The 72,089-nt window shown below is 42.5% G+C and overlaps 1 protein-coding gene across 1 annotated transcript; it reads right to left on the reverse strand.

Moving 5' to 3' along the window:
- Nucleotides 1-23,952: 23,952 nt before the first annotated feature.
- Nucleotides 23,953-56,557, reverse strand: LOC121292906 (cyclin-dependent kinase inhibitor 1B-like). The gene is made up of 3 exons (XM_041215371.1): nucleotides 56,517-56,557; nucleotides 55,039-55,442; nucleotides 23,953-27,523 (listed from the first exon to the last, which is right to left on the reverse strand). Coding segments are annotated over exons 1-3 (465 nt in total). The 5' UTR covers nucleotides 56,519-56,557; the 3' UTR covers nucleotides 23,953-27,464.
- Between the last annotated feature and the right edge of the window lie 15,532 nt (nucleotides 56,558-72,089).

A 72,089-nucleotide genomic window follows, 5' to 3' on the forward strand; every position in this document is an offset into this window, starting at 1 on the left:
GGTTCAAGACAAAAGGGAATGTTATTGGGACAAGTTAAAAAACAAAAGGTGGGTTTTGGGGAGGTGTAAATGGCAATAGTGGAATCATTACCAATGGCTTCTGTTTGAAAAAAATGGGGATGCTGGTTTTGATCTGAAATTGTTGAACTCAAAGTTGAATCCAGAAAGCTGTAAAGTGCCGACTTGAAAGATGAGGTGCTACTCCTCAAGCTTCCATTGAGCTTCAGTCTAAGAAGCCAGGGATAGAAAGATCAAAGTGCGGGTGGGGCAGAGAATTAAAATGTCAGTTGACGGTAAATTGAGGTTCAGACTGAATGGAAGTATCCTGCAAAGCAATCATCCAACCCAGTGGGTCTCCCCACCGTGGAGGAGACTGCCTTGAGAATGGTGAGTACAACGTACTAAATTGAAATAAATACAAGTAAATCACGGTTGTACCTAGAAGGAGTGTTTGGTAAGCTTGACTGTGAGGAGTGAAGAGGTAAAAGGACAGATATTGCATTTCCATGCTTAACCACAAAGGTACTTGGGAAAGGAAGGGGAGGGGAGGTTGGGGGGATTCAAAAGTGGATAGGGCATTTTGGAGGGAACAATTGCTTCAGAATGCTGAAATGTGATTTGGTGATCACATCATGTTGAAGGCGGTGGATATAGTGAAGGATGATCCATTGAATGTGAAGGCTGGTGAGATGGAAGGTGAGAACAAGGGGAACCTTATGATGGTTCTGTGAAGGAGGGGAAGGGGTGAGAGCTGAAATGCAGAAAATGGAAAGGACATGGTTGAGGGCCCTATCAACAATATGGGGAGGGGGTTATCTTCAGTTGAGACAAAAGGAAGACATATCGTATGAAAGGTGGCATCTTCAGAACAGATGCAATAGAGAAGGAGAAACTGGGACACTGGAATAAAATCCTTGCAAGAAGTGGGGTGGGGGGAAGTGCAGTCAATATAGCTGTAAAGCTAGTCAAGGTGGGCTTACAATAACTTATAGTAGATATTGGTCAACAGCCAATCCCCAGAAATGAAGGTAGAGAAGTCCAGGAAGGGAAGGGAAGAGGCTAAGCCAGGCTATGCATTTCCATAGCAACACCTTTTATTTGGAGGAACTGAGTGGAGTCAAGGAGAACTTATTCAATGTAAGAATAAATTCTGCCAGGTGGAAGGGTGGGGAATGGGAATTGGTTGGACCTCTGTTCAAAGAAGAAGTAGAGGGTCCTCAAGTTGTCCTTAAGATGGGGATGACAACATAGAGGGATTGAGAATCCACAGTGAAAAGAGATGGTTAGGGATAGGAAACTGAAAAATGTCAGCGGTGGAGGGTGTCCGAATGTAGTTGGAAAAATATTGTGTTTCAAGACAGGAAGAAATCAGTTCAATGGGGCAAGAACAGACTGAAACAATATAGTCAAGACAGCTGTGTAGCTAGCCAAGGTGGGTTTATCGTAGTTCATAGTGTGTATTAGGCAGTTCTATTTGTGGCTCTTAGGAATGTGATTGAAGCAGGCTGTGTAGAGTTGGGGTCTTTGGGCTGGATTTTCAGTGTCAGGGATACTCTGTGGACCTTTAAAAATGGTGCCAGGGACCCAATTCCTGGATACTTGGCCCCACAGCCAAGTATGCATAATGAGGCTTGGCTGAGAGCCTAGATATCCATTTGTCTGTTGAAAGAGCTGTGTCCCAGGAAAAACATTGCTTTATTGACAGTTCTTTCTCTTTGATCTATTCTGTCAACTTCACAATGTTTATTTACAGAAAACAAAGTGGTTTCAGGTGAATGCAGTTTCTGATACTGATATCTTAAAAGGTCTGGATGATCAACACTTTTGTAGGGCTGCCATAAAAACAATTTTTATGAATGAATAACAGTTTTTAAAGAGTTTCCACACGTACTATTATTACTATAGGGTTCAGTGGTTCCCTACAGAATGTATACTGGGTAGTTCCCTACAGAGCATATACTCTGGGTGAATGGGCATGAAAGTGCCCTAGGTTGGCATGGAGGAGGGGTCATGGTGGAGTGGATGAGTGGCATAGGTTAGCATGGAGGGTATCAGTATTCATGGGGGAGGTGGGAGGATGGCATGAGGTGGTATGAGTTGGCATGGGTGGGGCATGGGGTGTATGTGGGGAGTAAGTGGTGAGGCTAGATGGCTGTTTTTTAAATTGATTTTATTGTAACTAGGACAAAGTCCCAGAACACCGAGGTGGGCTTTTTAAACAGCCCGCCTTAGCACTCGGCAGTCCTTGTGGCTGCCTCCTAACACTTTCTGAGGGCAGTGGACCCGACTCCAGTTAGCACCTCTATGCCCCTAGAATGAAAATCCAGCCTTTGCAGACACTTTCTCCCGAGGCAGGAAGGCCGAGCTGGGAAATTTCCCAATTCCTGCTCCCCACCTCAAAAATGAAAATCCAACCCCATGGGGTTGGAGGCCATGGATGGATGATCTCCAGAGGAGATGAAGTCAGTGACAATTTGGGAAATGGTAGCTTGATGTTGAATGGGGTGCAGTTAGGAGGAGGTGCCAAAGAATTGGTATTCAACTGTTGTGAGTTAAGAGACTGGTTTGCTAAACAATGACAGTTCCACCCCTGACAGCAGGTGTCACAAGCTCAGAGGTAGGCAGGTTCTCAGTTGCCTCTATTGTTTTTTTGCGAAAATATACTTTATTCATAAAATATCTGAAAGAACATTAGATAACTTTTCGAAATGGCCATCACAAAAAGTGCAATAATGTTCAAGTTTTCCACGTAAATCCTGTCGCACCCTGAGGTACTTCAATACAATCAAGGAACATTACAGGCATTTCAAAATGGTCATAACAGACAGTCAGACACTACAATGGTATTTAAGTTGTCTACATAGATCATGTTGCACTCTGAGGTGCTTCAATACAATTGTGATACATGCAATATTCACTGCATACATTCAATGTGAGTCATATAGCCAGAGGGATCTATACAATTCCTAGTCCCTTGGTGCACTATGGCTTTCCCCATTGCACCTTTGTGGTGGTTGCCTCAAGCTTTAAAGCGTTCCTCAGCACGTAATCCTGGACCGCGGAATGTGGCAGTCTGCAACACTCAATTGAGGACCACTCTTTGCACTGAAAGACTAACAAGTTTTGGGCAGACTAAAGAGCGTCTTTCACCGAGTTGATGATCCTCCAGCTGCAGTTGACGTCCCTGGGAACAGCCTGTAGAGCACAGAGTCCTGTGTCATGGAACTGCTCGGGATGAACCTCGACAAAAACTACTGCCTCTCTCTCCAGACCTTCTTTGCAAAGGCACATTCCACAAGGAGGTGGACAATGGTCTCTGCACCGCAGCCACCTTGAGTTCAATGTGGGGAGGGGATGAGACTCCTGGCGTGTTGGAAGGATCTGACGGAGAGGGTCTTTCTCACCACCAGCCAAACTACATCTTGGTGCTTGTTGGAAAGTTCTGGCAATGAGGCATTCTGCCAAATGACTTTGACAGTCTGCTCAGGGAACCATCCGACAGGATCTGTCATCTCCTTTTCCCGCAGGGCCTCTAGGACATTACATGCCAACCACTGCCTGATCGACTTGTGGTCCAAGGTGTTTCTCTGCATAAATTTTTCCACAAGGGATAGGTGGTACAGCATGGTCCAGCTACTTGGAGCGTTCCACGGCAGCATGGCCAGACCCATCCTTCGCAACACCAGGGAGAGGTAGAACCTTAGCAGATAGTGGCACTTGGTATTTGCATACCGAGATTCTATGCATAGCTTGATGCAGCCACACGCAAAGGTGGCCATCAGGATGAGGGCAATGTTGGGCACATTTTTTTCCCTCTTCATCTAGAGATTTGTACAGCATGTCCCTTTGAACACGATCCAATTTCAACCTCCAGATAAAGCAGAATGGCTTGAGTGAGGAATGGGTCAAACCTGCGCACATACAGCAACACCAAGAGTGCCTCCCACCTGATGACCAGGTTCTTACTGGCAATAGAGAGGGAGCGTCGCTCCCACATGCCCAGTTTTTTTTCACGATGGCTCTCCACTTCTTCCAGTTTCTAATGCATGCCCTGCTCCCTCCAAACCATATCCTTAGCACCTTCAGGCCTACTGACCTGACAGTGAAGGGGACAAAGAATCAGGCAGCCCAGTTCCCAAAGAACATGGCCTCACTCTTACCACAATCTACCTTGGCACCCAAAGCCAGTTCAAACTGGTGGCAGATATTGATCAGTCTACGCACTGATAGCAGATCCAAGCAGAAGATGGTGATGTCATCCATGTACAGGGAGGCTTTGGCTTGAGTGCCACTATGCCAAAGCAGTAGTAGAATGGGAAACGCATGTGGACATCAAAGCCATTTTGACAACTAGAGAGCTGTCATTGCTACACAAGAGGGGTCGATTAAGTCTCTCCTGATAATCCAAATTCCATTGCCTATGGATGGTGTGCTGCATAAGAAGAACAAGGGGAGCCTCATCTTCAAAGAATTAATCTTAACAAAAATATATTTAACCATTTTTGTTAAAATGCCATTTGCTGAATTATAAGATTTGCATATAAAGGCACATCTGTTTTGCAAGTTCTGTCCAAGTACATTTTTGTGAGAAAGGATTTCACTCCCTGTGCTCAATGCCACTATAATTTACAAAAGAGTTTCAAAAACATCCTTTGAACAAAAATGGAGTCACTATAATTTAAATTGTTAAGTTTAGTCAGGATACTGTACAGAAAGGGATATTAAATAAAAATATTTTATTATGTGGGCAAAATAAATTTCCATATAAAATTAGAGTGATTAATATTGTGCTAATTTAAAGAAAATGAAACAATTAAGGAGAAGTTTGATTCATTGGAGTAATATGAAAGCAATTTATTTATATCCCGTGGAGTTTTCATCCCAGCTATTTTTTAAATACCAATTTAATGTGTGAAACCTGTTGAGTCTCAATTAATTGTCGAGTGAGCAAATAGCATTGGGTAATTCATGGAGCAGTTTGACAAAGGCAACATTGCTTTTCCCAGACATCCCATTTATATGCAGAAAAGACCTATTTTGCTTATCTTACATTATCAGATAAGAAAAATATTCAAGTAATGATTTTACCTAAGTCTGAGCTGAGAATGAGCATAAACCCACCTAAACAATATGAAGTAGAAGCAACTTAGCTTTTTACAAAAAAAATCCAATGTATTGACATCGTCCAAGAGCAGTTCCACAAATACCTACATTAGAAACTCCTAGTTTAAATTAAATCTTTCAAAAGATTGTGTTGAACATGATAGCTGCAAATATGTAAGACTTAAGCTTATTAAACAGCTCTGAAGCTTTGCTGGACTAGTTTGTTAAAATATCTGTTTAATGATTTGACATTGAAGTTGAATAGCATTTATTTGGAGAGCATAAACAAGGCAATGCAATAATTTTTGTCCTGCACTATCTCATTTACCCAACACTCCCATCCTCGCTAACCTAAACAGGCTGCCTGTCAAACGATGAGCACAAGAAAGAATCATCATCTTGATCTCTAAAATCCTTCCATCCACTCTCTCTCTGCAACTTTTCCCAGTCTTCAGTCCTCAAAACCAGGGTAAATCCAGTGATTCCATAGCTCTCCAACCTTTGAAATCCCTGTTCCTCAATGTGTCCAGGAGTCAACATTTCAGTTCAGTTTCCGTATGCCCCACCAACCTTCTGGTCCCCCTATAAGGGACAGTTAGTCAGTAGGATGCAGTGGTAAGTGAAGAATCAGCTTGGTATTGGTAGGTCTGATCATAAGCATTTGGAAGTTTTCTCTGTACAGACTGGCAGCTTAGTATCTTTGACCACCTCTGTCAGGAGTCTGGACATGGCACATACTTCACTAACAGCTCAGCTAAATTGTTCATCATTCATGCAAACTTCCTGTATTACAATAGTATTCTACAATGACTTTCCTACATTACAACAGTGATGATACTTCAAAAAAAAAGTACTTCGTTGACCATAAACTACTTTGGGATTTCTTGATAAAAACAAAAAAACTGCGGATGCTGGAAATCCAAAACAAAAACAAAAACAGAATTACCTGGAAAAACTCAGCAGGTCTGGCAGCATCGGCGGAGAAGAAAAGAGTTGACGTTTCGAGTCCTCATGACCTTCGACAGAACTTGAGTTCGAGTCCAAGAAAGAGTTGAAATATAAGCTGGTTTAAGGTGTGTGTGTGGGGGTGGAGAGAGAGAGAGAGAGAGAGAAGTGGAGTGGGGGTGTGGTTGTAGGGACAAACAAGCAGTGATAGAAGCAGATCATCAAAAGATGTCAACAACAATAGTACAAAAGAACACATAGGTGTTAAAGTTAAAGTTGGTGATATTATCTAAACGAATGTGCTAATTAAGAATGGATGGTAGGGCACTCAAGGTATAGCTCTAGTGGGGGTGGGGAGAGCATAAAAGATTAAAAAAAAAATTTTTTTTTAAAATAATGGAAATAGGTGGGAAAAGGAAAATCTTTATAATTTATTGGAAAAAAAAGGAAGGGGGAAACAGAAAGGGGGTGGGGATGGGGGAGGGAGCTCACGACCTAAAGTTGTTGAATTCAATATTCAGTCCGGAAGGCTGTAAAGTGCCTAGTCGGAAGATGAAGTGTTGTTCCTCCAGTTTGCGTTGGGCTTCACTGGAACAATGCAGCAAGCCAAGGACAGACATGTGGGCAAGAGAGCAGGGTGGAGTGTTAAAATGGCAAGCGACAGGGAGGTTTGGGTCATTCTTGCGGACAGACCGCAGGTGTTCTGCAAAGCGGTCGCCCAGTTTACGTTTGGTCTCTCCAATGTAGAGGAGACCACATTGGGAGCAACGAATGCAGTAGCTACTAATATCACCAACTTTAACTTTAACACCTATGTGTTCTTTTGTACTATTGTTGTTGACATCTTTTGATGATCTGCTTCTATCACTGCTTGTTTGTCCCTACAACCACACCCCCACTCCACTTCTCTCTCTCTCTCTCTCTCTGCCCCCCACATACAAACCTTAAATCAGCTTATATTTCAACTCTTTCTTGGACTCGAACTCAAGTTCTGTCGAAGGGTCATGAGGACTCGAAACGTCAACTCTTTTCTTCTCCGCCGATGCAGCCAGACCTGCTGAGTTTTTCCAGGTAATTCTGTTTTTGGGATTTCTTGAGATTGTGGAAGTGGCTATATTAAAACTGGTCTTTCATATCTCCAGAACATTTCGTCTGGACATCACCAACAGCAGTCACACTTACTGAAAGAAGCAGGGTCAGTGCAAGAATGTTGGGCACTCTATGTGAACCTTCAGCCTTACGCCTCCCCATCAAATAACTTTCAAATGTGAACATTGTGCATTAGTGTGAATAAAATTCTGCATTTATAATTACATAGATTCATCTTACATGAAAAAGAAGAATATTATGATATTGATTGTATATTCTTATTGTTCTACACTTTTCACAGGATATATACGAGAAGAAGTGCACATTATAATGTATAATATGACTCACATGCTGTAAGACTATGTGTTTCTGCAACAGTTACTAGATGATTTTGTGCGCAGTTCACACAATCAATAATCATTACAATACAGTGGGATAAATGAAATTACATCCTTTGATATTATTTACTGGTTCGCAGTTTTAGAATAGTCTTATAGATGTACAAACTTATAAAACTGTCACATAAACAGAATGAGGAATATAATATGAAATTTTGGGAAAGACTGAAACATAAATACATGGATATCTATATGTAAGTCAGTATATGGAGGTGTATATCATTAGATCTAGACCCTTCATTCACACTGCTGAAGCAAGTTTCATGAATAGTATCATGAATAGTTCATTCAAGTTTTTTACCATCCTCCAGATTTTGCCACTCTAAGCCTCTGCCTAGTTTGCCTAGTGGTTGCACTGGCCCTGGGAAGAAGAACAGCCTTTCTTCAGTAAGAGGAACACACTTTGATCAGTGGGAATGGAGAGTTTTTATACAGGACATCTGCTTGAAGGAAGCGAAGGCCCACCATTTCCTTCACTTTTATGACAGTGAAGTTGCCTCCTTGAAGCATGATACCCAAACTTGAAGAACAGCAATCAGACTCTTTGAGCCGCGACACAATGGTGGGAAGTGATCAAGATGAACATCAAGAGTTCTTCATTCTCAAAGATGCTCAGTGGCAAGAGAAGACAGAGGGAAATGTCCTTTTTTTAAATTTGTTCATGGGATGTGGGCATCACTGGCTAGGCCAGCATTTAATACCCATCCCTAATTGCCCTTGAGAAGGTAGTGGTGAACCACCTTCTTGAACCTCTGCAAGTCCATGTGGTGCAGGTGCATCCACAGCACTGATAGGAAGGGAGTTCCAGGATTTTGACCCAGTAACAGTGAAGGAAAGGCACTATATCTCCAAGTCAGGATGGTGTGTGACTTGGAGGGGTACTTGCAGTTGGTGGTGTTGCCATGCACCTGCTGCCCTTGTCCTTCTGGGGGGTAGAGATTGCAGATTTGGAAGGTGCTGTCTAAGGATCCTTGGTGAGTTGCCTCACTGCATCTTGTAGGTGGTACACACTGGTGCCACTGTGGATCAGTGGTGGAGGGAGTGAATGTTGAAGGTGGTAAATGGGGTGTCAATCAAGTGAGCTGCTTTGTCCTGGATGGTGTCAAGCTTCTTGTGTGTTGTTGGAGCTGCACCCATCCAGGCAAGTGGAGAGTATTCCATCACACTCCTCACTTGTGCCATGCAGATGGTGATCAGACTTTGGGAATTCAGGAGGTGAGTTACTCACTGCAGGATTCCAGCCTTTGACCTGCTTTTGTAGCCACAGTATTTATATGGCTGTCCAGTTCAGTTTCTGATCAATAATAACTCCCAGGATGTTGATAATCAGCGATGATAATGCCCTTGAATGTTAAGGAGAGATGGTTAGATTCTCTCTTGTTGGAAATGGTCATTGCCTGGCACTTTTATGGCATTAATGTTACTTGCCACTTATCAGCCCAAGACTGGATATTGTCCAGGTCTTGCTGCATAGGGACACAGATAGCTTCAGTATCTGAGGACTCACGAATGCTGTTGAACATTGTGCAATCATCGGTGAACATCCCCACCCCTGATTTTATGATGGAGGGAAGGTCATTGATGAAGCAGTTGAAGATGGTAGGGTCAAGGACACTATCCTGAGGAATTCCTGCAGCAATGTCCTGGGACTGAGATGATTGATATCCAACAACCACAACCATCTTCCTTTGTAGCTCCAGCCAGCCGAGAGTTTTCCCTCTGATTCAGTTTTGCTAGGGTTGCTTGATGCCACAATCAGTCAAATGTTGCCTTGATATCAAGGGCAGTCACTCTCACCTTGGGAGTTCAGTTCTTTTGTCCATGTTTGGACTAAGGCTGTAATGAGGTCAGAAGCTGAATGGGCCAGCAGAACCCATACTGAGCATCAGTGAGCATGTTATGGTTGAGTAAGTGTCACTTGATAGCACTGCCGATGACACCGTCCATCAATTTACTGATGATGAAGAGTACACTGATGGGGTGCTAATTGGCCTGGTTGGACTTGTCCTGCTTTTCATGTACAGGACATACTTGGACAATTTTCCACATTGCCAGGCAGATATCAGTGTTGTAGCTGCACTGGAACAGCTTGATTAGGGGTGCAGCTAGTTCTGGAGCACCAATCTTCAGCACTTTGCCAGAATGTTGTCAGAGCCCATAGGCTTTGCAATATCCAATGCTTTCAGCTGTTTCTTGATATCACGTGAAGTGAATCAAAATTGGCTGAAGAATGGCATCTGTGATGGTGGGGACCTTAAAAGGAGGCCAAGATGGATCCACTCGGCAATTCTGGCTTTTCCCTCTTGTTGGCTTCCTCACCACCTGCCACAGGCCCAGACTAGCAGCTATGTCCTTTAGGACTCGGCCAGCTTGGTCAGCATGGTGCTATTGAGTCACTCTTGGTGATGGAGATTGAAGTCCCCCATATTCTGTGCCCTTACCATGCTCACTGCTTCCTCCAAGTGGTGTTCAACATGGAGGAGCACTGATTCATCAGCTGAGGGGGCATGGTAGGTGGTAATCAGCGGGAGGTTTCCTTGCCCATGCTTGACCTAATGCCATAAGACTTCATGGGGTCCAGATCGATGTTGAGGACTCCCAGGGCAACTCCCTTCCAACTGTACACCACTGTGCCATCACATCTGGTGGATCTGTCCTGCTGGTGGGACAGGACATACCCAGGGATGGTGATGGTGGTGTCTGGGACATTATCTGCAAGATACGATTCTGTGAGGATGACTATGGCAGGCTGTTGCTTGACTAGTCTGTGAGACAGCTCTCCCAATTTTGGCACGTCCCCAGATGTTAGTAAGGAGAACTTTGCAGGGACAACAGAGCTGGGCATGCCGCTGGAATTTCGGGTGCCTAGGTGGATGCTACGTGGTCTGTCCGGTTTCATTCTTTTTAGACTTAGTAGCAGTTTAATACAACTGAGTATCTTGCTAGGTCATTCCAAAGAAATTGGTGATCTCTTTCACTGCTTAAGTGGACTACAAAATTCTGTCCTGTGTCATCGCCAATCAGATCAAGTCTGCTTAAGTCTGAAGTTGGTGAATCACCCTGATCAGACCTGTGCTGTAAGCATCAGGAAGGAGGGAGTGAAAAATTGACCCCACTAGCTTAGAGGCCTCATCCCACCACTATTGGTGTTAACCTTGACATTCAATTACCATCGCTGAATCCCCCACTATCAACATCCTGCAGATTACCATTGACCAAAAACTGAACTGGACTAGCCATATAAATACTGTGGTTACAGGAGCTTGTGGTGAGTAACTCACCTCTTGACTCCCCAAAGCCTATCCGCCATCAACAAAGCACAAATCAGGAGTGTGACGGAATACTCCCCTGGATGAGTGCAGCTCCAACAACGCTTAAGAAGATTTACACCATCCAGGACAAAGCAGCCGCTTGATTGGCACCACATCCACAAACATTCACTCCCTCCACCACCGACGCACAGTGGCAGCAGTGTGTGCTATCTACAAGATGCACTGCAAGAACTCACCAAGCCTACTTGGACAACACCTTCCAAAACCACGAGCACTACTATCTAGAAGGGCAAAGGCAACAGATACATGGGAACACCACCATCTGGAATTTCCCCTCCAAGATGCTCACTTGGAAATATATCGCCATTCCTTCACTGTCACTGGGACAAAATCCTGGAACTCCCTCCCTAACAACACTGTGGATGTACCTACACCACATAGACTGCCATTGTCATGCTCACCACCACCTTCTCAAGGGCAACAAGGGATGGGCAATAAATGCTGGCCCAGCCAGCGACACCCACATCCCATGAATGAATTAAAAAAACATATGTGTGTTTGCTTGCAGGCCTCAAAGGGTGGGGTTTGGGGGGAAGTGTTGGGTGGGTGGGAAAGGGGGGAGTTGGGGGGGGGGGGGTTAGGGGGTCCCTCCAAAGGCACTCAGTGCCTGATCGAGGGACATGTAATTGGAACGAAGGCCCTTCTGTGAGCCAAACCCTGCCCTTGCTGCTGAACTCCCTTCTCCTTGCCCCAGTAACCCTGACCCACGACCCCTCTCTGCCATCACTGTATGATGTGGATAATGGTGTACACTGATATCAGTCAGTCATGTTTTAGACTCTCTCTCTTGAGAGAGAGATGGGAATCATGCCTAGAAACTAAATGCCTACTCTGCAACCTGTAGTACAAATGTGGTACTAATAAACAAGTGTTAAGCTGATACCAGAGTATGTCTACAATCTGCCTAAGAACCAAGTCCCAGACCTAGAGTCCAAGACAGAAGGACCCAATCTCAGAACATGGTGACAGCTATTGAGATATCGATGTAAAAGAGGCATTGGTGTTATTAAAGGAATCACAGAGTGAAGAAACCTTTGAAAACAGCTCTAGAAATTTCAGCAGCAAAGGAGGCATATTGGAGAGAGGTAACTATGACTGTACCTCGTGAGCAATTCCTGCCTTTGTCCCACCCATTTGACCATGGGCTCTCAGAGAGGCCAGCAGTGGGAGTTATGGAAATGCCATTTTCTCCAGTACCAAGCAGCATCAGACCTTCACCTGGGGGAGCAAAAGTTTCAAGTTAGTTCCTCTCTTTATACAGTAGGTTCAGAGTGGATGACATTCTCCTAAGGCAGGGTGTGCAGGAGTCTACTGTGGACTTTGATTCCATTATTAAAGCCTTTGATACCTTTTTTTAATACACCAAGGAACCCTGTTATTGAGCAGGCGTTACAGTGCATGATGCAGCATCAACTCTGAGTGTCGAATCGGGTTATAATTCATGGTGACCTCAAGGCTTCAGATGGCTCCATAGATTGGGTAGGCCCATGGGGAGCTGCCCAACCTGCACGAAAGCCCGCCAAACAAACTGAAAGGCTGGGAAACTCCACGCTGGCAGCTATTTTGAGATGCTTGTGCTGTAGCATGAAAACCCAGCATAGATGCCAAGTTTGCCCTCTCATGGAATGCTTCAAGTGTGGCAAAACTGGACATTTCAAGCATTTCTGTAAATCCAGTAATTTTAATCAAAATCGCAGACCAGCTGATATTTATGAAACTCCTTCCTTCCAAGCAAAACAAAGTCCAGAAAACAAAGACTACAGACATCCTAAAGGAAGTAGATAGTCTTAATCCAGGCTATTGGTCCAAGGCTTTGATGCTATTTTTAAAATCAATACTGGAATGTCTGTTAACATATTAGCAGTTGACATCGACTGGCTTCAGCTGATGACCCTTTATCCTTCAGACATCAAGTTACAAGGTCCAGGCAGCAAAGAATTTCCTTTAAAAGACTTTTTTAGGCAGGGTTATTGCTCCTCTTAGCTACAAGGTGTAACAGATCATTGATTCTCTCTATGTTCTTTACACTCAATGTACATCCCTATTGAGTGGTGATGTTGACATACTTCACAAAGTTCTTCACAAAGTAAGGCCAGAGGTGGCAGTTACAAAAGACACTGCAGCAGATGGTGACCATCCCCATGTAGATCTGCTGGACCTGAATTTGCTCTTCCTAGAGAGTGATGAGGAAGAATCCCTTGCAGCACTGAGTGATCTCTTGGAGGTTGAGGTGGAGAATGATTCATGTTTCCCATTGATAGATGCACCTTATGACATCTCTGTTGTACTTTTAGTGGCTGAGCAGCATTCAGATCTTAGTTCCACTGAATCTACCAATGTATTGTCTACTTTATTTCCCAAGTTCATGAAGAGTCTTCCACAGAGAATGCCTTGCCTGAGTCCAGGTTAGAGTCCATACAGGATCACATTGCTAAAGAGCTGGTAACTTCTCAGGGTGAAAGGCATTTGGTACCCAACTTCAGTCCCAGCTGAAATTCTTTTCTTCAGAGCTGGAGGTCAACACAGAAGCTGCCATTTCTGAAACTGCAGAATCCTGTACAGAAATCTTGTCCCGTGTTGATTGTCTACAGAAAGTTCCTCTCATTTCAGAAGGTGAGGCTCCATTGTCTCCATATTCCCAGCAGTTCTTCCCATTGCCAAAGTGGAACAACCTCATAGAGAGAAAAGTATGGCTTTCTTAACACTGCCTACAGGAAAGTATTCTGTACTCCCAAAACTTATTGGGAAATCATCTCTTCTTCATTTCCTGGCAGTCTCACAGGAAGTTGGGATTAGAATAGTTAGTTATTTGTTTGATCAGCGCAGGCTCAATGGGCCAAAGAGCCTTTTTCTATGCTGTGACTCCATGACTCTAAGTTGGTCATTTTCTCTTCGTTGTCTAAGTCCATTGAAATCTCAGATCTTCAATCCCTTTTCAATCATCGATACAGCAATGGATGATACAGCTGTGTCAGTCTTTCCTGAAGTCGAATCATTCCTCTTCTGAAGCTTCTTCCCAGGGACATTCGAGAGAGCAACAAGTTCCTCAGAGTGTCCTGAGTTCTTCTCTCCTAGTCCCAGAGGATCCAAAGATCAATTGTCTCTAGTCTTCTCTTTTGGATCAGTCTTTCATTCCTAAGTCTTTGTTGTCCTTGCAGTTCAGTCATCCTGAGACCTAACTCAGCTTCCCAGAAATACTGACAGAAATGCGGATTAAGTACTGTCCTATTCTGCAGACGATGATGTCCGGCCAGATGCAGATAGAAGCTCTTATGTCTCCAAGATGCCTTCCCTAAGGGCCAAGAATACAGTGGGAGATTGAATCCCCCAGGACTGTGACTTGGGGAGGGGGAGAGTAGGAGTTGGAGTTAGACAGAGTCTGCAGTTGTAAAAAGGGAGTTACAGAAATTTAACGTAAATAATTAAAGACATAGTTTCTTGTTGTTGAAAAGTAGGATAGTAGGGATACTTGGTGGGATGTGTAGTATAAAGTGTTAACCATTGGGATATGCTAATGTATGACATAGATGATGATGTACCACTGACACCGGTAATCATGTGTTAGACTCCCCCTCTCTCTCTCTTGACAGAGAGGTTTGAATCTTGCTTAGTGCCAATGTATCAGTAATTACATTGCACAGCAATGAGCTTGTTAAAGCCAATTGCTAGTTAAAACAGGTGATGGGCATTGGTTCTCCTATAAAAACAATATAAGTGGATACAACTGGACCACTTGTGTGTGGAAAGGACTGGAGAAAGTTTCTAGCACTGGAGAACTGCCTTGAGAATAAACCAGCTTGAAGTAAAAGATGAACTTTGGACTCATTCTTCCATGACAAGCACTTATTGTGAATAATACCTAGGAGCTACGTGCCTACTCTGTAACCTGTTTAGATGTTGTACTAATAAACAAGTTTTGTTAAGCAGATACCAGGGTACGGCTACGGTCTATGTACTAACCAAGTACCTGTCTAGAGTCCAAGACAGAAGGACCCAATTCCAGAACACTGTCGAGATCTGCCAGCCAATCATTGTCATTTAAAGTTCATCAAGCATCATTCCTGGTCTCACATTAAAACCTTCTAGTAGCTGCGGTTCAAAGTCTCAGAGCTTCATTATTAGCTATGTTACAAGAACTTGCCTTCAGAATATTGGAATAATAGCTTGTGATCTGCCATTTGCTCTGCTTTTCAAAATTTCCAAGTCCAATATTAGTTTTAATTGTCACCTGCTATTAACACAGGTCCTTAAATGATGGGTTTTGGCAAAGATATGTGCTTACCATGAGTCCCATTCTCCCTGGAGGTACTGCCTGATAACATTGTAAGCTGGATTGAGATGTAACTATTGCACAGTTAAATTGGCTGTTACAAGAAATATTTTTACAAAAACTAGTGACATTATGTAGTTGGTTGGTAGGGCCATGTTGCTGTCCAGTGTTACCACCAGATGGCACAATATACTGCTACCAAATGCTGAACTCTTGGCTGGCATAACAGTTGATCAGAACATATATATTATGTTATTTCTTCAATCAGTTCAATAAGTGGATATATTAGATAACTGACATTTATTAATCCCAATGCTGTGACATTGTACCCACCGTAAACTTGATATAATCCAAAACTCTGCTGCCAATGTCTTAACTCGCATCAAGCCCCTTTCCCCTGTCATCTCTGTACTCGCTGACCAATATTGGCTTCTGGTCAAGCAATGGCTTGATTTTAAAAGTCTCATCCTTGTTTTCAATTCCTTCTCTGTAATCTTCTCCAAACACAATCTCTGAGATTTCTGTGTTCTTCTAATTCTGGCTTCTTGTGCAGCCCTGATTTTAATTGCTCCACCATTGGTGGCCATGCCTCACCCTAAGCTCTGGAATTCCCTCCCTACACCTCTCTGCTTCTCTACCTTGCTTTCCTCCTTTAAGACACTCCTTAAAATGTACCTCTTTGGCCAAACTTTTGGTCATCCAAGCTAATATCTCCATACATGGCTTGGAATCATTCTTTATTTTACAATGCTCCTGTAAAGCGCCTTGGAACATTTTATTATGTTAAAGACACCATATAAATATAAACACTATATAAATATAAATTATTGTGATGTATGAAACAATATTAATTCAGTACTGAAACTGATAGATGGTACACTAGGATCATTATATATGGCGGTTTTAACCTGTGGAGCTGGGAATTGAAGGCAATATTTCAGGTAGAGTCTAACCAGGGATTTGTACAGCTAACTTCTAGATATAAAGGTTGGCATTCCATTAACGTTTTTTGATTTTTTATTTGTACTTGTCCACTATTTTAATGATCCATATACACAGACCCCTTTGCCAAAGTATCTTTGGACCACCACTGCTTACAGCTTTTCATCATTTAGAAAGTAGTCTGATCAATTATAAATACATAAGAAATAGGAGTAGGCCATTCAGCCCTTCGAGCCTGCTCCATCATTTAATATGATAATTAACTGAACTTAACTCCACTTTTACAATATTCATTACATGTCAAATATACAGCCTTAGGGATTTTACCCAATTTCCAGGCCTTCGGTATACCATGACTGAAAGGCCTTAGACAGTGTCCTTTCCCTATTGTGCCTCTGCAGTGGCTAGTGTATCCCTCAGCACATAGTCCTGGACCTTGGAATTTACCAATCTACAACATTCAGTCGTGAGCAGCTCTTTGCACTGGAAGAACAGCAAATTTCAGACAGACCTAAGAACATCTTACACCAACATGATGGTCCTCCAGCCGCAGTTGATATTTATCTCTATGTGTGTCCTTGGGAATAGCCCATGGAGCACAGAGTCCTGTGTCACTGAGCTGCTCGGGATGAACATTGACAAAAATATCTCCCACTGATTTCTGTTGTTACTCGTTTTACCCATTAACAGATTTATCCTGTTTACTGTGGTCAGTCGCTCTCTCATCCCATTCAAGTCAGTCTTACCTAAATCTACAATCTTAGCTGTTTTGTGCTTCTCTCTCTAGCACAGTATTGAATTCAATCATATTATGGTCAGTATAGAGAAATGTTTTTGTATCATTAGGCTGTTAACTGAATTTGGCTCATTGCTCATTATTAAATCTAATATGACCTGTCCCCTTGCTGAGTCCAGAACATATTGTTACACAAAACTACCTTGAACACTCAAGAAGTTCACTATCTTTCTGACATGAGTCCGAGAGCTTATCCCAATCTATGTGGAAGTTAAAGTTCCCCTCTAAAACCACTCTGTCTTTACTACATGCTATTGTACAGCTGTAAGATGCCTGACCAGGTTCAACTAAAATTGGTAATATTTTTACTGTTGTCAAGGCTCAGACGTAATTGGTTTTATGTTTTTTTAATTCATTCTTGGGATGTGGGCATCACTGGCTAGGCCAGCATTTATTGCCCATCCCTAATTGCCTTTGGTGAGGAGGCACTTAAGAGTCAACCACATTGCTATGGGTCTGGAGTCACATGTAGGCCAGATCAGGTGAGGACAGCAGATTTCTTCCCCTAAAGGACATTTATGACAATCGACAATGGTTGCATGGTTATCATTAGACTTTTAATTTCAGATATTTATTGAATTCAAATTCCACCATCTGCTGTGATGGGATTCGGGTCCCCAGAGCATTACCCTGGGTCTCTGGATTACCAGTCTAGTGACAATACCACTACACCACCACCTCCCGCTATGTGTGATTTTTTATTCTTTAATGAGATATGGGCGCCACTGGCAATGCCAGCATTTATTGCCCATCCCTAATTGCCATTGAGCTGCCTTCTTGAACTGCTGCAGTCCATCTCGTGCAGATATATTCATTGTGCTCTTAGGAAAGGAGTTACAGGTTTTTGATCCAGTAACAGTGAAGGAACGATGATATAGCTTGGTGTGTGGTATGGATGGGATCTTGCAAGTGATTGCATCTGTTGCCCTTGTCCTTCTAGGTACAGAGGTCACAGATTTGGAAGGTGCTGTCGAAGAAGGCTTGGTGAGTTGCTGCAGTGCATCTTGTAGATGATACACACTGCTGTCACTGTGTGTCAAAGGTGGAGGGAATGAATGTTGAAGGTGGTCAATGGGCTGCCGATCAAGTGGGCTGCTTTGACCTGGATGATGTTGAGCTGCACATCCAGTTAAGTGGAGAGTATTCCATCCCATTCCTGACTTGTGCCTTGTAGATGGTGGACAGGCTTTGGGGAGTCAGGAGGTGAGTTATTCGTCTCAGAATTTCCAGCCTCTGAGCTGCTCTAGTAGTCACAGTATTTATGTGGTTGGTTTAGTTCATTTTCTGGTCAATGGTGACCTCCAGGATGATGATAATTGGGACTCAGTAATGGTAATGCCATTGGCACTTGTGTGGTGTAAATGTTACTTTCCACTTATAAATAAGCTTGAATATTATCCAGGCCTTGCTTCAGTAACTGAGGAGTTGAAAATGATAGTGAACATTGTGCAATCATCAGTGAACATCTCCTTTTCCGACCTTAAGATGGAGGGAAGATCATTGATGAAGCAGCTACAGATGGTTGGGTCTAGGACACTACCCTGAGGAACTGGGATGTCCTGGGATTGAGATTTTGATGTCCAACAACCACAACCACCTTCCTTTGTGCTAGGAATGAATCCCATACTGATACCCATTGACTTCAATTTTGCTAGGGCTCCTAATGCCACATTGTCAAATGCTGCCTTCATGTCAAAGGCAGTCACTCTCACCTGCCTCAAGTTCAGCTTTTTTGTCCATGTTTGGATGAAGGCTATAATGAGGTCAGGAGCCAAGTGATCTTGGCAGAGCCGAAACTAAGCATCCGTGAGCTGATTATTGCTATTAAGTGCTGCTGGATAGTGCTGCGATGACATCTTCCATCACTTTGCTGATAAACAAGAGTAGACTGATGAGGGAGGTGGGTAATTGGCCAGGTTGAATTTGTTCTGCTTTTTGGGGTCAGTACATACCTGGACAATTTTCCACATTATTGGGTAGATGCCAGTGTTGTAGCCGCACTGGAACATCTTAGCTAGGATTGCGGCTTGTCTTTTGTAATACTGCTGGGATGTTGTCAGAATCCATTGTCTTTGCAGTATTCAATGCCTTCTGCCATTTCTTGATATCATGTGGAGTGAAGCAAGTTGGCTGAAGCCAGGCATCTGTGATGCTGCTTACCTTAAGAGGAGGCCAAGATGGATCATCCATTCAGCACTTCTGGCTGAAGATGGTTGCAAATGCGTCAGCCTTGTCTTTTGCACCAACGTGCTGTGCTCCCCCGTCTTTGAGGATGAGGCATTTGTTTAGCCTCCTCCTCTGGTTAGTTGTTTAATTATCTGCACCATTACGACTGGATGTGACAGGATTGTAGAGCTTTGATCAGATCCACTGGTTGTGGGGTCACTGGGATGTCTGTCACATGCTACTTCCACCATTTGCCATGCAAGTAGTCCTGTGTTGTAGCTACACCAGGTTGATAACTCATTTTTAGGTATACCTGTGACACAGCAGATAAGCCAGAAGAGGAAGAACAAGAGAAAGGTGAAATAATGCAAGTAAATTACTGTTTGTCAGAAATCCAAGTAACCCAGTGATCTCAATGATTCTAACTTCTATTAGTCAGGCAATGTGGATACAAGAGTGACACATGCTTAAAGCTTTTCTAAGCTTCCAGTGTGAATCTCAAAAAAAAACAATTTTCAGAAGGAAAAGTTATTTTGCCAGTCTTTTAGGTGTGCGTGTATGTACGTGATGGGGTGGGGTGGGGGTGGCACAGAGCTGCTACAGGGAGATGAAGATATTAAAAATTAAAACTAAAGCATTTTAAGGTGTTAAAAAACATGTCCCCTCATGTGACTCTGTCACGAGCAGGGACATGTTAGAAATTGGTATTAAAATGTTATATTCTCTTAATGATGGATCGAAACCTCATCCCACCTGTGGATGAGGTTTCGCAAAAAATGCAAAGGCCGCCTGGTCTTTTCGCCTGCCCACCAATCATACAGTTGGACGGGCAGTGAAAAATTTAAATCAATTAGATTGTTAATGGCCTTAAATCATTTTGAGGCAAGTGTAATCTTGAAGAGGAGGAAGAACTTGGAGTAGAGTGCGAGGGTGGTGAGGTGGAGGGTTGGTTAGGCATCTAATGAAGGTACCCTTCTGATGAGTTACATAGCAAAAGATTTATTGGGCTCAGTAAATGTTCAGTCAGGGATCTCTGCGTTCTGCTCACCTTGTTCCATGGCAAACATCTTCTGTCAAGCAATGGAAATCATTATTGTTTTGAATATCTTTCCATTGGGGTCATGCCAGCTGGTGCAGGCAATAACATCCACCATCACCTTCTCAAGGTGACTAGGGATGAACAATGAATGCCTCACCTTTCCCGTGATGCCAACATCCTGAGAACAAACTTTCGAAAAACAAAAGTAATTGGTGCTTGAGGTTCGATGCTCTGCTTGTGAATCAATATCATGTTTTCTATGAAGTCAGTCATGTCCAGGCTATAACTCCTGAATTCTATTGTGTAAGGATTTCCAAATGTGCACAGGATTATTATTGGGTCCAATTGAGTCCTTTGGGCTTTTTTTTAACTTATTCATGGAATGTGGGTGTCACTGGCTGGGCCAGCAATTATTGCCCATCCCTAATTGCCCTTGAGAAGGTGGTGGTGAGCTGCCTTCTTGAACCACTGCAGTCCATGTGGTGTAGGTATACCCACAGTGCTGTTAGGGAGGGAGTTCCAGGATTTTGACCCAACGACAGTGAAGGAACAGCGATATATTTCCAAGACATGATGGTGAGTGACTTGGAGGGGAACTCCCAGGTGGCGGTGTTCCCATGTATCTGTTGCTCTTGTCCTTCTTGATGGTAGTGGTCGTGGGTTTGGAAGGAGCTGTCGAAGGAGCCTTGGTAAGTTCCTCCAGTGCATCCTGTAGATGGCACACACTGCTGCCACTGTGTGTCAGTGTTGGAGGGGATGAATGTTTGTGGATAGTGTGCCAATCAAATGGGCTGCTTTGTCCTGGATGGTGTCAAGCTTCTTGGGTGTTGTTGGAGCTGCACTCATCCGAGCAAGTGGAGAGTATTCCATCACACTCCTGACTTGTACTTTGTTGATGGTGGACAGGCTTTGGGGAGTCAGGTAACTTTCTGAAGGATTCCTAGCCTCTGACCTGTTGTAGCCACAGTATTTATATGGCTAGTCCAGTTCAGTTTCTGGTCAATGGTAACCTCCAGGATATTGATAGTGGGGGATTCAGCAATGGTAATGGCATTGAATGTCAAGGGTGATGGTTAAATTCTCTCTTGTTGGACATGGTCATTGCCTGGCACATGTGTGGCGCAAATGTTACTTGCCACTTGTCAGCCCAAACCTGGATATTGTCCAGGTCTTGCTGCATTTGGGCATGGATTGTTTCAGTATCTAAGGAATTGCAAATGGTGAACATTGTGCAATCATCAGTGAACATCCCCATTTCTGACCTTATGATGGAAGGAAGGTCATTGATGAAGCAGCTGAAGACGGTTGGGCCGAGGACACTACCCTGAGGAACTCCTGCAGTGATGTCCTGGAGCTGAGATGATTGACCTCCAACAACCGCAACCATCTTATTTTGAGCTATGACTCCAACCAGTGGAGAGTTTTCCCCGATTCCCATTGACTCCAGTTTTGCCAGGGCTCCCTGAAGCCACACTCGGTCAAATGCTGCCTTGATGACAAGGGCAGTCACTGTTACTTCTTGAGTTCAGTTCTTTCATCCATTTTTGAGGCAAGGATGTAATGAGTGACCCTGGCGGAACCCAAACTGTGCGTTAGTGAGCAGGTTATTGTTAAGCAAGTGCCGCTTGATAGCACTGTTGATGATCCCTTCCATTACTTTATTGATGATCAATCGTAGATTGATGGAGCGGTAATTGGCCGGGTTGGATTTGTCCTGCTTTTTGTCTACATGACATACCTGGGCAATTTTCCACATTGCTGGGTAGATGCCAGTGTTGTAGTTGTACTGAAACAGCTTGGCTAGGGGCGAGGAAGTTATAGAGCACAAGTCTTCAGTACTATTGGCAGAATATTGTCAGGACCCATAGCCTTTGCAGTGTCCAATGCTTTCAGCCGTTTCTTGATATCACATGGAGTCAATCAAATTGGCTGAAGACTGGCATCTGAGATGGTGGGGGCCACCGGAGGAGGGCAAAATGGATCATCCATAGGCACTTGTTGCAAATGCATATCAATCTATCAATGCTCATGTGATTTTTGATAATAAGCACTGAATTATGTTAGGGAACCTACGAATCAAAATTTGCCTTAGCATGTGAAACAACACCAACCCCGATGGCTGGTTATAAATTTGAACGGACTGGCAGAGTGGACTCTTTCCTTGCTGAACACTCATCAGTTGAAGAGACAGGAGAATCCATCATGTTAGTGACTACTCCAAGAAACCAGCCCTTTATTTCCAACCAGAATGTAGGGAGTACAAATGTCTGGCTTATAATGAATGTATTTGGTCAGCTGCCTGGATGGCTGTAGTTGCATAATTCAGTACTGATTATTAACAGCAGATAAATACTGTTGGAATAATATCACTTCCTGTTCATATAGGGAGCTCTTTTTACATCTGTCATCCAAGCCCTCTAAAGGGACTGTTTCAGGCTGTGGCATTTCAATGGTTTCTTCAACCTGACCCTGACTGCTTACTGAATCTGGGGAAGGTATTCTGGGGAGGTGGGGAAGGAGTGTTGTTGTGGGATTTTCATTATGAGACACAGAAACCTCATCCCTCTGTAATTCTGCTTATTGACTACAGAATAAAAGGACTTTAAATGTTTATTTGTGTTCCTGCCTTAGGAAAGAGTCCACTCTGCCAGTCCATTCAAATTTATCAGCTTACTCTGCCAACCTTTTGCAACCAACATGTTTCACTTGCTTCAACTTCACCTTTAAGAACTGCTGTTTCATCAACATGACAGAAACAGTTCTAAAGTAGCAATGTAAATTTACTGCACTCCACTGTGACAATCCTGGGAAGTACTGGGTATCTGTGCTTTGCTCGTCAAGGTGGTACACAAATTACCAACATAAAATGTTGAATAAACAGCTTCAAACAGTTAAGCTATCAAGACAAGCACCACACATTCATGTAACAGTGCTGCACTGTGTTTATCAAGGGTTAGAGTGGCCGAAAACAAAAAGGTCTGATTTTTTTTGTGACAAGGAATCGTGTAATTATAGCACTTTCTATAAGTGTTTCTAGGTCATTTCTAATGGGTGGAATTATTTGACTTAGTGCGGATAGAAACAGTAGTTCTTCCTTTGTTGACCCTCTATTACTGTCAAGACTGTGGACCAATGCATTTGTATAAAATCACTGAAGTGACCCAGCATTTCAGTGCAGTTAGTGCATGTGATACAGGATGAACTCCATACTAACAGAACATGATCTTGCTGGATTATGTAGATGCAAAGTGAAGCAAAGGGCTATGGTAGTGCTTTGCAAACTATTTTCCAATGTGACCCCATTTTAACTCGCCACCTTCTCAAGGGCAATTATGGATGGACAATAAAGCTTAGTCTTGCCAGCAATGCTCACATCCCATGAAAGAATATATTTTAAAAGCACTTGAAAATTAACGTGACCCCAGACACCAGCAAAAACAAAAAGCAATAGAGCAGCATAGTAACATTTGGTATGTTATTGAAGTTTGCATATTATACATCAACATCATATAAACATGAAAACCTGTGTTTTAAAACTAATTTGTAAAAATATTATTTTATGTACTCATGCACGTTTCAGCCAAGCTCTCCATTTTCCAGGGTGATGGAAGATTCAGTGAAGCCCCTCTCCTCACACGGCTGCCCACACACGTTACAATGAGCTCCTCTCCCCACAGTACACGTATCCCTCTTCCCAACAAGCCCCCTGCAAACTCACTCCCTCTCATCTCCACTCAGCATACCACTCACACCCTCCTTCTTACCTCAGCCTCGTACTCACTCATGTCCTCCCTCCCCACTCAGCCCCCCCATAACTCATGCCTTTCTTCCCTGCCCACCCTAATTCCCTCATCCCCTCCTCCTTCCCCATCCTTACCCACCTGGATTTCTCCATCTTGCCTGGATATGGGGGAGCTGGAGTGGAAAAGCAGTGATAATGGCGTCAGATAAAAGGGAAACCTTTTAGAAATGATACAGAAATCCTAAAACTTTATAAAACATTGACTGATGTGGGTAAGAAGCAGTTATGAGGGCCCAAACCCCAAGCCCCAGATGCCAGAGGCAGTACAAAGTGGCGACTGCTGCTGAGGGTGGGATATGGTTGAGACCATGGCTGGCTAGAATCTCCCTCCCTTCTGGGGCTAGAGCCTGAAGCTGAGTGGCTGGCTGCAGTTGGGGCAGTGTCAAGTCACTCCATCAGTAACGGGGCCTCGGATTGGGCGAGAAGATCCAACCATCCTGTGCCTGAGACTCCCACTCCAGAGGAGGCAGCAGGAAGACAGCCCAGTGCAGGAAGACACTCTGCAGGCTGCATTCGGGACCAACAGCTACTGGGGGTGCAACATCTGCTTCTCTTAATCACAGAAACTGAGCCAGATTGGCAGCGGATTAAAGAGAGACCAGCTCAGAGAAATCTCCCCCGGGGCCAAGTGGAGATCAGAAAAAAAATTAAAAGAGCGGAATTCTTTGATCCAAAAATCAGGATTCTGTGAAGCGGCAGAAATTTCTCATCCCTGGTTTATTCAATACAGAGACCAAGGATTTCCCAGTATAACTGCTGTGCATCACCACCAAAGGGCTGTATGTGTTTCAGTCTCTACACATCTTCAGTAGTACTAATGAATTACTTTGAATCTACAAGAAAACATGCAAGTGTCTTTTACTCATAAAGATACCATGAGATATAACACGTCAGAAATTCTTCTGTATAATTTAAAAATCTCATGATGGTTTAATGGGTAATTTTCATCCATACTGCTACTGAATGATATAGATTACTATAGTTCCATAATTGATCCCTCATCCCTAGTGACAATGAGCCAGTTAATTACAATTGGAGATGATCAAATCAGTGAAGGTCCTCATTCCCAATCACTACTCAGTGTAGGATTAAGCTCAGATGTTACCAACATATCTAATATCCATAAATTCTGCAACGTCCAGCTGACACTCATTCATGAGGAATGGGCATTTGAGTGAAGTATCAAATGGGTATTAACTCCAGTCAAACAATAGCCAGTATAAGCAAATGCTTTCAGGTGGGTAGGGAGAATTTGGGCAGGGAAGCTATTTTTAAAAGCCAAGGATTATCTTACAGTTGAACAGTGAGTATTGCAGCTCAAGCCTTGGATCAAACTGGAGGGTTTCCTTGATCCTATGGCTATGTTCCACACTAAGTAGCGCATTTGGCAATTAAACCATTAGAGTCACTCCACTGTTTCTAAGCCTATTCACCAACTTCAGTAAAACTGGCAAACCAATTATAAAGAATATATCTTCTGCTGACAGCAGCTATTACAGGTATCAAAATATCTCTCCCCATTGTCATGTTGTGAATTTTACTAGATTTATTTTGCTCATCTCTGGTATGTGACCTGATAACTGAAAGCAGATTTACCTACAATGCAACAACTTAGAACTTAATCTCACTTAGAGAGGGGAAAACATATACATGGTAATATTAACCCTTAGACAGTTACCTGGACATATGGCAGGATGAGCAATCCTACATTAGCATTACAGCCTGGAAAATGTGTGAAGAGGACCTGGTCTTTTGCATTTTAGTATAATCAGATGAGCATAAAATAAACTCTGCATTCATTGGCTGAAGCAAAAAGGACAATGAAGACGTGGTTAAGGAATCAGGTCAGCAATCTCTTGTCTACAAGATGACGAGTAGAGGCCTGTTTGTTTGAGTTTACAGGGAATGAAAAGAAAATCATTCAGAGTATAAGAAATTAGAATAGAAGATAAGATCATGATAAACGAACATTTCAGGTAAGGTTAGCTGGTATTGTTACTTACATCTGGAGACACGAACAAGAGCCAAAAGAGAAACAGAGGAAGGTAGAAAGATGATCGTTTTTTTCTCTGTGTTTGTAGATGTCTATAACATAATTTATATACCAAAAATAGAACTACAGCAAATATTAGTCCAACCAAAATGACATAATGACACAAAACTAAATATTTACAAGCTGCACATCTTTTCTAAAAAATTGGTCTCCACTCATGACACAAAACGGGAGCTGGGGTTTCACAGGGTAAGGATGAATGTTGATCTGAAGTAAGAAAGTTGTTTCAGTAATTACAAATTCTGATATGGCATTTCCTTCTAAGAGACTCCACATTTCCTTGCTCAAATTATTCATCTGAAATATAATGAAACAATTATTTTCCATGGAAGTTGCAGAGTTCTTATGTTTTCTTTAGCTGAGCAAGGTAAAAACGATTTAAGTAAATAAGAAATTGGTAGTGTTCCTGCTGATAGCAACAATGGGCAAATCAGATGTTATTTCTGTGTTTGTAGACTGTCATTTGTCTGGTTAAGAATTAACACAGCAAAATATTCATGGAATCTGTCCCTGCACAAAAAAATTCCACTCTGGACAGTTAAACAGCACAGGTGAACTGAGTAGAAGAAACCTAAAAATGGGAGAAATTAGTAACAATTAAACAAAGTTTAACATTTTAAAAAACAAACAACTGGGTTCACAGAGAAGTCTCTGAAAAAGGATTGAATCCAACAATTCTGGTGGAGTCATCTCCCCAACTATCTTTCATGCTCCAGTGGGAGGGGTGAATACTTTTTCCAATTTCTCTCTCGAGTTTCTGCTCCGTTCAATCTAGCGGACAGTCTACACCCTTGCGCTGCTAAATCAAGCAGGCTTCAAGGTTAGCTGGGGCAGGCTAGCTTGTTTCATTTTCAGTTTCAAGCAACAGTTTTGAAGATTACTGATCCTTGGCTAATGTTATGAAATTTGTGATTTGACCATGCTGTTGACAATGCCAATATTATGTCTCTTCAATGCATTGTTGCCATTCAATGCATACACTGTCCTCATTACATGAAGGTAGAGACTCATTCAAAAGGAGTGTAAAAGAAGACTGCTTCAAGAACAAATAAAATGGATGAAATACTGATGTTCACCGTGAGGAAACTGCTACTAAAATTCATTTTGTACACAAAGTCTTTACACAGTAGAAAAGATGGGAGTAATTTCTTTAACAAAAACAGCAACAGTCTGGGTTTCACTTTCTCCAAGAACTCAGTTAATTGTTTTTGTCCTTTAAGTTTTAGCCTTTACTTTTAGCATCCAAAAGAAGTCCGTAAAAAGAAAATTCAAAATCCAACGTCCAAATAAATGAGCTGTTTGATGATGGAATCTCAGCCTATTGGTGTACTATATTGTTTTGTTTAAAATAATTTGTACCCAATTTGTAGTTAATTTTTAAGCACAATTTGTAGTCATTCTGTAGTTTAACAACAAGGTTTGAATATAAAATATCTTCATGTTCCATTTTCTTCAGGAACACATGGCAGTTTTATTAATAATGATGCTCAGTCCCTGTGAAACCACCTTTAGGTCTTCTATCTTATAAACTACTTTCTTCTGCTGTGGCGGATTGGATGTGTACATCTCTTCTTTGCTGAATAGTAATCTGTGGGAGAAACAGAGACAGATTGAGCAGACAAAACCAGTGCAGCAATCACACGCCAATCATAGTAACTGTACAAAAGGCCTTTACTAAGGTACATGCAAGTATTTTGCCCACTTTTGGACATACTGTTGAAAAAGACACATGGACCCACCTGTATGGGTGGTGAGCCTGGGGATGTGTTGTGTCAGCCCTGATGATTGTGATTTGCTGTCCTGCCAAACCCGGGCAAATTCTCTACCTGGCTGGCCAGTGCAGAGGAGTTTGGTGACAATGGGCCCAGCCAGGACCCAGGTAAATGATGAGGGGACTTGGGATGTAATTAGGGAAGGGGGAGTCTAGGGGAAGAGAGGCCCAAGGCTTCCTTGTGAGACCTGATGAAGCTGTTCCTACTGACCCATAGAAGAGCAAAAGAGCAAGTTAACATCGGGACATGGCAGGAAGGCAGTGAAATCAGTGTACTGGGTACAGTAGTTTAGTGGTAATGTTACAGGACTTGTAATGCAGTCTTGTACTAATAAACCAGAGGAGCAGATTTAGATTCCATCAGGGCACCTGGCAAGTTTAAATTCAGGTAATTAAATAAATTTGGAAAAAAAACATTAGTATCTGTAATGATGACCATGAAACTAATGGAATGTCTTAAAAAGCCATCTGATTCATTACCATTTTTCAGGGAAGAGATCAGCTATCCTCACCCAGTATGGTCTGCATGTGACTCCAGACCCACATCAATATGGTCGGCTCTTAAGTGCCTTCTGAAATGGCCTAGCAAGCCACTCAGTTGAACCAAACCGCTTTGAGAAAGGACTGAAGCAGTTCAAGAAGGCAGCTCACCACCACCTTCTCGAGTGCAATTAGAGATGGGCAATAAATGGTGGTCTTGCCAGCAATGCTCACATCCTGCAAATGAATTTAAAAAAAAAGATATAAGTTCCTGCCCTCAGTTAACTGACTTCCGTCCCCTCCCCCATTTCTGCCAGGCCAGGGGTGGAGTAGTTAAAATTAAACACATGGTTCAAGTGTGCTCTGTCCAGCCAAACAAAGAAACGCAATTATCTTATTTTAAACCAGTTTCACTCATTAAAATACCAATAAATGCTGCTTAAAATGGCAAGCAATTATAGAGTAAAATCTTCATATAACTTTGACAGTTGAACATAACTGTTCTGGCCACCCAAAAAATATTTTTCAATTTAAAATTATAGGCTCACTGCCACTAGAGGTAGCTGACAAGCTATATGAGTACAACAGCCTCAGGCAGTTCATGTTTATTGGTTGGATAATAAAATACAGTTATGTTCATCAATGGCAACATGTTGTTCTACTGTGACATGGAGTGGAAAGACATGATTGTGATGCACTTCCTGACATGCTGAGCTCCTGATAACAGTTGCATCAACAGGAGCAGCTTGGTGCTGATCACAGCAGACACCAGATAATTTCCCTTGGGAGGGATACAGACATAAGTAGGAACGTTATCCATGGACCTGTTGGAATATCTTCTGGCAACTCGAGAGCAATGCAGCTTCCTTCCTGTATTTTGTTATTGAACAAGGTGCTACCATAATAAATTGTAATACATGCAGCAGTATTTAAAACTTGAGATGAGGTTTTTATATTTAGTTGGCAAAACCGTTAAATCCAGTTCAGACATTTAAGTTTCCTTAAAAATCCTTATATAACTGGTCATCTAATGATATATGCTTTTTAAATTACAGCTTTAAAAACAAAATTGTGGACTATGTGGCATTGTGAGTGCAGTCCACAGGGTGGATGGGAGTTGCCCCTCAGTGCATTTACCCAGACAAGATCCCTTAATGGCTTGACTGTTTGTGGATCCAGCTATTGATTTTTTTATTTTTCTATCCTATTCACCATTAAATGCAATCCGCGTAAACGTCAAGAGTAACAAGTGCTGTACATGGAGTATTTCTGCTTGTACATGTAATACTGCAACCTGTACATCAAACACATATCATTTTGGTTAACTTCTTCACAAATCAAAACTCAATTGGTTGCTAAAGATTTACATGAAGTTCACCAATCACATCTGCTAACCACTTCCGTTTTATTCAATGTTACATGAAAAAAGGTGTTGGTCCACTGAAGATTATAGTCCAATAATTTTGCATCACAAGCTGATGTTTCAGTGAAGTTGTCAATATGCATCAACTGAAGGAAATGTCTTGGCCATAAATGTCAGCCACATTTGCACCATAAAACAGACCTTCTGAAGGCAGCTGAAAACAACAGTAATAGGTAAACTTAAAATATTATACATTTTAAAAAGCATTTGGTTAAAGAAGATGACAATTCTGATAAATGAAAGTCATTGAAGCTTTGATCTTGCAGTTATGATCTGCTTGATGAGGCTTTTTTCTAGTGAACTCTGCTATCTTTATATTGTTTCTGTAATCACTAAATGAAGGAGTTTACTGTTAGTCTTCATGTAATGTGTTGAGTTTGGCAAGTTCAAATAGCTATCAGTAATTTTGGGTGCATATGTAAGTACAAAACTGTATTGAAACAGGCTGTTGAGTTTAACATCAGTTGTTTACAGGCCACTTATCTAGAAATGGCAACTACATCTTATAAGTGATATTTCATTTTACATTTGTACATTTTACTTTACAATATTCAGCATTAGTAATTTACAGAAGATTGCTCTAGAAACCTAAATTACATATTTTACAAGCTGTAAAGGTTAAAAAAAACCCTCTGGATTAAAACTTCAAGACACTTCAAGTATAGTGAAAGGATGCAGCCAAGGTAAAGCACCAAAGAATAGCTTATAAAAATAGACTGACTCTAGGTCCAATTTTAACCCTGATGAGAATCAGGTAGGCAGGGACAAAGATGAGGGCCAAGTTCTCAGCAGCACAAGGCCCAGGCAATTCTAACACTTGGGCATGCATGTATGTCCCCAGTCAGTTCAGGAAGAGAAGACATCCAAGGCCAAACCTTTCCATCTGTGGCCAGGAGGAACTACTGACCCTTTTATTTCCCTTTGGTGCAAACTGGCTTAGCTAAGTAGGGTTATGGAAAGGCTTCAAAAGTAGGAAAGGAGCTGAAATATGACAGTTTAGCTTGAGAAGAGGGAATATGTGGCATAATCATGGGATGGTGGAGTGGGGTGGGGTGGAGGGGGTGTTACACCAAGAACAAAGTTAGACAATGTAGGATGCAACCATTCCTGAATTAATTCACAATCAAATGGTGCAACACCCATCTCCCTGACTGTGCATCAGCTTTCTCCATGACACTTTCTCTTCAACATCCTCTTTCAGTCGGCCTGGACTGCATTCACACTCTTTTTTGTGTAGCAAATATCAGACTATGCAGCTGCCACCTGGGCTTTTAACTAGACAGTGGCCTTTTGTCCCAAATAGAGCCACTCTCCTTTGGTGTAAATCCTGGAGCAGGACCTCCAACTTTAGAGCATCAGGAATAGTCATGCCAACAAGTTTCTGTTGGGCCATTTTAAACAAAGTCAGTTTTTCTGCCAATACTGCAACTTCTCCCTTAATGGTGACCATATTCATTAACAGCTGCTACCTCTCTCCCATCCAACTACTGCCCTCCAAGTGTGCTACAGGCCAAATTATCTGGACAAACTTTTCTTATATAAATAGTTCATTCAAATTGGGGGAAGGGTGGCACTGCAAAATGCCATGTAGCTTGCCACAAACTCCTGGCACAAGTTCAGCTAAATTATTAAAATGCTAATAAAAAGTGCCAAAGTTTAAAAAGTTGAATACTTTTCAGTGACAGTTTTACAATTCTAGTTTGAGTCCATTTAAATCTTAAGTATTTTTAATGTACTGCTTATATGAGATTTCATTCAAAGTATTTAAATTCACTATTTATCCCCGATTGGCTGATTGGATCTTCAGATTCACTCCCACGCACAGTCCTTGCAATCACATTCCTGATTGGTTGTTTGGCTCATGTGATCAACTCTGAGCTATGGTCCTCCAACCACATGTCCAAGGTCTGGCCTATACCTGCTCTTCCCCACTCTCCTCAATCCTTCACCTGCCCAGACAATCAGCAATTTTAATATAACATTACATTTATATACATCAGAAATCATCTATAGGCAACAACCTGGAGTTGAAGTAACTTGTTTGATACTAGTACTGCACTTGCTGACTGTATTTGCAGCATTGTTGTTAAATACATCCCTTACCAATGGAAGCATTGAAGTTCTCTGTTTCACTGGATGCCCTTGATTAAATGGAGCAAAAACAAAATGGTTCCCACCATGATGGGGGTCAGCATTTTGGGACTGGTTGCAGCTTTGGAATCCCTCCAGGCACCAAATTTCTGAAGTGCCTGTGCCTGCATGGATCTCAGCCCAGTGCTGGGGAAGCTCTAGGCCACACTGTTAAATCATGAATCCTGAATGTTAATGCTTTTGCATTATCCTACAGTTGCCAAATTTACCCTGCAATATCAACAGGCAATTTGGCACCAAGAGGAATCAGTGCAATTATGTAACTACTTCCAGTGTACAAGGTCCTTTAGAATCACGGTTTATTAGTATGAAGTGGTGGTTGTTTATACATTAAGGGCAGTGTCTTCCGGTCGGCGAGTGGGGGTGGGGCAGGGCCCACTCGCTGACGCGGGGATACGTCGGGCGTGCGTCCCACCGTCACCCCGCATCATTTAGATTCTCAGTTTGGCTGTGTGCCCGCCAAACTATCAACAGCCTATTGAGGCCATTAAAAAACTAATTAAGATGATTAATGGATCTGCCCGTCCAATCTTAAGATTGGCGGGCAGGCCAGGAGCCCAGGTGGGCTTCGGAAAAAACATGAAACCTCATCCAAGAGTGCAATGAGGTTTCATGAGGGTATTTAAGTTTTTATGAAATGTTTCAATAGAAGTTATGGACATGTCCCAACTCATGTAACAGTGTCACATCAGGGGTCATGGCAGGGAAATTTTTTTATCGCCTTCATTTAAAGTTTTCAATTGGAGCTGAACTCCGAGACAGCAGTTTGCCTCAGGGAGATCTGTGCACTCTTTCACGTGCGTGCAAGAAAGAGCGCACTCCCGGCTGAGGGTATCCCACCCCACCTACCAACCCCCCTCCCTCTGCCCCGGCTGCATAGGGCGTGCATAGAGCTTCCTGGCGGACGTCACACTGGGCGGGCCTTAATTAGCCCGCCCATGTAAAATGGCGGCGCCCCCCTGACCAGGTGCGCCAATTGGTAGGCTCGCGCCCACTCCCACACTTCCCCCCCAATGGGGAGGAAAATATTGCCCTAAATTGTAATGCTTACATTCACCTTTTTCATTTACATTTCAATTGTCAAATCAGAACCACAGTGCAAGATGAATATCGGTGTTATTTTATACAAATACGCTGTAGGTGTCCAGTCCAAAAAGCACTGGAGAAGTACCACCAGCGGTGCCATTGCAAGATCCTTCAAATTCAGTGACAAGAAAGGGGCCCAAAAGCAGTGTCCTCTCCCAAGCCAACTTGCCAACAGCATCGAAGCTCTAATCACTCAAAACCAGCTCTGCTGGGTGGGACATGTAGTTCATACTTCGCCTGATACCAGACTCCCTGCTCTCCTTGGAACTTGGTTGTGGCAGGAGACTCCCATGAGGATAGTGGAAGTGCTTTAGGGATGCCCTCAAAGCATCCGTGAAGAGGGCTAACAACCCCGTTGACTCATGGAAGACCCTGGCTTGTGAATGACCGAAACGGAGAAGGCTCAGCTAGGAAGGCACCAAACACAGAGGGACTTCATCAGAAACATACAGAGGTGAAGTCGAGGCTTCAAACGGAGCACACACACCTCCAAAAAAACCGTCCACCTACCCCACATGTAGCCGAGTCTGCAGATCATGCAATGGACTTATCAGCCATCTCAGAAGTCCGAGCTGTACTGGAAGCAAGTTATCCTCAATCCCGGGGGACTATGAGAAAATACATATATACATTTTTTTTTCAAAAAGCTCCAGACGCCCATGCACACAAGCTGGATTCAAATTCTTGATACTTCCAATGGGGGCTCAGATGGGAAGCTGAACAGAGCAAGGAATTTTAGATGTGACACAATACAATAGGAGCCAGTACACTATGAATCACCAGGAGGATTTTTAAGCACTAAATTCAGGTAATATTTCACATTTAAACTGGTGCCAGATGCTTTTATGACAGTGAAACAGTCAATGACAGTGAGACAGAAAGATGTTTCATGAAGTTATTCTAAAATTTGAATCTTTTCATTGTTGTTATAATCAGAAAACATTAAAAGAGTATTTTAAGAAGACAAATGATTGAGTTTTGAAAACTTTGAATAAACAAACTGAAATTAATTGTGTAAATTGAGGTTTGTTTGCATTATTAGGATCCTAAACATTCTAATTCATTCCAACATAAAAGCAAAATACTGCGGATGCTGAAGACCTGCAATAAAAGCAGCAAATGCTGGAAAAACTCAGCAGGTATAGCAGCATCTGTGGGGAGAGAAACAAAGTTAACATTTAGAGTCCGTATGACTCTTCTTCAGAACTGAGGTCAGTTCAGCTGAACTCTGTTTCTCTCTCCAAAGGGGCTGCCAGACCTGCTGAGTTTTCCAGCACTTTATATTTTTATTCTAATTCATTCTAACTGGACAAATAGTTCGTGGTACAGTAATTTCCTGTGTTAGGAATAAATATGATGCTGATGGCAGACAAGAAAAGTGGCCCAGTGTTGGAAAAAAAAAATATTGTAGTCTGGTCAGGAGGGCATTGTAATCAAAACTGATTGAGGAACGGAGGACATTAGAGCTCAAAGATAGACTGCACTGTTAAGTCAGACCAAACTGTACTGTGCCCATCACCCCCCGCCCCCCCCCAACAATGTTCTCATCCCCAAACATGGCCCCACCTTCCAGATTCCAGTTCTTACATATTTCCAGACCCCATCAGCATCCTGGGGGTTACCACTGACCAGAAACTAAACCAGACTAGCAATATAAATACCATGACTACAAAAGCAGGTCTGAGGCTGGGAATTCTGCAGAGAATAACTCACCTCCTGACTCCCCAAAGCCTATCTACCATCTACAAGGCGCAAGTCAGGAGTGTGATGGAATACTCTCCACTTGCCTGGATGAGTACAGCTCCCACAACACTCAAGAAGCTTCACACCATCCAGGGCAAAGCAGCCTGTTTGATTGGCACCCCATCCACCACCAGCATTCATTCCCTCCACCAGTGATGCATGGTAGCAGTAGTGTCCATCATCTACAAGATGCACTGCAGCAACTCACCAAGGCTCCTTCGACAACACCTTCCAAACCCAGGACTTCCACCTAGAAGGACAAGGGCAGCAGATGCATGGGAATACCAGCACCTGCAAGTTCCCCTCCAAGACACTCACCATCCTGCCTTGGAACTATATCGCCATTGCTTCACTGTCACTGTGTCAAAATCTTTGAACTCCCTTCCTAACAGCAATGTGGGTGTACCTACACCACATGGATTGCAACGGTTCAAGAAGGCAGCTCCCCACCACCTTTTCAAGGGCAATTAGGGATGGGCAATAAATGCTGCCTTAGCCAGCGATGACCACATCCCATGAAAGAATTTTTTTAACAGGGACTTTTAATGCTTAGGACCATCAGCTATCAGTTCTCAGTCCAACAGGACCTGGGACACATTCTGCAATAGCCCTCCAGTGATCCCACTCTCCTTGCAGACTGCAAACCACCACAACTGTCTTGCCAAACTCCACGACTCACCCAGTGAACCAAACCCTCAGCTTACTTCCAGACCCCAGAATTATTCTACTCAAAAGCCCAGCAATGTCTATATAACTATTACCGAGGCCTACCACCCAATCTGCCATTACTGTTAACCCTCAAATACCTGCCTCCAATCCGCTATCATTTTCCAGGGACTTTATAAAAGGTGGCATGAAACTAAATCCCTACTAAAGCAATGCACTAATGAATGGTGAAGCCCATTGTTTTACAGATTTCATGGAAAACTGAATTGAATTGTGGAAATTGATTCCCAAAACACTAGTAAAAATCCCAGAATGCCAAGTCATTAAAAACAGAAATTTATTTTTTTGTCACTGTAATTAGGTAGCCTCGATAATTTAATGTGTTAAATGGTTTCAATACTCCTAGGGCGGAATTTTCTGTGCCCATTGGTATAGGGCGTGTTTGGCGGCAAGAGCAGGCAATATGGCGAGAGGCCAGAAATCGGTTTCATATTGTGAAACCAGTCTGTGATCATCCGCTCAGCCTGTTGATGGCGGGCTCCGTTCCTCATCATCGAACATTGGGAACCTCTTTGTAATACACCTTCATGTCATTATATGGCTAGCCTGCCAGACTCATTCCCCCCACCCCGCCCCACTGGATCATCTGCCCAGGTTGGTGTGATTGCACGCCAGTGTACAACATGTCTTGACAAGTGTGACATGCAGAAGTCGGGATTTAGAGCCAGGGTTTCCCTCACATTGCAGACATCTGAGGAGCAGAAGATGCTGGACCCGACAACAATGGCACACTGGAGGAATGTCCATCACATGCTGGGTGGATTCTCATGGACATGGCTCTGCTGTGAAACAGCTCATGAAAGTTAAGAAGTCACCGTTGAGGGTCTGCTCACAATGAATGATGGTTGAGGGGATGGAGAAGGAGGTGCAGCTATGTTTGGGAGAGAAAGATGTACTGGGGGTTGGGAGAGGAAGATCCAGGATTGACAGGGAGAGGAAGAGGTATCAAAATGGGATGAGGTTGGGGGGTGGGAAATTAAGATGCCAGGATGGGGTGAGGTTGGGAGTGGAGGGGGGAGGGAGTACAGGGGAGGAGGGGGTAACGGGGGAGAAGACAGCCACTGGGGAGGTAGATGCAATGGGGCTGGAAGGTGTAAGGGAAGGAGTTCGAAGGGGGGAAGGAGTGCGGAGAGGGGAGGGAGTCTATAAGGGGGAAGGAGTAAGCCTGGAGGAAGGAGTAAGGCTGGAGGAAAGAGGCAGGAAAGGACCAATGGTGGTGGAAGGATTAAGGGTCTGAAGGAGTCAGGAAGGGCTAAGTGGAATGAAGTCTGGGGGAGGACAAGGATGGGGAGGAAGGGGCTCCGCGGGGAAGGGGTAGCAGAGGTGGAAGGGGTTCTGGGGATGGGGGAACAGAGGGAAGAAAGAGGTCCAGAGACAGGGGATGTCCAGGTGCACGTGCAAGGTAGGGCTCTGAGGAGTCCATGACTGCCTCCTGGGCAGCAAGCTGAGGGTGGGCGTGGATGAGGGAATGGCAAGAATGACCGGAGGGCAGTGTGAGCTGGTCGGGTGGGAGGGTGAGGGTTTGACAGTAATGATAGAAGGAACGACAAGGGTGGTTGGTTGAGACGGAGGTAGGCATGGACCATGGAGGTGGGAAGGAGGAGGTGGGAGAGGATAATGTGGATGGGGGTGGGATTTTCAGGAAGGAAGGGAGTGTGCATGTTCATCTGGACATCCCCAAAGGAAAAGAGTTGGGGCTGGTAGATCACAGAGGAGAGGTTGAAGGTGATGCTGGGATTGGGGGGGGGGGTCACCTTGATGGGGAAAGGTAATGGGTGACTGGATGTGGGGAAGAGATGAGGAGCACACGAAGAACTGAATCAGAACATGCTGTCAATAAATCGAAAGTGAAACGAGTGATGGGCAAGGTCAGGTGCTGCATGGGAGTGTGATCAGTGGGTGGGTGGAGATGCAGGTCACCTCAGATGGACAACTGAAAGCGAACCCCAGCAGGCAGCACTGAAAATGCTCAGGACATTGAGATGAATGTGATAAGGGAAGGATATGCGTGCGTGGGAGTGTTTGCACAAGATTCCGAAAGGCCCTGCCACACACACACAGACACACACTTCTCCCTCCAGAATCACTCATTGACCAGCTGCTGCCTCTGTAGTGACAAAGGACGAGGTTGAGGGGCTCACAGGTAAAGGGGACTCAGAGAACGGCCTCTGAGATTCCTGAGCGGATGACTCAGGGGTGTCCAGTTGCCGCTCCCTTCGGCCTGACTCCTTGAGGGGAAGGAGGACCTGGAGGGACATCGAGGTGCCCCATTCCCTCTCGCAGTGCCACTGCAGGAACTCACCCGTGGCTCCTGAGATAGAGTGCAGGTCTGCACGCATCTCCACGTTCTGCTAGACCAGGGTTTCCATGGCGTCCGCCAACCTCCCCACACATGCACATGTGGGCACCACTTCATCAGAGAGCAGGTGGACACAGTCCTCCAACTCGCATGTCACTTTTGAGGACTTCCAACAGCTCTACGTGATGTCCCCCCGCCTTCTGCTGACTCTCCAGGATGTGTTGGAAGGCCAAGTCCAGAGGTTAGTTAACTGACTCAGACCTCACAGGTGCCTCTTCCCCAACAGTCCTCTGAGTGCCCGGGAGCTCGGCCGAACCTGCCTCCTCCTGCTGGGGATATGTGTCCATGAGGTGACCACCTGATTGTGAACCTGAGTCTGCTCTAGATCTGGATCCTACCAAGGTGTGTGCCTCTGTGCTAGTGCAGGGTGTGGGTAAGCGCTACGACGGGTCTTCCAGGCTGCTTATTTCCAGCTCTTCAATGGAGGAGCTGTTCTCTTGGCTGGAGGTGACCACGTGGAAGAAGCTGAGGGATTGGCTGGCCGAGGGTGTCGGTCACTTGGCAGAGCTCCCTGTGGACCAAAGTAGGGATGATTAGTGCATGGCAGCAGAGTCAAAAGCAGGAGAGAGAGCACTCACACTTGCATTGAGAGGGGGGATGATGGAGTGCAGGGTCTTCACAAGGGTGTTCACCGCCGACATTATCTTCACCGGAGGCACGGTCCACATCTTCACCAGTCAGCGCGATGGCACACTCCTCCAAGTGAGGGGCCTAATGCGGGCCACTCCACCCCCAGTCTGGGACCTCTCCCTGCGGATGTGAGCAGGCCTCTCCTGCGTTTAAATAGATAGAGTGTGAGCAGGACACACGGCACTGATGGAAAGTTTGTGTGGTAAGCGAAGCGATGGACTGGCTGAGGGTGCAAGCTCGAAAGGGAGGAGGTGTGAGGGTTTGTGAGAGAGTTCGTGCTGTGCCCTTGAGGTGTGAGATCCCTGTGGATGTGTGATGGGTTTGTGTGTGAGTTGAGAGTGATGAGAAGAGCGAATTGCCCTGGCGGAACAGATGAGACCATTCATCCTGTAGCAGCACTGGGCAGCTGTCCTCTTGGACAATGCAGGGCATTGACACTGACCACCACTGCCACTGCCTCCCATGCTGGATTGGTAATGCAGCTGCCCATCCTGTGGCCAAAGCAGGAATAGAGGACATCACAACAGGCCTCCATGGCGTTCAAAAGGTGCTGGAGGGAGACATCACTGAAGCAGGGGGCTGCAGTCTTTTTGCCTTTTGGGGCCATCCTGTCTCTGTGCAGCAGTCATGGGCTGGAAGCAGGGTTGTGCACACGGCTGCACTTTAAATATGGTACACGGCGTGATGAAGCAGCGAGGTGATGGCGTGGCAGGCGAATGAGAGCCCACCCGCCATGGAAACGAAGTGTTTCCCAGGAATGCATAATGAATGTGGCGGGTTTGGGATGATGCAGTGTTAAAAGCCACCATTCCAGCCGGCAGACAAACCGTCATTTTTCCCGCCCACTCCCGCTTTTAGTCCAAATCTGGGATGATCCTACCCATAGTATTATGAAAAGATGTCCTCTGGCTTAATATGACCAATGCTACCAGAGATCAGCTGATATAAGGATAGACAAATTTATTCTAAATAAGTGTCTTGTTACTGATTAATATTTAAGCATTTGTTTCAATAATTTTACAAAGAGTACAGACATGGTAGCTGGAATTTTCCAGCCCCTTATGTTGGCAGGTAAACGGAGATTTCAATGGCTCCCCACCACGGGGGAATCTACTGCAGGGGGTGGGGGGGGTGGGGGGGGATGTGGAAAATTCCAGCCAGTGATTCTCTTTAACTTCAAAGATCATTTTAGCAATGCTATTTGAAAAAGGAAAAGAAACCCAAACATTTTTCCTGATGTTCTGACATGCAGCCTGAAGAGCAAATAATCTGAAGATTCCAGGTCCTCTTGAACACAAAGCTGAAACTAACAAGTGTATTTCCATCTCAAAGTTTGCCGATCAAACAACAATTAAACTTTAAATAGCCCTCCATGTTCAGATAACAATTAGACTTCTCGTCTCAAGGAGACAAATCTTTGTGAAATAATATAATCTCCACCACACAATTTAGCAGTCTTGTCTGTACAATACAACTAGAAGCGTAGAAAAAATAACAATAGCATGGATTTCTAAAAAAAATGACAAATATGAACTGTTTGAATAAATAATTAAGTATACATAAAAGTAATGCAGAGGTTATGGTGTACATTAACTTATGGAAGAACATATGAGGTGTAGACCACATGGCCCCTTGAACCTGTTCCGCTGTTAAATATGATCATGGCTGAACATCTTCCTCAACTCCACTTACTACCTGTTCCCCATATTCCTTGGTTCCCTGAGACACCAAAAGTCTATCTGTCTCAATCTTGAAAACACTCAACTATGGAACATTTGTGACCCTCTGGGGTAGAGAATTCTAAAGATTCACAACCCTCCGACTAAAGATTTTTCTTCTCATCTCAGCCCTAAACGATCGAGCTCTTATCCTGAGATAATGCCCTTGTGTTTCGATTCCCCAGCTGGAGAAACAACCTCTCAGGGTCTAATCTGTCAACCCCTTCAGAGTCATGATTCAATGTGAATACTACTAAACTCCGGAGAATATAGCGCCAATTTACTCAAAACCCTTTCAACCCAGGAACAAATCCATGGATCTATCTCAATCAGTTATGTTTCTTTATGAAGTGTATTTTTGTTGAACATTTTGAATCACTTCTTTAAATGTTTCCCTGTTTGTTTACACATACCTTTTAGTCTATTTACCCAATTACCCTTAGGCTGCTCTCCTGCATACCTACAAAATTGGCCTTGCTTAAGTTTAAGATTCTTGTTTTGGACCCAAGTATATCACCCTCAAACTTAAGATGTAATTCAATTGTATGATCATCTTTTCCCAGAGGATCTTTAATTATGAGATTACTGATTAATCCTGCCTCATTGCATAATACTAGATATAAAATGGTTTTCCATACTTGGTTCCACAAGATATTGTTTATGAAACGGCTGTGAAAGAATTCTCCAAATTCACCTTCCAGGCTACTTTGCCAATTTGATTTTTCCAATCTATATGAATATTAAAGTCCCCTATTATTACATTGCCTTTGTTACAAGCTGTAATTATTTCTTGTTTAATACCCTATCCAGAGGTATAACTATTTGAGTATTACTGAAAAAGAGACATGCTGTTGAAGCTTTTCATTTTGTACTCATCAGAAAAAATGTAAGAAAGCCAAATTTCAAAGGGAACAATTTATACTGCATGAGAAAAAAGGTACTAATTGGTTGGCAAGTTGACTCTGATTGGTTATGGTGTTGACATGGAAAATGCACCAGGGAACTACTGTCCCCCATGCTTTTCTTTAATTAAAAAATATGCAATGCCTGGACATGTTCCTTTTGCCTGCAGAGGACAGGTTCCTGCGTAGGAATATATGGAGCTTCTGGATAAGTATAAATTGTTGCTTCCTTTGAAATTTGGCATTCTTGCATCTGTCCTGATAACTGCAAGACAAAAACCATGTCTCTTTTTTCAGCAATACTCAAGTTCTGTACTACCAAGTGACAATTGGTATAACTATTGTTAAAGGGCCTATAAATTACTTCCACCAGCATTTCTGATCCACATTATTTCTAATCTCTACCCATTCTGATATTTTCAGCCAGGATTCTTTCTTACTACTGTTCTTATGTTATCCTTTACTATCAGGGTTATTCCTCCTCCTTTTTCATTTTGTCTGCCGTTTTGAAATGTTTTGGACCCTGGAATATGTATTTTCCAACCTTAGACACTTTGTATGGCCAGAATTTTCCAACACCACCCCCCCACCCGCTCCCTGGGGCTCCCCTGTGGCGGGGCCGGTGAGCCACTGAAATCTCCGTTCACATCAGCGGGACTGGAAGATCTGACAAGGTTTACAAGTTTCAGGACATGAGTAACACTGGAAAGCAAATTAACCGAGTGGCGATTTAACTTCTTGCCCTGCAACACCTTCCTGTCTCCTTCCCCTTTCCCATACACAATCTCCTTCTCACCAACTACTCACTCTATGCTCTTTTCCTCCTGCTTCTTCCACCATCCCATTTATTATTCTGATCCTCTTCACTCCTACCATCCCTCTCACCACCTGCAACCTAACCTAAAATGCTTAACAGGCTCTAAGTAGTCTACTGTTCTTTTTATAAATGATTTAAAAGCAAATTAATTATGCCTAGTTTGAATCAGGAGTCAATGTCAGGTTAAGAGGGGGTCTGTGGGAGCGAGCCAGACCTGAAAACTCCAAGGCACAGAGGTAAGCAATAAAGCAACCAAGAACTTAGCTCGGAAGATGCAAGGAGCATAGCAGATGGCCAGGTCTGAGGGCCAAAGGAGCGGGGTAGAATCAAATGGCTGAAGCTGTAATGTAGTATGCAGAAGACAGGAGACTGGCTGACAATAGATGGGACAAGGTTGACAGTAGCAGAAGCTGGCCTGGTGTAGGGCATTGGCAGTGGGAGCCTCCGCAGAGGCAAGTAAAAAATGTAATAAGTTTAAATGTAATTTAACTTACCTTCCAAGGTGTGAAACTGGCCCAAAGTGCCATCTCGCCTGGGGAAATAGTAGACAACAGTGACACCTACCTCAGAAGTGAAGTAATACAGGACTTAGGAGATAAGTAAAATGAATAGAAAATGTGACAAAAATAGGATAAAAATGTAAGGGGAAAAAGTAGTACTGTATATGAAACAATAGAAAGTGTGCATAAATGGAAGATTACTATGGTACTGTAACTATGCACTCAGTGTTTATCTCTTACCATGCAGCATTTACAGTTTGAAATTGCTTGCAAAAAAATTCCTGTCATAATTTTGACAGGTACTGGCAATATGGTAGGCATTCTAGAGTAGGTCTGCTTATCACTTTTCAGCTTCTGGCACAATTCCTAGAGGGCTTCCTAGCAAACAAAGTCTCCTTATGCACAGCTTCTGGGTGAGGCGAAGTTAAGAGTCTTCCGATAGTATGCTGATACTTCCTGTGTCAGCCATACCTGCTTGTTTTCTCTTTACTGCTTGCCCTCTTCATACAGGGCAGAGGAGTATTCCAAAGGGAATGCCAATATGGAAAGATTGGAACGAATAAGTCTGAAAATTGAGTACCAGCTTAGAGAACATCAAAATAGTAAAAGCAGCCAACTGAATGGTTCAATTGTAAAGTTATAATTTAGCAACTTGAAGGCACCCCCAGCTTCACTGATACAACCTAGCAATGGGGAATTCCCATTTTCTACAAAGTTGCCCTGCACAAGTTCCAATTAAGGCAGTGATGGAAAATGTGACACAAGACGTGACACCACCACCTGTGTATTAATTTAAAACTTCTTTTGCAATTATTGCATGGGTGCTTGTCACTTCTGCTGGAAAATTACATGGGAAGCAAAATGGAGGGAAGGAACTGTACAGTGCGCTCCCAAACTATCTTCTGCTTTGGTTATGCTGAAATCCTAGGTCCATACTTTTAGTTATAAGCTACGAGAAACAGGGCTAATATTTCAGGTTGATGACCTTTCTTTTAGATGTCATGGCAACTATCTTACTACATAAGATAGATTGTATTAACTATCTTCAATGTTTGAAAGTAAACAAAAAGAGTAAACTTTTCTTTTAGTTACTATTTGCAGTGAAATCGCAAACATTATTTATATATATTTATGATTTCATTACACATTAAGAGAAAATCTACTAAGTTAACACTTTAAAAACTGTCACTATTTAAGACCGATCATGGTGCAGCAAACTGATGTACTGACACATAGTAGTATTGGGACTTGGGCTATGCAGTTTTCCCTGGGAGAGTCAACTATACTTTGTCTCAGTGTGTAGGGCAGAACAGGTGAGCTGAAGATTGCTGATTGTAAGAAGAAACTCCACATTGGCAGAGGAATGCAGTAGAGCCCGCTAGGCTACCACCGACAGAAGCTGAAAACACTAATCAGGTCAAGCAGCATCTTTAGATACAGAAGCAGACTTAATTGTGAGAATTTTACCAAACCGGGCGAGCATGTCTGGATGCGATGGGGGAGGGGGGAGGTGTGCGTGTGGTTGTGGTTTGGTGATTGTCAGGGTTATTAGCAAAATTGCAGAAAAACTCATCAGGCAGGTTTGCGATGCGTTTCCACCTCCTTCAGGTTTTTCCAGTGGTGGGCTGAGTTTGATGTTAGTAACCTGCCCAGCAGTGGCAGAAGACCAATTGAGGTGGGCGATTAGGCAACTCGCAGCATTATTCCACCAACATTTCACATTTTCCCAGTGTCACGCGGGCCCCATGTTGCGTCAGCACCTCGGTAACTCAGAGGAGGAGGCTGCATGGTGGTAGGACAGAGCAGCAAGAGTTCGAGGCGTTCTAACCTTTAACAGCAAAAAGTGCCAAGGCTGATATCTTCTGCTGGCAGAGGCTTGCCATTGTGTAAGGAGCTCCGGGGAGGGGGGCTGAAGTCTCCGATAGTGCTGGGGTTAATGCAGCATCAGCCACTTACATTAGATTTATCATGCCACTAATACATCTCTCCTGTTCCTGCTGCATTCCCCTCAGCAGCACTCTTGCTACAGACAGAGTGAAGGATGCCGACCAGCCTTGCAATGGGGCCACTGAATCGATGGCCCGTCTCCTCCTAATTGGACGGCAATCTTGGGGGCGAACTCTTAATTGCCCGCTTTCTGGAAAATTGAATCAGAAGGCATGTTGCTGTTGCGAACTGGGTCCAAGTCCAAAAAATTCTGCCCAATGTTCCAGGTCGTTGAACTTCCCAGTTCTGATAAAAGCTTATCAACCTGAAATGTTAACTCTCTCCATGGATGTTGTCTGGCCTGCTGTGTATTTCCAGCATTTTCTGTTTTTATTTCAAATCTCCAGCATCTTTATTATTTTGGTTTTAGTTTAAGAGAAGATGTTTGGAATCAATTTTTGGAAACCAGCGGCAGAGTGACGTCACAAACCACAACATGACGCAAGTGCAGGGAAAGCAGCTGATTGGTGAGTAGGATTGGTGAGTATTTCTTGTCTTTAAAGTAAAAGTAAGGTCTTTAGTTTGTGTTTAGGTCTCTAGTTTTTTTTCCTTTTTTTGATACTGGTGTAAAAAAAATTAATTACAATCAAGTGTAAAGAGCGGGGGACTCTTCAAATGTAAAGAACAGGGATGCTAGAGTAATTAATAAATAAATTAAATAAGACACGATAGTGAAAGCAGGATGGATGATGTATTGCTGCTGCAGCATGTGGGAGCTGCCAGACACCAAGATGATCCAGAGTGAACACATCTGTAGTAAGTGTTTACAGCTCAAAGAATTTTGGATCCGAGTTAAGGAGCTGGAGTCCGAGCTGCAGACATTGCGTCGCATCAGGGAGCGAGGAAGGTACCTGGACACGTTGCTCCAGAAGGTGGTCACACCCCGCAGATTAGGTATTTCAAATTTGGTCTGTGATCAAGGACAGGAGGGTGTGGCTGCAGGTGAGGCAGGTATGGGGATCCAGGGGGTAGTGTTCGAGGAGCCACGGCTCCTTCAATTGTCCAACAGTTACAAGGTTCTTGTAAGCTGTGTGGACGAGAGCGGGGACTGCACGGAGAATGAGCGAGCTGTGATATTGTGGTACAGGGAGCCATTCAAGTGGGGGGAGGAAATAGGAGTTTAGTAGTCGTAAAGGACAATATAGTTAGGGGGTTAGATACTGTTCTCTACAGTCGTATGCGTGAATCCGGAAGGCTGTGTTGCCTGCCCGGTGTCAAGATTAAGGACATCTCCTCAGGGCTGGACGGTGTGGGAGGGGAAGGATCCAGTTGCCATCATCCACATTGATACCAACGACATTGATAGGACCAGGAGGTTCTGCTGAATTTGAACAGTTAGGAGCTAAATTAAAAAGCAGAACCTCCACGGTAATAACCTTGGGATCACTACCTGAGCCATGGGCAAACTGGAGTAGGGTAAATAAAGTCAAGGCATTAAATGCATGGCTCAAAGATTATTGTGGGTGGACTGGGTTTCAGTTCATTGGGCACTGGCACCAGTACTGTGGTAGAAAGGAGCTGTTCTGGTGGGACGGGTTTCACTTGAACTGTGCTGGGACCAGTGTCTTGGCGAACTGAGTAATTAGGGCTCTAGAGAGGGCTTTAAACTAAATAGAGTGGGGAAGGTTCTGGAGAGGGGATACGTAGGCTTACAAAGCAAAAGAACATGGCAGCTTTGCAGGGCAGCTGTTTAGGTAATGATACCCAGGGTGTGAAAGGAAGGGACAGAGTGTACAAACATTAAAAAAAGAATAGCAAATAGAGTCAAAGGGGGAAAAAATGGTAAAAAGGCAAAATTAATGGCTCTTTAAATCACATAATATTTAGAGCAAAATAAATGAATTAACATACATAGAGGTTAATGGGTATGATCTTATAGTCATTATGGAGACATGGTTACAAGGAGATCAAAGCTGGGAACTATATATTCAGGGGTATGTGACTTTTCAAAAGGACAGACAGGAAGGAAAGAATGGTGGGGTAGCTTTGTTAGTACAAGATGGAATAAGTACGATAGCAAGAAATGATCTTCAATCAGAAGATGTAGAATCTATATGGGTGGAGGTAAGAAATAACAAGGAGAAGATGATACTGGTGGAAGTAGTCTATAGGCCCCCTAACAGTAGCTACCCTGTAGGACAGAGAATAAATCAGGAGATAATAAGGGCATGTAAAAAAGGCAGCACATTCATCATGTAGATTGGGAAAGTCAAATTGGCAGAAGTAGCCACGAGCAAGAAGTCATACAGTGTATTCAAGATAGCTTCCAAGAACAATATGTTGTGGATCCAACCAGGGATCAGGTTATTTTGGATCTAGTAATATGTAATGAAGCAGGTTTAATATATGATCTCAGAGTAAAAGATCCCCTAGGAAATAGTGATCATAACATGGTAGAATTTAGCATTCAGTTTGAGAGTGAGAAGATTGGGTTGAAAACAACTGTACTAAACTTAGGTAAGGGTAATTACAAAGGAATGAGGGCAGAGTTGGCTGGAATGGACTGGGAAAAGAGTTTAGCAGAAAAGATGGTTGATGAACGATGGCAGACATTTAAGAAAATAGTTCATGACTCACAACAAATATATATCCCAGTGAAGAAGAATGATTCCAGGAAGGGGATAAGCCAACCATGGTTAACCAAGGAAGCTATGGTTAGCATCAAATTGAAAGAAAAAACATACAATGTGGCAAAGATTAGTGGTAAGCCAAGGGATTGGGAAAGTTCCAAAAACCAACAAAAGATGAGCAAAAAAATAATAAAGAGGGAGAAAATAAACTTTGAGGGTAAAAAACTAGCAAGTAATAGGAAAACAGGCTGTAAGAACGTCTTTAAATATATAAAAAAGAAGGGAGAGGCCAAAGTGAACATAGGCCCCTTAGAGAATGAGGGTGGGGAATTAATAATGGGGAACCAGGAAATGGCAGGGAAGTAATAAATACTTTGCATCAGTCGTCACGGTAGAAGAACTAATAGCATTCCAAAAATACTAAATAATCAAGGGGCAAAAAGGGGTGAGGAAATAAATACAATAACTATCACTAGAGAAAAAGTACTAGGGAAACTAATGGGGCTAAAGGCCAATAAGTCCCCTGGATCTGATGGGTTGCATCCTAGATATTAAAGGAAGTTACAGAGATAGTGGATGCACAGGTAGTAATCTTCCAAGAATCCTTAGATTCTGGGAAAGTCCCAGAGGATTGGAAAACTGCCAATGTTATACCCTTATTGAAATAGGGATGGAGATAAAAAACAGGTAACTATAGGCCAGTTAGCTTAACATCTGTCACTGGGAAAATGTTAAGAGTCTATTATAAAAGGATGTAATAGCAGAGCATTTAAAAACGCATAATATAATCAAGCAGAGTCAGCATGACTTCATGAACGGGACAAATTTATTAGAAGTCTTTGAGGAGATAACAAGCAGGATAGATAAAGAGGAACCAGTAGATGTAATATATTTGGATTTCCAAAATGCGTTAAAAAAGGTACTGCACATAAGGCTACTTAATAAGATAAGAGTCCATGGTGTTGGGGGTAATATATTAACATAGACAGAGGATTGGCTAACTAATAGAAGACAGTGGGTTGGGATAAGGGGGACATTTTCAGGATTGCAAGCTGTAACTAGTGGAGTGCCACAGAGATCAGTACTGGAGCCACAATTATTTACAATATATATTGATGACTTGGATTGCCAAGTTTGCGGATGACACAAAATAGATGGGAAGGCAAGTGCTGAGGATGATACAGAGTCTACAGAGGGATATGGACAAATTAAGTGAGTGGGCAAAAACTTGGCAGATGGAATATAATGTGGGAAAATGTGAGGTTATGCACTTTGGCAGGAAGAACAGAGGAGTATTTAAATGGAAAAAAGACTTCAGAAAACTGCAGCACAAAGGGATGTAGGGGTTTTCATGCATGAATCCTAAAAAGCTGGCATACAAATTCAGCAGGTAATAGGTGACGCAAATGGAATGTTGGCCTTTATTTTAAAGGGAATGGAATATAAAAATAGGGAAGTCTAGCTAAAACTATACAAGGCACTAGTTAGACCACACCCAGAATACTGTGAACAATTTTGGTCCCCTTATGTATGGAAATATACACTGGCTGTGGAGGCAGTCCAGAGAAGGTTCACTAGGTTGATCCTGGGTATGAAAGGATTTTCTGATGAGGAGAGGTTGGGCCTGTACACACACAGCTATCTGCTTCTGAACCCCAGGTTCCTGTGTGAAAAAACAGAAGGCTCCTTTATTCCTTGTTCTACACCACAGGGCAACACATCCGGGAGTTAGCACATTGTGTTAGGTTTTTTTATATAACACTTCTTTTTAACTAAAATATCCTTTTACAAAATAGCATAAAGGTTAAACACAAACATCACAGGGGACTTGACAGGGTAGAAGCTGAGGGGTCATTTCCCCTTGTGGGAGCGGCTCAGACCAGAGGGCATAATCTCAGAGTAAGGAGTTGCCTATTTAAGACAGAGATGAGGATGAATTTCTTCTCTCAAAGGGTAGTGAATCCGTGGAATTCTTTATCACCGAGGGCTGTAGAGGCTGGGTCGTTAAATACATTCAAGGCTGAGAAAGACAGATTTTTAATCAGTAAGGGTACAAAGAGTTATGAGGAAAAGGCACAAAAATGAAGTTGAGGATTATCAAATCAGCCATGATCTCATTGAACAGCGGTACAGACTTGATGGGCTGAATGGCCTACTTATGCTTCTACATCTTATGATCTTATAGAACTTCTCTGTAAGTGGTCAAAACTCAAGGAAGAGCTCCTGAACCATTGAAAAAAAGAATCAATGTCTAGAAATTTAGAACTTTTTGATGTGAAAGACATCAGAGATATTAATACCTCTCTGAACATTTTGAAGAGTGGTAAATCTGTTCATGGAAGATTTACTGTCCCTTTCTTACATGGCATTAATGACTAGCTGATACCTGAATTTAGTCTTAAGAGGATTGGATTGGAAAAAAGCGCACTCAAAAAATCTTCATTTACAAACTCTCATGTTAGGATCTGGATAGAATGGACAAGAAGCACCATTAAATCTCATTAATTAGCAGTAAGACTCAGTGAATGTTGAGTAAAAATATACTTTCTTAATGGCAGTAAATCTGAGCAATAACTGACAAGCAAAGCCTCTGGTTATTTAGGGTGCATAAGCAGTACTTCACTAAGATAACGTTCGGAAGTGCAAAGATTTACTGTCACTCTATGTTACATTAAAGCCTTAAGTGACATCAGCCGTATTAGATGATGATACAAGTGCAATGAAAAACAATCTGATAAATCAGGTAGCAGACAATCCATATTATGCAGTCATTAAGAAAAAAAGTGATACAGATACCAACTTAAGAAACACCTCAGTTTGACCTCTTGTTCTAGACTTTAAAAAAAAATTGTAATTGCAATACCTTTACAACAAATAGAGCAGACAATTGGAGAGTGGAATTTGGAAAAAAAATCCTAAAAGAACAATTTTTCCAGATTTTCATACATCAGTTAGTTGAAACTATCTACTATCTGTGTGTTTAAAACATAGTTAAACTTCTTGGCCTCAAATGTAGATGGAGAAATCAGATCTAGAAACCTTCCATTTGAGTGGCACGTCAGATACGCTGGAGCAGCTCAATAATTCCTGTACCTTACCTGTCTGTTCTATTCCTGCACACTAGCATTGTGCATGTAGACAACTGGTTGACCAGAGACTTAAGCCAACTGTCTCCACTCAGGTTGAATTATTTGTAAACATTAAGCTATTCATGTGCAATCCGTAGAAGTTAGTTTTGATTGACAACAGATTTACATTTACAAGCAACTTTTGTGAGCTTGAAGTGCGTATTCTAATGTCAATCTTTACAAATTTGAATGTGCTGAATAAGTCTGAATAATTTAGAATAATGCAACAATGCAGCTTTGAGCCATTAATTTTTAATTTACAACAGATCAAAATTCTACCTAGTTCAGGTTCATCCTACTTGGACTACATGAGTGTCTCCAGTTTTTCAGAGTTCAAGACCTTTACTTAGTTAGTGATGGATGCAAATCGAGAGCATCCTTACATATAAACCAATACATATTGACTGGTTTTAATTTTAAGAGTGGTCGTGTGGCAAACAGAAATCAAATGATGGGCAGATGGTGTCCCGGGATTCATATTAAGGGGCATTATAGGATAGAAAAGACAGTTACAAACAACAATTAGTGACATCAACAACCTTATAGTGCCTTTTTAAAAATTTTTTTATTGGGATTTGAATGTTTATTGCCCATCCCTAATTGCCCTTGAAGACAGTGATGAGCCAACTATAAACAATGTGGTTTGCTAGGCCAAGTCAGAGGGCAATTAAAAGTCAACCATATTGATTTGGGTCTGGGGACACATGTTGGCCAGAATGGGTAAGGATGGCAGATATCCTCCCCTGAGAGACAGGAGTGAACCAGATGGGTTTTTAGTACAATCCTGTAGTTCCATGATCATTAATAAGGAGACCAACATTTTTATTCTGGACTTATTAAATATAAATTCCTCCAGCTGCTGTGGCAGGATTTGAAGTTGTGTCCCTGAAGGATTTGTCTGGGCCTCTGGATTACTAGTCCAGTAACATTACAACTATGTTACCATTCCTAGTGTAGAAATTAGGCATAGTGCTTTATGGGATTTTGGAGAGGAAGAAAATAAATAAATGGGAATAAATAATGAAACAAATACTGAGCTATAGAGAAGTGACAACAAACTTCTACCATTTCCAGTGATCATGATCATAGCAAATTATCACCATTTTTTCTCCTCTGGTATCAATCTCAGTTCAGACCTCTTGGGGCTCCTTTCTTATGATTATCAACTATCTCAGAAAAGCTAGTATGACGTTTGTAGTTTTGAACCATGTTCAGTTTTGCTTCTAGATGTTCTTTAACAGTTAAATAACATGTAATGTTTTCAAGTAAGATGATTAAAAGCATATACATGTAAATATGACAAAGCACAATGCATAACATAAATTTGTGTAAATATCAGAAGTTTTGAGAATGTCAAACATCCATTTATCATTTTAAAAAAAGCTTCTGGCAGGCTGTCCAATACGTGGTCCCTAAGAACCTTTAAATCGGCCACACTCTCTTCCTTCTTTGTTCACAATGCCGACTTTCAGCCTTAGCTCTTTAAATTTTATGGACATCGGAGGGTTAAAAAAAACTGCTCTTCAACTGGTAGATTTAAACCAATTTGGTCAACCTTTACCAATTGTGCAGGCCTGGAAGTTAAAGAACTAACAATTACACGTCAAAGTTTTGAAAGTTCGAGCAGCAGGAAGTATAGAAGTGGCAGTGGTGGAAGAATTAGCATTTGAACTGCCTTCTATATCAGTGCTTTTTTTCTTTAAACTTGTGTGAATACAGTTTGTTAAAATTCAACGTTTAAAAGTAATGATGTTTTCATTATTGCCAAACACTTTCTGCTGAAAAGTTGTTAAAAAAAATCCTGATCTGAATTTTGCTTATGTGTCTACAATCAAAATATGTATTCTCCTATCCACTGGACTAAGTAGATGGGGACTGGGGAAGAAATGCTTCTCTAACATGTCTATCATTAAATCTACAATATCGACAGTTGGTCCCAGGGTTAGTTCTTGATCCCTTCCAGTGCCCCTCGACATGCTGGCAAATCTTTATGTATTTTTTGTACAAATATTATTTTTTGGGTTTAACGACTTTGTTATTTGAACTTTTCTATATTTATAAAAGCTGATGTTTGCAAATCATAGAGGGAAATTACAATCTTTCTGTACAGTTAGTAAGATGTTATTCGACAGAGAGAAAAAAGAATTGACACTAATGGAATCTAGAATAAGGCAGTCCAGATTTGGTTTAACCAGACACTGTTCTTGAAATAGTTAAGAGAGGCCTAGAGGACTGACCCTGTTTTAAAATATTTCATTAGTTTCACGACCTCAGCTCCCAAAAGTGATTTTTTTTTCTAAACATCAGCAAAAGTACAAGCATCACACATGTGAAATATTCAACTATTACTGCCATTTATAATGTTTATTATACACTTATGGGATATCACTTAGTATCACTGCCGTGTGCCGTGTTCCAAATGATTTTAATCCCCAGACTAAAATTCCAATTTATTTTGTAAAACATAAATGCATCATATTACATGATGTAAGCTTTCACAGGGGTGAAGATATTTTAGTAATGCACAGTTGCCGTGAAAATCACAGTATATTTCTTGTAAGTTCACTTATATTTTTCTAGAAATATTTTTATGCACTCTATTGTTTTTGAAAGAGAAATTCAAAAACAGCAAAGATATTTTTAAGAATGATACATTATATTTGAAAGGTGGATTGGAAATGCTTTAAGCTCTTAGAGGAAATTTACACTGGCTGCATTCAACTGGGTAGCATAACAGTTAACAGAACACCATTTGCAACATAGTTGACAGAGTTAACAGTTGAGACAGAGGCTTTGAAACTCTACGTTTAAAACTACTTTTTAACTGGGGCTGCTCCTTCAACTTTGTCAAATTTAGTAATGAAAATAAAGTTTTTAAGTTTGAAATTGAAAATACGAACTCTTTCTTGACCAATTTCCAGCCTTCAAAGAGGAGATTTTGAGGCCTCGCAACCAGGCAAATGGGACAGTAGTTCCCCAATGACAGTGGGGAAATAGCCACTGCCTAGTTTCTGTTGTCACTGTAGCCACTATAATCTTCCACCCAGGTCAACTGTGGCCAGCTGCAATGCCTCTCGGAGTCTGGCAGTGGGCCCACAAAGTGCAAATTGGGGTCCTAGCTCACACTTACTAGTGGATTTGCTATTTTGAGTGTGTTGGGCAGAGTGTGCACCTCCTGAGATTGAATCCCCACCCAGAGATCTACATTTTTCCAGCATTGTGACCACTGTGTCAAATATGGCTCACATTTTCTGCCCATTACCTGCCTGCTGAATGCTAATGAGGTCCTAATGTGGTTGACTCTTAAAACGTCACAGAAAAATGGACAGCCTCCATTTGGATGGTAAATGGCATTACTTTGCTGGCTGGCCGCCCAACATCTGCACTGCAGGAAAATCTACTCCAATATTTGACTGCTAGAGAAATAATGAAACGAGGAAACATGCAAATCAAAGCACGATGTACAAATTGTTCAAATTTTCCTCATGAAACTTCTAAAATAAGTAAACAAAAATACAAGCGGGAGGCTGTTGTCTTTAACAGATAAGAAAATACAAACATTATGAGGTCAAATCAGCTATTAAAATAACTCCCCATAACTTAAACTATATACAAATTAAAATAGTTAACTGACTGGATATACTACAGAAATATTATGATCAAGAGTTTTTTTGACTGGATCACAAAAGGAATGACAGGGCCTTTGTCAACTATCTATCATCAATTCCAATAATGAGTCAATCCTTTATCACTAATATATAAAGAACAAATATTTATGAAGCACTTTAATATGGAAAAATGTCCTAAGACCCTACAGAGGAATGAGGAAAACAGACTCCACGTCAAAGGAGACATGACTGGAGGGTTTGGTTAAAATGATAGGTTGTAAGATGTCTTAAAAGGTAGGTGAGGGACTTGGGAAAAGAATTCTAGAATGACATCTGGGAGGTTGAAGGCATGGGGTGCCAACAAGAGGGTAGGAAAGTTTACAGAAGTGGATGGAGTCAAGAGGAATGGAAAGTTCAGGCAGGAAATTGTTGTATGTTCGAAGAGATTATAGAGAAAGGTAGACATAAAGCCATGGAGGACTTCAAGATCTGGATTAAAACTTGAACCTTAAGACATTGGGAAGTAGGAGCCAATGTAGGTTAGCGAGAGGGTGAGGTGGGAGCATGTTACAGATAAGCAGCAGAGTTTTCACTGAGCTAGAGTTTATGTGGGGAGGGGGTTGGATTGGAAGTGAGCAAGGACATCACAGTAATAATCAAATCTAGGTGACATAGGCAGAAGGAGGATTTCAGTGATAGATTATGCAGGATGTTACAGAATTGAAAGTAGGCGATCTTTGTGATGGAGTGAAAATATGGTTGGATATTCAGAACTGGGGACAAGCAGCATGCCAAGGTTAAAGTCTGGTACAGCTTGAGACAGTGGGAGGAAAGGGGAATAAAAAGAGAGAAGAGAAGAACAGGCACTTATAAAGCACCTTTGAAATGTAGGAAACAGGGTAGTTAACTTGCACACAGCAAACTTCCACAAATAGCAATGTGATAATGACCACAAACTGTTTTTTGTGATGTTCATGGAGGGATAAATATTGGCCATGATGCTGGGGATAGTGCATTAGGGTCTGGTATGTTCACCTGAGAGTGCTTGGTTTAATGTCTCATCTGAAACACACTCTCAAGCTGCAGCACATCTTTAGTCCTGCAATGGACTATCAGCCTAGATTGTTGTGCTCAAATACTGGAGTGGGACTCAAACCCACAACCTTCTGACTCAGAGACAAGAGTGCTACCAAATGAGTCATGGCTGACATTCAGGGAACAGAGGTGGAGGCTGAAGGCAAACAATATTTGGCCTTTCCAGTGTTTACCTGGACAGAATTCAGTACTGCTCAAGGCAGCCAGACTGCACAAAACCAGCAGAGTGGTAGAGAGAGGTGGTGGAGAGATGAAACTGGTTGTCCACTGGCACAACCATGAAAGATGACACAAGTCTGAATGTCAGACTGCAGCATGTAGATGCAAGTATGAAAATTTGAAGCAAATAAAGTAGTGTGAATCTGCATACAAGTGAATAGAATCTGTAATGAAAACGAATCCACATGTACCTGTTATGCAGGTCTGTTTCCTTCTCTTGGGCTCAGGCGTCACCTGGACTTTTATTCCCTTGCTGGGAGGCACTGGGTGATCTGAGTTACTGTTCACTGGAGCCTCTGGCAGTCCAGACAAGTGCTTCGCTCCGCTGATTACGCGGCTCCTGTAAAAAGCTGGGACGTCTTGGCATTTCAGTTCTTCCCATTCCAGGGTCCCTTCCGAGGGAACTTCCCGGCCGAAGTCATAATTCCATTTTTGTCCGGCAGCTTCGACATTCGCCTGGAGTAAATGCTGAAAGTCTTGATGTAGCTGCTCGTGATCAACGGGGCCGAATAGGTTTCTCCGGACGTGGACGGCTTTACTCTTAAGATCTCTTTCCAGATTCTTCTCTTCAGAATGTAGACCCATCATGGTGTTCCTGATGAGAAAGAACGAACAGGAGACAATCTTTAGATGGAAATTGTAGCAATCACAGCAATTATACAAGACCTGAAAATGACCCATCTATTACTGTATTCCAGTGATCTTATTGTGTCAGAAGTTCATGTGAATGTGTCGGTTTTACAGCAGGGCGAGCACAAAAACTGAAAGTTTGCAGAGTTCTCCCGACATCAGTTTGTCACAGCACTGGGGGGTGAGGGGGGGATTTCGGAGAATTAATCTTACCGAGTTGTATACGCCTGATAAACCCGCACCCACAAGTATTTGTGATCTTCTAGTTTCTCATGCAACTCCTCCAGCGTCGGCTCTGCCAGTTCCGAATCGCTCCCGTGTTGAAAGCACTGACTTGCAGTGCTCACGCCGCAATGTCTGTGTACTCAGTGAGCGGGCTTCCACGCCTTTCTCACCAGCCGCCTGAATGTTGCCTCCTCCGAGCCGCGTTTCCCCGCCAGCGGTTCAGTGGCGCTAAGTCCCATTAACTGAAGGTTGTGCAATAATCGCATTCCACACACCGCAGGCAGCATTTCCCGTTACAAACACGAACCCAAACCAGTGACGCACGAAGCGTTACTCTCTGGGCTGACTTTACAAGTATTCATCCATGTGCCCAATTCAGGAGAGAGAGAGAGAAGGAATTGACAAGTTCAACACAAACTGCCCCACTGCACTTTACTACAACGACGCTTGGCTCAGAAAATGCAGACTGCACGCTTAAAAATCCTCGCCTACTCCTGCCTTAGTTTTGTCCTCTTCACTTGTTCATTATTGGTCACGCCATTCAGAATTCAGCAATGGCATTAGCATTGCTCAGTGTAATACTTCACTCCTGTCCGAAAGCGGCATCGACTCTTCTCAAAAATATTTCTATCCCTTCTAAACGGCAGAGGCGACTCCGGCTCCATTTTAAGAAACACCAAGTAAATCACTAATAAAGCCGTTTAAAGTTAGCCCAACAATCGTGCGGGTTCCCCTTCACCTATGGCACTACTTTATTGGACAGCTCTGTATTTTTTTATCTGGTAAATGACAATTAATATTACAAACTGCATACATTCGCCGTTTGGGCTCACAGTAGCCGCAGTTCAGCTGTTGTTGCCCGCACACTGGCCGCCTGCTGCCAGTTCATCGTGGGATTTTCAGGTTTCCCACGTGATAACAACGCCAAGACATCCAACCCTGCAGCTGTCAGTCAGTCAGGCGCTTCAATTCATTCTGCAGGCATTAACAAATCATAATACAGCGGCATTGCAAGCTGTACACAACTGTACGTCACGCTGAAGCACTAAATGTTCTATCGGTTAGTCTACAGAAATGTGTCAGAGTACTTTAGAGGGTGGATGGAGAAAAAGTGATGGGGGAATACATGGATCAGGAAAAGGTTAGGGTGAGATGATGAGCAAAGTGAACCAGAAATAACTTGCTTTTATAAATTGTTTTTCACTTCCTAAGTGCGTACTTTACAGCTAATTAATTATTTTTGAAGTATACTTATTATTATGATATATCATTATACTCAAGAAGCTCAGCACTATCCAAGACAAAGCAGTTCACTTGATTGGCACCTCATTCACCACCTTAAACATTCACCCCCTCCACCACCAGGGAAGGTGGCAGCAGTGCGTACCATCTACAAGACAGATTGCAGCAACTTATTAAAGCTCCTTCCACAGCACTTTCCAAACCAGTAACCTTAGCCACCTGGAAGGACAAGGGCAACAGGTGCATGGGAACATCACCACCTGCAAGTTCCCCTCTAAGTCACACACAATCCTGATTTGGAGATATATCCCCATTCCTTCATTGTTGCTGGGTCAAAGCCCTCGAACTCCCTAACAGCACTGCAGTTGTTCAAGCAGCTCATCACAACCTTCTCAAGAGCAACTAGGGATGGGAAGTAGATGCTGGCCCAGCCAACGATACCCACATCCCATGGAAGAACAAAACAACTGGGCAGGCAATTTATGAACAGCAAAATCGCACAAACTACAATGAGATGAATGACCAGCTAACCTGTTTTGAGTGCTGTTGGTCGAAGGATACATTTTGGTCAGGGTATCAGGAGAATTTTCTTGCTCTTCTTTGAATAATGCTTTGGGATATTTTACGTAGACCTGAGAAAGCATCTCATCTGAAAGACATTGCAATACTCCCTCAGAGTTGCACCTGTCAGTCTCTAAATTATGTGCTCAAATCAATTTACCCTGAGGGAAGTTGATCAAATTTAGTCCAGAAGCATGCAGAAGCTGCACAGCTAAAGCGATTAGCTTTCGTTTGGCCACATTAAATCGCAGGAAATTTCAGCTCAAACAAGTATTACTATTGAGCAAGCAGTTGGAAAATGCAGCAGCTTTGGAGGAGGCAGATGAACTAGATGTTTTTGACACCTGAGCCAATTTATGCTTCTGGATCATAATCACCAAAAAGTAGTGCATAAAGAATAAGAGCAGGCAACAAATGGTATTTGGGATGCACTGAAGATGTGGGCATGGGAGAAGAAACCATTTGAGATGACAGAGGGCAGGATTTTTGGGCTCCACCGAGTTCAGGAATGGAAGTGGATGGGGCCTGAAAATACCAGAACCAGCCACAGCCTTGTTCTGGCACTGACCGTTTCGAGGTGGGTTTGGGGCTGGAAGGGCTGCCTGCCCTCATAAAGGTAAATCTAGGAGGCAGACTGGAATTTTCCAGATGGCCTCTGGTTTCTTGATGCAAAGGGGGACAATTTGACTACCTGGATTTGCGCACCTAATGCCAGGCTGAGGTGCCAATACACCAGGAAGGCCTTCAGGCCCTCCCTGCCTCCCAGGACGGGTATGCAATGAAAAGCCACCTTGTAGAGGGATTTCTCCCTTCCCAACCCCACAGTGGTGGCCTGGCTGCTTTCCTTATTTTTTTGATTTACATTATTTTTTAAATTGGCTGAGGGCACCACCTGTTGAAACACTCTCTAGGTTACTTACCACTCATTGCAGGCAGTGCTTCTCTGAAGATGGAAGGCCTCTGATTGGCCCTCCAACTTCAAGAGCCCACCTGCTTTCCTTAACTGGACAGGGAACGTGTCCCCTTGCCAAATAATGCTCAAAATCCCAAATAGTGACTATTTCTCTCCAGGGGTGGGTTTGGGACTCAGAAACAGTCCCAACTCCTGTTTCCCATCCCCAAAGTGAAAATTCAGCCTGTGATGTTTTCAAATCAAGAGACTGGTACCTTGGAGGTGGACTGGAGATGAGATATATTGAAGCGGCCAAATTTTAATCTAACATGCCAATTGGGAACAGGGAGAGTTGGAATCAGACACCTGTTGTACATCCCATGTGACATTACTCTCCACTGGCTTGAATGGAGAGTAAAATTGGATAGGTTGTAAAATGGACATCTAACCCAAATTCACCCCATTCCAACCAGTTAGATTAGGTTCAAATCGAGGCTAATAAGCCATGGCCACAGGGAGCTGTTTCTCACTTTGATTAGTACAGTCTTATTGTGATGGGCAGGGTAGAAACAAGATAAAGAAGTACTGAAGACAGTGGAAAATGACTGCAGAACATGGGCAGGTGCTAAAAACTCCATATAGATTGTTATAGTAATGCAGATGAGTGCTTTTTAACAGAAATGGTTGTGTGCAACAAGCTACACATTAAATGCAAGGGAATATCACAAGGACTTGGCTAACTGAACACAATATCACAGCTCAGGTATTGTGAACAAAATGAACTGTAATAAATTACACCCAGTGTGACTAAAGATAGGAGGTATGATAACCTAAGTGCATTGTAAAATTAACATATTTTGCAGTGATAATATACTATATATATGTACATATACAATGTACTACTGAGGGATGCACTAAAGCTTGGGGCAGCTGCCGCAAAGGCGCAATGGGGAAGGGTCGCTGCCTAAGACCTTTCTGCCACAGTGCACCGAGGGACTGGGAACTGTGTAGAGCCCCTCGGGCTGTACAGCTCAAAATGAATGTCAGCAAATGATTCTAATATTCATTGTTTGTACTGATGCACCTTGTGATACATGTTGTAAAAGTTGAACCTGATTGTACTTTTGTGATGGTGATTTTGAAATGGTTTGGAATGTTGTTGAAGATATTTTATGAATAAAGTATATTTTTGCAAAAAAAAATGTACTACATTTCTCCAATACATACTGTACATCTTGTATATAGTAATAGTAGGACCCTGCAACCCCACAAATATACCACAATACACAAAAGTGGTGGGAACTGCACAGAACATGGTGTAATGACACATGGCAACTATATAGAATAATATGTTGGAACTAAGTGAGCAGACATAGTGAGCTACACATACAATGCATATGACTCAACTTTCCAGGCCCCATGTTATCAGTTGACCCGTGCGCGCAGCATGCGACTTAGAAGAAAATTGCAGAAGCTTTATCTGCATGCATGAGTATTAATGGACATAAATATTTTTGTGATTTTCTGATCAGCCATCAGTGCAAACGGGCTTGAAACGCTCCCTTTCACTGGGCCTTTCTCTGAGGGTTGCTGATCTCCCAATGAAGTTATGATGGGAGATCAGAAATCCTGCAGAGTTTCCATATCTGCAAATTTACAATCCTAATTTGCCCCCAAAGAATACTTACACAATCCTCACAAATTCGTGTTCGCGCCTTGGGAATGCTTCCTTTTAATGGGAATTATTCGCTAACACGAAAATGGTGTCGAGCCACTTTGACCTGTGATGAATTGCAGTATAATTTTCTGATGAAAGGTCATGGACCCGAAACGTTAACTCTTTTTCTCGCCACAGATGCTGCTAGAGCTGCTGAGTATTTCCAGCATTTTTTAAAAGCGCAATGTAACTGTAATTGGTGCAAAATCAACTTTGAAGACAGCCAGGTGAACAGTTCAATCGCTAGTTAATTAAAAAAAAACTTTAAAATGTGATCAAAGTTGATGATCACGTCATATCTTGTAACATCAAAATGTAACTAATGTTTGGCTGCCGATAAACGGGAGCTCTATGCACGTCTGTTTGGCAGTGCAAGCACACGTGTACTGTGTACAGCTCTACCCTATTTCCCTGGCTAGATAATGCACTGAAAGCGGTTCCCGGTATCCTACTTCCATCTGTCCCTTTTGGATCCTAGACCTTGAAGCAGTTTGTATTAAATGAAAAGCCCTCGATATTTATTTAGGATCGCCCCAAAACAAACAACGCATTACAAAACCCAGAAAACCTGCAGCTATTGTATTTACTTAAGGAGCGTGCTCTAAACTGTTTGCAACACTGCCTTGGCTGCTTGCTCTCCGCTATGTGCAGCTTGCAGCAGTGGTCACATTGTGTTTATTTGTGCCGAATCCTCTTCCACACGTGCAGTGGACACGTGAGAGAGCACTCGCTCCTAGAACCTGGCCCCCATCCAGTGTCAACAGAGAAGGGGAAGGGAAAAAAAAGAGTTGTGTAATTCTACAATCACTAGCCCGCGTCTTAGTGCACATATTTACATTTTCATACAGGATGCGAGTTTCACTCTTAAACCCACTCCCCTTGCTGTCCCAATTAAGTGTTGCAATTGTTGGCTTGCACTAGTCGGTGTCTGTAATGTTCAGTTGGGGCGTGGAGCGGCCAGCAAGTGTTACACCAGTAAGATTGACTGACATGAGTGGTGATGGTTTTAGCCGGAGCAATTGCCTCAATGTGAATGCCGCATTGCTGCAGATCCCTAGTGTTGCATCACGTGCCATTGAATGTATCATTATAAACGTTCTCTTTCCTAAAGAATCTTAAAATTTAAAGAAAGAAAAGTTTATTAACGTTGACAATCATTTGTATAAAATATGATCTATACGGAATCATTCTGGTGTGGGTGTGGGGGGGGGGGTGTGGGAGACCAGGTGATTTATAACAGTAAAATAAGCCGACTTTTCAATAAAGCCTTTCTAAAGCGAAATTTTATGGGCCTGGTAACCCCCACCTGACGCAAGTCTTAATAGTGAAATGAAGGAAAAATAGCATTAAATGGAACATACGTTCTCGCAACAAAGTATAAAACGTAAGTGTATTAAAAATCTTGCATGTGTCATAATGCATCACGCCAAATATGTGCATGGCAACAAATACTCAGATCACAACCAGAACATACATCTAGGTCTGAATTTTGCGTTCGTAATGACAGCGAAACTCAGTCTCCACTGTCGTTACTTCCCTGAAACTAAAAACAACTTCTGAAGTCCATACAGGTACAGTTTCAGTGATTCTATGCTTCTCCATAGATTGCAGTGCATTGAAGTCTCCTCAGATGGAAATCAATTAGAAATCACTGAACCGCTGTAATATTGCTGTTAAACCCCCCTGAAAATTTTACTCCTTGTTAATGATGTGTAACTTTTTTTTAAAGATATACAAAAAGCAAGTGAAGAGTCTTTCTGGCCCTGGAAAACGATTTTTATTTGTATAATGTCCCATTTTTCCATTGTTTTCAATTTTTAAAATTAGTTTGTGATATTTCAGCCTCAAATGTGTATGTCCCACTATTCATTCCACCCTCTAAAACTGATCAAAAATGGACGATAATCAGTGCAGTTTACTTCCTGGTTTGCTGCCTGTAAGAATTTTAGACCTGATTGGCTGCATACCCTGCCTGATGGCATCACTGTTGATGGATGCCTGGAGACCTCCTTGAGTTGGTGGCAGATTCAAACTATCACAGAATTGTTATAGTGCAGAAGGAGGCTCTTCGGGCCATCGTGTCTGCATTGGCTCTCTGAAAGAGCAACAAATGATGAGAAAGAGGAAATCATCTCTGCAGAGATCATTAAGTCTTTTGTGTGCAACTTTTTTTGAGGTCAGCAGTGAGCATCAGCGCTTTGCCACTGACTGTAAAATCTGGGCCCTGATATATGAAAGATCTATATTAATTTTTTGATTGACTTAAATACAATGTTGAGGGCGGGGGGGGGGGGGGGGGCGGTGCGGTGTTAGATTCAGGAGTTCTTGTTTTCTTTCATATTTCCAGAGTGTAATCAGGGCAAGTCAATCCTTGTATCAGGAAAATTGGACAAAAGCTATTTTCACCAATTTTTCTTCATTTAATTTTTTTCCATCTAGTTTCCTTGTGCTTGGAGCTTCCCAGCAGCCATCCATCCAGTCCTGAATATCCTCATTGAAATATACAGTAATAAAAGACAGCCCCGCGCTGTAGCTTTTGCACTTACAAAGCGCTCTGAGGAATATACTGAGACTCATATGGCACAGCAGTTGCCAGGATCAATTGGTGCAGGTGGAAGTGAGCAATTTCTGAGCCTGAAATATCTGGAGAGTTTGATTAGTGATTTCTGGAGCTGGGGAATAGTTTTTGCAGCAATTTATTTTGTTTACGCAGACCCACATTTCTCACTTCTTCTGACAGGTTCAGCCCACCAGCAGGTTTTTGCATGACCCGCCCACCACCTACTCCCCTCCCCCCAACCCACCAACCTCACACCTACCCATGGAGATTCCTTTCCGGGGTCAGGCATGGCACTCCCTATATACCCTTGTAAAGCATTATCATGGATGAGGAGCGAGCTGGATGGAGCAACATTGAGCCAGGTAGAGTTTAAAGAGGATGTAGGTCATTATTACTCCCCATAGAATGCATAGGCAGCACAGGTCATGAGGGCCTTCCTAAGGAGCTTGTATAAAAGTGCGCCTCACCAAAGAGGTAATAAGACCATCTGATGGCTTTTGAGTGAAAATGTCTACCCTCTGTTCCCATGAATAATGTTCCTAAGAATGGCTTGAGCCACAACAGAGGAACACCACAACTAGGCAAATGTTTTTACTGGATTGGTCACTGGAAGGACTGTTGGTTTCTCAAAGGTTTGTATTTGTCACCAGGGCAGGTTTGGTTGACGGCAGTATGCTTCAATTTGTCTACCACAAATTATTGTAGCTTGTTGCCCTTCATAATTTTGCTATTCAATTTAGACTTGATGAAAAGTTCATTGAATATAAACATTAACCCTGTTCCTCTTTCCATAGATGCTGTCTGACTAGATGAGTATTTCCATTTTTGGTTTTTATTTCAGATTTCCAGCATTGGCAGTATTTTGCTTTTGAATTAGTGTTTAATTCATTGCCACTTCTCTTCCAGGAATGCCATTTTCAAGAAGTTCTGCTCTTCTCTCCTAAAGGATTTCTGTTTGTCTCTTTTCCCTTTCTCACTTCATTGGTTTCTGTTCCCCTTTTCGTGTTTGATCAGGCATCTACCAAAACCCGCTTTCATAGCTACATCTCAGTTCCGATGAAAGGTCATTATCCTGAGTCATTAACTCTGTTTCCTTCTCCACAGATGCTGCCAGGCCTCTTGAGTATTTCTACATTTTCTGTTTCAATTTTTTATTTCCAGGATATGCAGAATTTTGCTCTTGGATTTTTACTTGGCTGATGAGGATGGCCTGGCTTTTTGGAGCCACAACTACATGGACCAGATTATCAGAACTCTGAGAATGCTTCAGTGATTGTTGCAAGAGCCAATGAAGAACATATCGCCGAACTCATCTCTTGCACAATACAATTCCCCGTTGACATCACAATAATACTTTCTTTACATCCAATTTCACTATCAATCCACTATCCATCCTGCAATTTGATGACACAAAAGCATTCAGTGTCCTGTTTGAGGACATCAATAACTACTTGAGTGAATAAGTTAGCACCAAATATGAGCAACTTTTTCCTGTTTGAATCTAGCCACTATGAATAACAAATTGCGATGTCAATGTACATTCTGTTTTATTGCTATGAAGTTTGAAGTGGTAGAAGCCACTTGAATCTTTCCTAACACAGTGTTTCCCTGGGTGGCCATGAGTGTCTTTCTATCTCCTATTTTAATCCTCCTGAATACAACTGAAGCCAGCACCATAAGAGGTTGTTAGCTACTTATGCTGTACAAAAGAGTTATGAGACTGAGATAGCCCTGAAGATAGCTGCATTTTTGGAATTTGTTCCTGGAAATCTTTGGTTCACCTCCCAGGTTCCATAGGCATGTTGCACTGAGTGGGAAAGCTAGAGATTTGACATGTGCTGCTATCCTGAGAGACACCTGTATCAGGCAGGCATACTCCAACCATTGCCATTCTACTAAACCACAAATCTGTGACCTCACTGGTCTAATGACAGCATCAGATCTTGAAAGACAGCAGCAAGCTATCAACCACCATTTGGAGTCTGCTGTGCAGGGTGCTGTTGATATCTTTCCTCTTGCCAATGGAGAAGTAATGTTTCTTACACTGGGTCTAGATTTTTCTGGCACTTGATTTTATGAGCACTGCAAAATTGAGTGCATCACCTCCAATTTCCAAGAAACGATATCTTGGGAGATCTAGTACTATATTATAATAACAGTTAATGTCTGGGAATGTGTTTGAGGCTGCAACACGTCTTTAGGATTCAGTTGACAATCATAACCTGTTTGGGTTTTCCTCTTTTACGTTCTGAACTTATCCAAGTTTCTCTTACTGTTTTATAATTTTATAAAAACAGTAATCTGAGCACGATTATAATAGTCTCCAAAAAAGTTTGGATAATGTTGTAAGCTGTAAGTGTCACTTGACCAGTTTTAAAATTTCATCTGATTCATGACATGAGAATATTGCTCTGACATCAATACATTTAAAAAACAACATGCTGCTGAGTTGGTCAGTTTAATGTGGTTTTCACTTTTTTGAATCAATAAAACAAATTGCACTAAATATGAACAGTCTGTTAGACACATCATTATGATTATGATAATGATTCAGAAGTCTTTATCTTCCCCAAACCAAAAATCGTGATGAAAGATGGTTTACATTTGCAAGCAGATTTTTATGAAGACAGTGCCCTTTTATCATGCTATTGATAGTTTTGGCACAGATTGAATCTGAGTGCAAAAATAATCATTGGTGCGTTAAACACTGAGCTCATTATTGCCATTTAACCTCACAACTCTGAGCTAATCCATAAGTAAAACTCAACTATTGGTTTAAAATACTATTTCCTAACAAAGTCTAAATTTTTAACTATAAATTAAATGGCATTTTAGAATGAGTTTAAATTTAGAATTTGAGAGGAAGCAGCACTGGCTAAAGCCTTCATGCAAGGGTGGGTGGGCACAGCTAGAACTCTAAAAATCAACATTCTGGGTAGCAGCCAATCACAGCTTTAACGCTGATTCCACAGTGATCTAATTGATTGGTAGATACGACTTGTCTTACTTGCTGCTCCTGACATTTATTTACTGAGGTCATTGGCTAATCGTCAGACTTTTTATGACAATATCTCAACATTAACTAGCAGTGGAATTACGTATAAAATACATACTCAGTGTGACTTGTTTTTGTCACTGTACTGTCTGATATTCTCACCACGTAGAAAACACACGTACACACATGCATGACATGAATTCATAATCTCTTACGTTAAGACTCACTGCCCTGTTGCTTGATTTGCATCCATTCCAGTTTCAGCAGCCAAGTAATTAGCTAGAACAAGAGAACGAGGAAAAGCACACTGTAAAATATGTGTCATAACCTTCAGAAATTCACTATTTCTTGGCAAACATCACTCTCTGAATTTAATATTCTCCTCAAGCGGGTTGGATGCAAGCTGTTGCTTTTTGTTTAGGCAGACTGGTCTAAGAATACCAAATTTTGTGGGTTTCAAAGTGTAGTCACTTATTCCTTTTGGCTGCATATTGTACATCTACCCTTGGACTGCAGGAAACAATCATAATGATCTAGACCTGGATAGAAAGCTGTGGTGCTCTTAATTTAACTTGAAAGCCTCTGGCACTTCTCTAAACATGTTGAACAATTGTCCCTGTGTCTTTGTGTCTCCATATCCTCTAGGAAACTCATGAACCTTAACTTGTCAAATTGGATCAACTTTACAGATTTGTAATACGTGTTTCGCTTTTCTTATAAATTTTCAAGATGAGATTGTTTATCTCCTTGATTTCTGACCAGTGTAAAGTGATGAAATTCTTCAGAAAATAGAATTTCTGCATTCCTGCAGAGAATTGAATATGAGCTTTATGCTTATTCAATTTAGATAGCATGGACATCAGGTATGAGGAGATTGATGGCACACCAGATCTTGCTCACAGGCCTCTTTCAAAATCTCTCCGCTTTCTATTGATATGGAGTTGAGTGCAGTGAAATCCTGCAGGTTTTCAACAATATGGTTAAGGTGGCTGCAGTAGTTAAATTTCTTGCAGCAAGCATTGGAATTATAAATCTGTGTAGATTTTCTTAGAGTCAGAATTAGATCTAATGTCTTAAGATCAAACATTTACTCCATAATCCAGTGACACACCACACAGTCTCATAGAGGTACAATCCTTAGCCTCACAGACACCTGCAAACGTATTGCTTGTATTTAAATGGGGCTCCACATAGACAGACACCACAGGAAACATAAAGGGACCTGAGAACAAAATCTAAATTTGGAAGTACAAGAAGAAGTTTGGAGGGAAATATAGAGATGGGCCTTTGCAGTTTTACTAACACAATCCCTTTTGAAAATAAAACATTTTTAAAGAATTATCTGCTGATGAAAATCCAGTTCTCTAGTAGTTGAACTAAAACCCTTTTAATCCAATTCTGTTGATAGAATCTTTGTTTAAAAAGTAGATGAAACAAAAGAAGAGAGTGTAGTGAAGATTGGAACTCTGTATATTTCTAAAATTGGCCAGAGCGAGAATTCTGAGTTAAATAACGATCTAATTTTAAAAAATAAAGAGACATTGTTGGCAAAATAACGAGATGCAAGTTTGGCCATAATGGTTTGTATGAAAACAAGGACAATTGGACTGCTTTAGTCAAGATCTTGTGACTGACACCCTCGCCACATTTAACTGATGGCTTTGATGTCTGCTATTACTGTGCATTACTAATGCTTTGCAAAGCATAAAATTGAAAGATATTGATATGTGGTACCCAGCTTTGTCAAAGATTTCACTTTTATATGAACAAATGAAATTGATGAACAGGAATAATCAGCTGATCCATCAAACTTGCCCTATATCATGATGACCGGACCATTATCACTTTTTTCTCTTCCAACCTGCATCATCCCCAGCTGCCACCTCCCACCAACAACCCCCCCTTTCCCCTGTCCCAAACCCCCACAACCGCACCCAACTCCAGCCCTGCAGCTATGTAATCTCCTTGGAGAGGCAAAACGGAAGTAAACCAGGGCCAATAAGGGAAAATAATACTCTATAAAATACCTCTTAACCCCTCAGGTGATGCAGAGTAGGAGGTCACATGGACCATGTGTTACCAACAAGGACTCTTGCCTTCTATTTGATAAGATCTTTGCCCCAGTCATAAACTAGTCTAGCAATCTCTTGAAGACATGCAGAGAGTTTGCATCCCCAACAGCAGGTGACAATGCGTTCCAGAGGCGCATAATTCTCTGGGAAAAGATTACATGTCACTGAAAAAAGAGACGTGTCTAAGTTTTTCATCTTGCACTCATCAGGACACTTGCAAGAATACCAATACAAAGGGAAGACAACAATTTACACTGTATGTGAAGAGAGAGCTGATTAGTTGGCAAGTGGCATTGCCATGGAGAATACATCACTGTTTGATATTTAAACTAGGCAACTTGAACCTGATTGGTTAAGCCACTGCCCTGAGGAATGAATCAGTGAATGGCTGTCACTTATTTTGCATAGCTGAAATAGGCACAATGTATGTACATGTTCTTTCTGTCTACAAAGAACAGGGCCCTGTGTATTAATATATGTAGCTTCCAGTACATGCAAATGTGCCACACTGTGAGCCTGGCTGACAATCTTAAATTGGTTGTCAGCGTAATTCTTAGCACAGTGAGGATTATTGTTGTCCAATCGCGGAATTACATCTAATGTTGGACGCTGTGTTTTGAGTTATGCAAGCACGGGCTGGTTGGGTACGGTCTGTACCCCGCCTGTTGCAAAGAACTGCTGGGACATGCTGTTTGATACAATCTGCCTAATTTTGGGATGTATGGCCTACATACCTAGCACCACACTGGCACTGAAATTCATATACTACATTACTCATTTGTGTGATAGGCAGAAAGTCTTTTTGGCTTGACGGCAGCATCCTGTTAGTGGCAAATACCACTCGTGTTGCTACTGCATAGTAGCAGCGTGAAACAGCTAGCTTCATCTGTTGCTCAAATTTTTGAGATACCTTGCCCTTCCAGGGTAATCTGAGGTAGACTGGGCACTTTTCAGGACTGAAAGTGACGGTCTTAGGTCCGTTCATGAACTTGTACGATGTAGTGTGAAATGATCTGACCAGGGTAGCCATTATCCTGCAGGATGCCTTTGATGCGCCCTATTTCAGCATCAAGCTTGCATGGTGAGCAAGGTTGCCGATAAGACCAATCTTATAGCGTGTGGAACTGTAAGAATCTCAATGATTTTTTAAATTCATTCATGGGATGTGGGCTTTGCTCACATTTATTACCCATCCCTAGTTGCCCTTGAGAAGGTGGTGGTGAGCTGCCTTCTTGATCCACTACAGTCCATGTGGTGTAGGTACACCCACAGTGCTGTTAGGGAGGGAATTCCACGATTTTGACCCAGTGACAATGAAGGAACGGCAATATATTTCCAGGTCAAGAATGGTGAATGACTTGGAGGAGAACTTCTAGGTGGTGGTCTTCCCATCTATCTGCTGTCTTTTTCCTTCCAGATGGTAGTGGTCGTGGGTTTGGAAGGTGCTAAGGAGCCTTGGTGAATTTCTGCAGTGCATCTTGTACATGATACACACTGCTGCTACTATGCGTCGGTGGTGGAGGGAGTGAATGTTTGTGAGATGTGGTGCCAATCAAGTTTCTCCTGGATGGTGTCAAGCTTCTTGAGTGTTGTGGGAGCTGCACTCATCCAGGCAAGTGAGGAGTATTCCATCACACTCTGACTTGTGCCTTGTAGATGGTGGACAGGCTTTGGGGAGTCAGGAGGCGGGTTATTCATCGCACTATTCCTAGCCTCTAATCTGCTGTTGTAGTCACAGTATTTATATGGCTAGTCTAGTTCAGTTTCTGGTCAATGGTAACCCCCAGGATGTTGTTGGTGGGGGATTCAGTGATGGTAATGCCATTGAACATCAAGGGCCAATGGTTGGATTCTCTTTTGTGGGAGATGGTCATTGCCTGACACTTATGTGGTGCGAATGTTACTTGCCGCTTGTCAGCCCAAGCCTGGATATTGTCCATGTCTTGCTGCATTTGGACATAGATTGCTTCAGTATTTGAAGAGTCGTGAATGGTGCTGAACATTGTGCAATCATCAGTGAACATCCCCACTTCTGACCTTATGATGGAAGGAAGGTCATTGATGAAGCAGCTGAAGATGGTTGAGCCGAGGACTCTACTTTGCAGAACTCCTGCAGTGATGTCCTGGAGCTGAGATAACTGACCTCCAACAACCACAACAATCTTCCTTTATGCTAAGTATGACTCCAACCAGTGGAGAGTTTTCCCCCTGATTCCCATTGACTCCAGTTTTGCTAGGGCTCCTTGATGCCACATTCAGTCAAATGCAGCTTTGATGTCAAGGGCAGTCACTCTCACCTCACCTCTGGAGTTCAGCTCTTTTGCCCATATTTGAACCAAGGGTGTAATGAGGTCAGGAGCTGAGTGGCCCTGGCGGAACCCAAACTGAGCATTAATGAGCAGGTAATTGCTAAGCAAGTGCTGCTTGTTAGCACTGTTGATGACCCCTTCCATTACGTTACTGAGAGTAGACTGATGGGGTGGTAATTGGCCAGGGTGGATTTGTCCTCCTTTTTGTGTACAGGATATACCTGGGCAATTTTCTACAAAGCCGGGTAGATGCCAGTGTTTTAACTGTACTGGAACAGCTTGGCTAGGGCTATGGCATGTTTTTGAGCACAAGCCCTCAGTACTATTGCTGGAATATTGTTAGGGCCCCTAGTCTTTGCAGTATTGAATGCCTTCAGCCATTTCTTGATATCACGTTGAGTGAATCGAATTGGCTGAAGACTGGCATCTGTGATGCTGGGGACCTTCGGAGGAGGCTGACATGGATCATCCACTTGGCACATCTGGCTGAAGATTGTAGCTGAGTGGATGATCCATCTTGGCCTCCTCATAGGTCCCCAGCATCACAGATGCCAGTCTTCAGCTAATTTGATTCAATTCGATTCACTCCACATGATATATTGACCAGTGAAGGTAGGCTTGTAGTAGAATTGCCGAGTCGATCTCAGATTACCCTGGAAGGGCAAGGTATCTCAAAAATTAGGGTGAAGCTACTGAGAATGGCCACCACCACCAACAACACCACCTCCCCCCACCCACCCCCAGCTCTTGCTGCTAACCTGTGCCTCTCACCCTGCAAAACCCCTCCCATCATCATTCATCTCTGGCCTGGGTCCCTCTGCAATCCTGGGCCTCCAGTGGGCGACAGCAGCCACTGCCTCTCTAGTGGTGCTGCTGAGCAATAGAGCTGCTAGCCTCTGATTGGCTGACAGCTCTTGGTGGGCGGGACATCAGCCCCTAGGGTTCTGATCCCTTGAGAGGCCCGCCAGTGACCTATTAATTGCCTGATTAGCTCATAATTCAGCAGGTGTTTCCTGAAGGAGGCAATTCAGGCTTCTTCTTGCTGGCAATCCAGCTGGTGGCCAAGACCCCAATCACTTCCATAAATTTCCCCCATGCCTTATAAGCTATGAACATTCAGTGATCTTTGCACAACAACACTAAGATCTTTTTCTTTCAATTTCTTTCAGTGTTGACCTCTGAAAATGGTATGTGTATTCTGTGTTAGTCCTACCAACATGCACGTTACTTCATTTATCTAAATTAAATGCATTTGCCATTGTGTGGCTTCACCTCAAGCAAATCTAAATCTTTTTGGATCGGATTGCACTCCTATACTGCCTTAATCCTTGCACAGATTTTGGTGCCATCTGCAAATTTATTTACTATACACATCTGGCCAGGTCATTAATAAAGACTGTGAAGAGTAGTGGGCTGAGGACTGATCCCTGGGGGCCACACAACTAATATTTCTCCAAGCTGAACCACATTCATTAACTACAACTTTTTAGCTGCAGGATTGGAACTAATTCCTAATCCAATGTTTCAAATTTCTATGGATAGTGCAAGATTCCATCTTGTGAAATAACCTAGTGTAATGTACAAATCAGAGACTTTCTGAAAGTCCAGGTAGACAATGTCTACCAGATTTCCCTCATCCAGTACCCCAGTCATCCAGTACTTCAGGCCTCAAAAACACTATAAAATTTGTTAGGCACAACCTATTTTTTTGGAAACTTGTTGTGAATTTCTAATGGCCCTTTCCCTTTCTCAGTGATCATAAAGGGCACTTTTTATGGTCCCTTCTAGCATTTTATCATTAATGGATGACAGATTGATTAGCCTGTAGATCCCTGCTGCTGATTTGTCTGCTTTTTTGAACTATATTAGTTTGATTCCAGTTTGAGGGAACTATCCCTGACTCTATTGAAGAAATGAGCAAGGGACTCATGGAACCCTGCCCCACCTTTTTAATCATCTTTGGATGGGCATTATCCAGACCTAGAGCTCTACTAATTTTGAGCTTTCCAAATCCATACAAGCTGACATTAATATCTATT

This window comes from Carcharodon carcharias, chromosome 21, assembly GCF_017639515.1.
Source record: "Carcharodon carcharias isolate sCarCar2 chromosome 21, sCarCar2.pri, whole genome shotgun sequence".
NCBI lineage: Eukaryota > Metazoa > Chordata > Chondrichthyes > Lamniformes > Lamnidae > Carcharodon > Carcharodon carcharias.

What these genes read in the sequence shown, in the direction of transcription:
- LOC121292906 (XM_041215371.1), bottom strand. An exon ending in GAAACAGACCTGCATAACAG is followed by an intron (nt 27,524 to 55,038) that starts GTACATGTGGAT and finishes TTTCTCCCACAG; the next exon opens with ATTACTATTCAGCAAAGAAG.